Source organism: Carassius auratus, chromosome 45 (assembly GCF_003368295.1).
Source record: "Carassius auratus strain Wakin chromosome 45, ASM336829v1, whole genome shotgun sequence".
NCBI lineage: Eukaryota > Metazoa > Chordata > Actinopteri > Cypriniformes > Cyprinidae > Carassius > Carassius auratus.
In genome coordinates, this window is record NC_039287.1 from 14,138,297 (window position 1) to 14,210,385 (window position 72,089).

At 37.8% G+C, this 72,089-nt stretch overlaps 1 protein-coding gene across 1 annotated transcript; it reads right to left on the bottom strand.

The window, feature by feature from the left end:
• Positions 1–1,670: 1,670 nt before the first annotated feature.
• On the bottom strand, positions 1,671–36,789 carry LOC113063350 (uridine diphosphate glucose pyrophosphatase). Its single transcript, XM_026233664.1, has 5 exons — positions 36,594–36,789; positions 17,435–17,478; positions 10,767–10,831; positions 7,914–8,211; positions 1,671–3,637 (listed from the first exon to the last, which is right to left on the bottom strand). The coding sequence occupies exons 1-5, from the start codon at positions 36,672–36,674 to the stop codon at positions 3,388–3,390; spliced, it is 738 nt and encodes a 245-aa protein (XP_026089449.1). The 5' UTR covers positions 36,675–36,789; the 3' UTR covers positions 1,671–3,387.
• Between the last annotated feature and the right edge of the window lie 35,300 nt (positions 36,790–72,089).

The following is a 72,089-nucleotide window of genomic DNA, read 5'->3' on the forward strand; positions in this document are numbered from 1 at the left end:
CTCTTCTCTGTCTGATGATATTAAACTCTACCTCTCATTCCATCCTGATGATCCGACAATAACTGCTCGCATCTCAGCATGTCTAATAGACATTTCTTGTTGGATGATGAACCATCACCTTCAACTCAAACTTGCCAAGACAGAACTGCTTGTGGTTTCAACAAATCCATCACTTTACCCAAATTTCGCCATCCAGCTAGGCTCATCAACCATAACTCCTTCAAAAACAGCTAGAAACCTTGGAGTTGTGATAGATGATTAGCTGAATTTCTCAGACCACATTGCTAAAACTGCCCAGTCCTGCATTTGCTGGAAGATCAGGCCCTTTCTTTCAGAATATGCAACACAACTCCTTGTTCAAGCTCTTGTTCTGTCCAGGCTGGAATATTGCAATGCTCTCTTGGCAGGTCTTCCAGCCACTTCTATCAAACCTCTACAATTAATCCAAAATGCTGCTGCAAGATTAATCTTTAATGAGCAGAAAATAATGCCATCACACCTCTGTTCATCAATTTCCACTTGCTACCAGTAACTGGTCGCATAAAATTCAAGGCATTAGTGTTTTCCTATAAAACCACTACTGGCTCTGCATCTCTTTATCTAAATTAATTACTTCAGAGTTATGTGCCCTCCAGAAACTTGCGTTCTGCTCAAATCTTCATCTCAAAGAGGCACAATATCACTTTCACAGACTTTTAAATGAAATGTTCCCTCCAGGTGGAATGAACTGCCCATGTCAATCCCAGTCCTTAGCCATCTTCAAGAAACGACTCATAAACATCTTTTCCATCTTTATTTGACCCTCTAACATTAGCTTTCTGTTTGAAGTGTGAAGAGATGTGTTAATGATGTGAGTTTGAATTCTACTTTATTTATCTTCTTCTTATATTTTTTTTCTTCTATCTACTTGTTTTTCCTTGTCTGTATGTGTGTGTATATATAAATACCTTGCTACATGTACTGTGTTAGGCTAACCGAGATTTGTCATTTGCACTTACATATTGTTGCTCTTTTGTTTTGATTGCTTCTACTGTCCTAAATGACCAAATGTAATGTAAATGTAAAAGAAGATAGGAATTATGCTTTTGTAGCAGATTTTTGAATGATTAAGGAATAATACAATAGTTCTTCACATTAAAAATGGTTGTCAGAAGCAATATTTTGTGGAAATATAAATGCACATATTTTGTGGAAAACTGTGACATGCTAGAGCAAAACATGCACAATTTTTGGAATCGGCACCCCAAAGAAAGTTCTGGATTTCATTAAGCAAATCAGTCATTACATCACTTAAAATTGTGCATATGTATAATAATTTTGCATGGATACCTACTGAAACTGACACAAAGAGAAACTCCATGACCTAAGGCAGTAACCTTTTTATTAATTTAAATTTAATGCAGATCAATGTAATACAGAGTGCACATGCAGTATTTCATTTTTGATATATATATATATATATATATATATATATATATATATATATATATATATATATATATATATTTATTTATTTGAGGTGCCATACATGAAAATGATCAGCAAGTTTAAAAATCAAGCATTAGTAAAAGTGGCACATGACAATAAATCAACAATTTCTTAATTTTGAAAAGAAATCGAGCCCTATCCTGATATAAACATACAAAACACTCAAACAAGTTTAAAAAAAATTTAAGAAGAGATTAAGAAAATGAGGAAATTATATCTGAGGCATTGTGATATGAAATAATGCTTCCAAAACAAATGCATAATTCTAATAATTTGCATACTTTAAAAGGAGTGCTTGAAGTTTAAAAACACTCCTATTGTGGACCAAACCAAACCTGTTCATCTTTTTCCACAACAATATGACCATAGTAACTTGTGAATTAGCACACTGACCATAAGTATTGATTAAGCTGATAAACAATCACAATAGAATATAAACTACAGAGTACAGTGATAGGACAGAGGAAATTCTTTACAATAAGTTCAAATCAGCTGGTAATACTGTTAATTTAACATGACTGATAATACTCATGACAAAAACAAAGATAGTATTAATAAATGTTTGTGCCTTCACAAAAGTATTAATCCAACAAGATTTAGGAAAAACAACTGACTGATTAATCAATTGATTGAAATTAAGCTAGGAAATGCTTTGTGCATAAGACAATCTGAACTGACCTACAACAGTGACAATCGGATTCAGAAAGCTTCAGCTCACTTTGATAAAATCTTTGCAACTGAAATTACAAGCAGCCTCTCAAATCTTCGAGGTATGATGGAAAATATTAAGGGGATATTGATTATAATCAAGCATTTATAGTCATCACTCTATATATTCATACAGTAAACTGCTAGTGTAATATAAATTATTTCAAGTATCATATTCAATGGATTTCAGAAAGTCAGTGTGCTTTGCTGCTGTGACTTCAGGAGGTACCAGTCCTCTGACAATATATGGTATTTGAAAATATAAATTTTTCAGCAGACAAGCTCATGCACCCCTAATATATTCTATTCCATAAGTTCTGAAAGAATTCAGAACAATGTTAGAGTTATGATGATTATGATAAAGCAGCGTTAAACCTGTAGCACTAGCACTGTACTCACACTTTAGGTTTTTGTAGTAGATATTTCATGAATAAATTCTGTGCAAAATACTCAGAATATCAACTTAATGCTAAGCAGCAATAAACAAACAAAAAATGTAAATAAAATAAAAAAAACACCTCAGTATTTTTCAGCATCATCACTAACCCTGAATGTCCCAAAGTCAGCTTTGGACCTGAGATAAATGCAACAGCGTAATTGTTTTTCTTTGTCAATGATTGTTTTCTAAGAAGTGGCTCTCAAGTTCTCTCATTTGTATAGCTGCCTGTGTGTTGGTCACATAATTTACATGAATTATTGTGATTATTTACTTGCTTATTTATATTTAAAAAAATTAATGTTATTCTACTGACCGGCCTGACAGCAAAACTGGTGGGAATATGGCTAGAGGTCTCACTTTCTGACCCCAAAGAACAGCTTCAATCACGAATGATCCGGGTCTGAGATTCTTTCTCTGTTGATATCAACACAGTCTTTCAGATCTTACCCTCTCAAATCAGAGTGGAATAGATCATCATTACAAAGTCTTTAAGGGCTGGGGTGTGATTTCAAATGGCTGGCTGAAATTCCTGACATGTTAAAAACAAAGCATTCGGTTACACGAAACAAACTCACAATGAACCTCTTCAGCGGATGGCACACAAGTGCTGCTTAAGACAATAGCTAGAACCACAACAAACAGATAAAAGTGTAAGAAATAACAAAATAATTAACAGTTAGTGACCATTTTGATTACTATATATAAAAATGTATGCAATGACTTGTATTTCTGGATGGCTTGGAACCATTATGTTACACGTTGGTGGAGATCTTGTACTTCGGTGACATGTTGCTGTGGAACCACATGAAGCTGAAAATGACACCCATCGTTTTAGGGATGCTCTCATCAAAGGCAAAGGTCATGGCTTCCAGAAGGGGAACTTTGACCACCTCGATCAATTCGCCCTCTTGGGGTTTACCTCCTCCCTCTCCGACACGATTCTCCTCAGACACCTCCACATAGAACATGGTCTGCTTCGAGCCAGTCACTCCAACTCCTGACCTGTGAGGGAGCAAAGCACAAGGGACTCAGGACACCCGATGATAACCAGCCAAAAAGAGCAATACGAGAACACAGAAACCTGGAGATGCACTGCAGCCATAAACTGGGAATGCAACTATGAATATTCTGTTTTGCAAGATTTAAGCTAATGAAGCAGCATTTGAGTGAAATAAATGCTAATGCTAAATACAACGCTTTCTTATTTCAAATGTTATTGAACCGCAAATTTACAAACGGACCTCTCCATGATGTATGTGTGCTATCAGAGTTAGCACATTTTTAACCTGATTTAAGCTAAAGAAGTCACATTTTTGCTAAATATTAATTGTCAAACAAAGTTGTTATTAGAGTGTTTTCCTGATGTTGTAACTTTGATAAGGTGTGTATTTTAACATGATTTAAGCTAAAGAAGCCACATTTTGCGAAAAAGTTACTGCTAAAAATGTTACTGTAAAGATACTGTACCACTTTTGTCAAATTGTACTCCTGATGTGAAATGTAATCATAGTACATTTCTCTTTCCCCATTCAGATAAGAACTGTACTTTCACTTCTAAGCTTATAACCAATCTAGAAACTAGCTGCCTAGGGATGTTACCCAGATGGCCAGCAAGTGTACTAACTGCCATCAAAAGCACTTGCTCATGAAGAAGAAAAAAAAAAAAAAAACTCCCATCCATTAAACCACTTAAACCGATTGAAACATTTCTAGATGAGGAAATATCCACCATTGAAGCAGCTCTCTAGGTGTGAGGACCTGACAGCATTGAGAAAGACCTCTCATAACATAGCATCATCTGGTAAGCGCCACTGTGACTGAGGTGTTACCTCACCTGAGACTCTGTCATGGAGACATCACCATGGAGATCTCCCTGACACCCTGAGAGAATTACAGAGATGGGAAGCTTCTTCCTAGTATTTTGTAGTCTGACACAGATTTTTTTTAAATGAGCTCATGAAATATGGAAGAAAATTACAAGGTCGTGATGCCTGCAAACCATCGAAGTGATGAATGATGGCCTGAGGCGGCAAAAATGGAACAAGCCCCGGCAATCACTTTCTAGGATATGTTTAACCACAATGGGTGCGTTGCAAAACATGACTCTACAATTTGAGAGGACGAATTTCAAGATAATCTTCAGGACTCCACTGGGTCTGTCAACAATGAGGAATGGGGTCTATGTTGACACCCGCTCATGAAGAATAGACAAGAAATGACAAATTAACTGTTCTGAACCCCTCCTGGGGCTCTAAAGGGGCCAGCAGATACAGCACTTCTATGGTATTTCTATTACATCTTGTTTACATGTTTTCAACACAGAACATAGAATCCTCCTCTCTTTAGGAGAAAGTTTAGCTGATGTTAATTTTGCAAATTGAAAACTCAATGCGGATTACTTATGTTGCTTCAGTATAGCACAAAATAATTTATAATTTAATTTATGTGATGTTATCCTCAACAAACAGAACAACTAAAATAATGAAATAATCTATATTTTTATAGAGCCAAAGTGCTTTGGGATAGAAAACTTTTTTATTTTTTAATAAAGCAGTTAAAACTTTTATTCAGCAAGGACATTTAAAATTGATCAAAAGTGACAGTAAAGACTTTTTTTTTTTTACTTTCTATTCACCGAAGAATCCTGAAAATACAGTTTCACAATTTCCTCCAAAACATTATGCAGATCAATGTTTTCAAACTTCATAGAAATAAATGTTTCTTGAGCATCGAATCAGTATATTAGTATGATAGCTGAAGGATCGTGTGACACTGAAGATTTAGCTTTGCTAGGAATGAATTGAATTTTAAAAAATTATTTTAAAATATATTAAAATAGAAAAAAATATATTTTAAACTGAAATAATATTTCACAACATTATAGTGTTTAACATTTTTGACAAAAAAAGAATGCAGAAAGAGCCACTTTTGGCTGCTTTAACCAAGTTAACATATTTATTAAGCAATCTGGTTGGTGCTGAGGTCCAGTGTTTAGTCTAAATGCTCAAACGGACAGTGTGTCATTTCCTCATCGTCTTCTCCACACCACTTTCTGTTCCCTTTTGCTTCTAATTACTAAAGGTGAAAAGGGGAATAAAAGACAATTTCACTGATTAATACAATCAAACAGAAGTAGTTCATCCTCTCTCTGCATTCCTTTATGGCACTACCCAGCCAATAAAAGCAGCAGGTGCAACGTGAGGTCCACAGGTCTTTAGGATGGCGCAGTCGGCAGGTGCGTCTGACCGAGTCTGTGTGTGCCAAGTGTGAATTTGGGAGGAGGATCCTTTGTGACTCCATGTGGTACTTAAGCTAATCAGAGATAGCTGTGGCAAAGGTCACGATAAACAGCACCAAGCAGATGTTGCAGGCTCTCTCTCTCTCACACACACAGGTGTGTGACTGTGGCAGGTGTGAGGCGACAGGGGTTTACGATGGTCTTGTCAATAAGAGACTGATAAGAGCATAAAGCAGCACTGTCACTTCTTCTTTTACATAAGATTGGGACCCATTTAACACCTGAATACTTTACCTGAGGTTCTTTATTCTGGGGGTTTAGGGTTGGTAATGGTAGAGATGAAGGTTAAATATTACATAGGGAGAGAAAAATCAGTTGAGGAAAAAAATAAAATAAAAAATTCAGCCATGACAGAGTGCAGTATCACCAGACAGTCATACATTCCTTTCACACACACTCTCTATTGTTCAAAAATTTGGAGTGATTACGATTTGTTTAATGTTTTTGGAAAAGTCTCTTGTGCTCACCATGGCTGCATTTATTAGGTCAAACATACAATAAAATAGAGGAATAGTGTGAAATATTATTAACTTTTTTAAAATGGGGTCAAAAAGATTTTTTTTTTTTTTGTATTTGGTGTAATGCAATGCGTTTATGTGGTCATAGGGGTCAAGGCATCATATGAAGTTGCTAAAAAGAACATTATTTTGTATATTTGGTGTTATGCAATGTGTTTATGTGGTTTAAGGTTAAAAAAACACATTATTTACCATGTACTGTACATTATTGTTGCTCCTCTATGCCCTGCCTTCTGAAACGCGTCGATTTTTACAAATTCTCATTGTTCTGAAAAGCGATGTATATGCTGATTGGCCAGCTATCCAGTGTGTTGTGATTGGCCAAATTCCTAAAGAGTGTGATGGAAATGTTACGCCTCTTACCATACCAATGCTGAGTGTCCCGACGCAGTGAAACAAAAACAATGAAACCCATAACAAAAGATTCATTTGCTGCATCCAGCGGGGACATAATTACTGATTATAATGACTGGGGCAGATGTGGCCTAATGGTTAGAGAATTGGACTAGTTACCCGGAGATCACCGGTTTGAGTTCTTGGTGCTGGCAGGAGTTGTAGGTGGAGGGAGGGAATGAACAGCGCTCTCTTCCACCCTCAATACACATGGCTGAAGTGCACTTGAGCAAGGCACTGAACCCCCAGTTGCTCCCTGGGCACTGGATCTATAGCTGCCCACTGCTCCGGGTGTGTGTTCACAGTGTGTTCACTTCTCACTGCTGTGTGTGTGCACTTGGATGGGTTAAATGCAGGGCACCAGTTCCGAGTATGGGTAACCATACTTGGCAAAATGTCACGAAAATTTGAATATTCCATTCTGAGCTTGATTAATTTTGAGTATAAATACTGGGTACCTCTTGGGCTATAATTATATTATAAAAATATATATCACTTTCTGACTGATCAAAATTAATGCCTCCTTGCTGAAAAATGTTTTAATTTATTTTTTTTAAAAGTATGTTGATAGAAATAGTAGTATTATATTATAAAAGTATAACAGTTTCTTCTTAATGGACCATGTGTAAAGGATAAATATATAATCTGAAAGCTGTGAGAAAATAACGAAAATAAATAAGCCTGCACAAACCTGAAATGACTTGTTTCATTATCAATGTATCACTGACAAGACTGCTTGTGTTATTATTAGCCACTTTCACACTTGAAAGCTGCTAAATTTCCTGAACAATTTTCCCACATCCATTATTAGAAAAAGCAGCAGCTTTCAGCATTTTATACTCATTGATATCTGACACCGTTTGCAAGAAATAATCTCTAACCACAATCCTACTGAATTTTTTTTTGATGACATTTCTTAATACAATGTTGCTAGCTAGCTACATCCTGCTTGACTCCGAATCACATTGATAGCAGTGATATCAGCAGTGATAGCAGACTAACTGTGTGATTTGCACCTACGAACTTACCATAAGATCAGAGATCAGACTTATTTATGAAGGGTTCTCACCTGTATGATGTGATCTTCCTCAGTTTGGTGACTGGCACATCATAGCCACACTCTTCCAGCACTTCCTGTCTGGCAATCTCTTCCAAGGAGAGGTCGGGTTTGTCCACTAACCCTGCGCACAGCTCGTAGGTCACGCCGGCCGAAGCAGGAGGTTGGTGGCTTGACGTCTCTTCGCTCGTCTCCCCTGCTTTGTCCTCTTCTGGTACTTTAGGTTCTGCTGGGGTGTCTTCTGCAGACTCTTCCTCCGCAGGCTGCAGGGGATTTGCTTTGCTTCGCTCCCATTCACTCATGTATACAGCTGTGGAGAAGATGTGTCACTCATCATTAAAGACTGCATCCAAACACAAAGACAGATGAGGAAACATTGGAGTACATAAGCACTTTGATTGATAAGGTCTCGGACGTTTAAGATCATGAAGGCACAAGTATGTGTTTGAAGAGAATTTGCAAAGAGGTCAATAAAGGTGCCCAATATAAGGAGAAAAAAAAACTTTTTATTCACATTGGTATTTATATACAGTACAGACCAAAAGTTTGGACACACCTTCTCATTCAAAGAGTTTTCTTCATTTTCATGACTATGAAAATTGTAGAGTCACACTGAAGGCATCAAGGGCTATTTGACCAAGAAGGAGAGTGATGGGGTGCTGCACCAGATGACCTGGCCTCCACAGTCACCGGACCTGAACCCAATCGAGATGGTTTAGGGGTGAGCTGGACCGCTGACAGAAGGCAAAAGGGCCAACACGTGCTAAGCATTTCTCGGGGAACTCCTTCAAAACTGTTGGAAGACCATTTCAGGTGACTACCTCTTGAAGCTCATCAAGAGAAAGACAAGAGTGTGCAAAGCAGTAATAAAAAGCAAAAGGTGCTACTTTGAAGAACCTAGAATATTAAATATTTTCAGTTGTTTCACACTTTTTTGTTATGAATATAATTCCATATATAATTCCACATGTGTTAGTTCATAGTTTTGATGCCTTCGGTGTGAATCTACAATTTTCATAGTCATGAAAATAAAGAAAACTCTTTGAATGAGAAGGTGTGTCCAAACTTTTGGTCTGTACTGCAGTTTAGAAAAAAAGAAGAAAAACCTCTATGCATTTTATATTTAAATTTAACTACTGTAGCCATCACCTAAAAATAACAATATTTCCCAATAAGATAAGAAACCTTTTAATAATAAACCTTGACCTTGTTATAATAGTGATTGGTTGCACAATATGTCTATAATTTTAATAAGTCTATATAGTTTTTATAAAGTTTTAGTTATTTTAGACCTTAAAACTAAAACTAGATGAAAATTTGAAATCTTTCTTTGGCAACTATAAAGTTAAAGATTTTTTATATTTAATTTCAGTTAATGACATTTCTTTATGGTTTTAGCTTTAGTTAACAATAACCCTGAGCTGAACTCATAGTTCACCGCACATAGGGCTGAACCTACAACCTATAGATATCTATACCCAGATCTTTAAGTACTATGCCCTTTAGACAAATTTACTGTAGATTTGGGACTGACTGAGAGCTCATTTAAAGAAAAGCCATCCTTCAATAGACGTGTTCTTATGTTTCCCTGCACAAGGCCTTTCTTTTCATTTCAAGCATTGTTTGAAGACTACAGAAAAAAAAAAACTGTAGAAAGACGTCTCTCTTTCAATGCAAGGCTTTCCTTCCATTCTGAGAAGCAGGACGCCGTCCCTGGCGAGCATGTATACTGTAGAACAATAGTGAAACAGTGTAGCGCGGGGCCAAAGCTTCACAGAGAGCACTGAAAAATGCTCTGTTTGCACGACGACCATCAACATGAAAAATGTTCCATTGTGAGAATGTTATTGTTTTAGAGGCTTTTTTAGAGTCTTTTAGGGCTTTCCACATCGCATTAGGTCAATATATGCTTTTGTGGTCTTCTCAATGTGTAATCTAAACATTGAACGTTTCATTTAGAAATGACTAAAGACGATACAAGGTCACTAGACCAAATACAAACACTTGAAAAGTCTAGAATGTGCAATCAATTTGAGAGAAATGACCTGAATGGATGTGGCAAGGTTATAAACTGTATTGTTTATAAATGTTTATCATATAATGTTATTCTCAGGCAAACCTGAAAACATATCAGATGTTTTTAAAAATCTGCAGAAGAACAAAAGATCTTTCATCATCTCTTTTAAGTGTAGATAACAGAGGGATCTGAGTGTTGTACGTCACTTTGTAACAAGATCTAGTATAAATGAAGCATGTGTGAAAGTGGTTGAAAAATCATCTTTGCAAGATCACCGTACAATGTCAAGTTGTCAAATCATGCTATAAAAAGAAAGTAAGAATAGCATATTAAAATAAGGTTTTAGGGATGTTTTGAATGTATCTGTGCCACACAGGATCTTTGGTTGTGTGGGATAAAGGGGAGTATAGCTTAGAAAGACAGATTTTGAACACACACACACACACACACATTATAAAATCCAAAATCAATTTCAGAATTTTAAATGAATTTGAATGAACAAATGAATGCAGAATTGAAATACAAATTTAAGGAAACAGAATTGCATTAGCCGTGCTTGATTTCTTTTAATTAGAATGATAGGGAGTGGAATTTACTAAAATGCAATACAAATTCCAACTCATTAACTGAAAGGGAGCCATTTCTTAATTTCCCTCCACAACTCTGAAATCTATTTGAAAACCTTACAGCCTTAATCCTTCTGGTCTCGGGGATGTAAAACAATAGGCTGTACAAAACATTCACTAAGTTGGTTTGGAGAAAACAAGATTACAACTCACATCAATCAAAATCAAAGAATCAAAGACTGTGGAATACATCAGGAATTAACAAGGACTGCAGGGTGTTACCTGGGCGGAACTGCTTGACCAGGATGAAACAGTGTGAGGTTGTGTTGAAAATCAGCACAGAGACACTGGAGAGAGGAAACAACAGATTTAGAAGTTTAGTTGGCATTTAGAGAAACAGTTTGCAGAGTACTTGACAATAGTTTCCTTCCTGTTAATGCACCCAGTCCTGCAAGAGCAATAACACAACTGGTCCAATAACTCATCTCATTTAATGATAAATAGAGAAAGTGGATGTGAGGATGTGTGTTGGAGAGAGAGGCACATAGACACCCTTGCTCCATTTTTTTTTTGTCAAGATTGTTGTACTAATTGAACTTCTAGAGATGGATCTTAATAGTAGGAATAATTGAGGTATAGTTAAAGGAATAGTTCACTGAAAAAGAAACTTTGCTTAAAATTTACACACCCTCAGTCCATCCAAGATTTAGATGCTTTTGTTTCTTCATTGGAACAGATTTGGAGAAATTTAGCATTGCATCACTCGCTCACCAATGGACCCTTTGCAGTGAGTGGAAGCAGATAATTGCAAAAAGCTGAGTGTTTGTAAGAAATAAAGCAAACATCAAGGATTTTAACTTTAAACCATCAACCAAAATAAGTCCATAATCCATAGTAACATTTCCTCAGTGAAAAGGTGAGAAACTAATATAAAGCTAAATGTCTCAAAATCTTATCTCAAATCTCAAAAACCTTTTGGGGTGGTCTGTTCCATTACGTTGTGGACACATTAATGAAATTTCGGCAAAATTTTCTGCATTGCAAATGCATAGCAATGTACATTATGAATCACAGCCTGAAGTCTCTTTCAAAACAAGCAGCATTCCTATTGGTCAACACGGAAAAAACGCAAAATTCACAATTGTTTGATAGCGTCTTATTAAAATGGCTGGATTTTGCCTGCAAAATTTGGCAAATGACATTAAATGTGACCGCACCTTCAGAGTGCAAGATTTGATGATTGTCACAGACCTCATATCATTCTAAGCTATAAGACGTTGTATTAGCGTGATTGTTTCAATGGCGATGTAGAGAGAGACTGAGTGGGGAAAGCGGATATGTCTGTAGAGGCAGGAAGCCCTGCCCTGCCTTTCCCATGATGAATGCGTGCCAGAGATTACCACACAGCCTGAATATAAACCTACACACACTCCTGAATCTTAAACACAATCTGCACTCACATACAAGCATTTGTTCTCTCCTGATTTTTTTTTTAAGTCTTAGAAAAGGAATGCACAATAAGGTATATCAGCAGCAACCAAGAGTTTTCTTACTTCTCAATTCTGATTATTTAGTTAATACTCTTTTTCTGTATTTTGTTCTTAAACAAACTTGTTTCTTACAGTTAATCTTTAAAACCACTAATAGTTTAGTGATGCACCGAAATTTCAGCAACTGGACCCACCATAATCTGAAGGTTTGAGGCCTGATTAAGAGGGGTCCTGAGGAGGAAGCAGCACACATCCAGTGTCTATCAGATAAGATCCTCCTTTTATTTCCACTGTTGACTATCCAAAATGAAGAGTGCAGTCTAGGTCAAACCTTAAAAACTGTGCAGCGGATAGGTCAATGCCCCAGCGAGCTGAGGCATGTCTGAATGGCGTGCTCCTCGCCATTTCACCTCTCTCCTCTGAAAATACTGTCAAAGTCATGCAGGACGTGTCACACACCGTTAAGCATGTTGTCCATTAGGGGTGTTTGGTGCTTGCTGCAGGATGCAATGATTTTGGAGCAGCAGCAAAGAAAGCACAGGACTGGTACTCCTGATATATAAGAACCAATAACATCAAATACACAACACTCTTGAAAGTCCTCCCAAAAGACAATGGCTACCAACTTAACCTCCCAAACACCAGCAGAGCTCTCAACAAACTGGGGCAGTGGCACTAATGGCCTGAACAGATGCTGATCTTAATGGCTTTACCTTTCAACTACAGATCACCTCATTCATCAATCCACCAAACAGTGCAACAAAACAATGAGTAGGTCAAATGGTGACATCAAATATTTAAATAAGTGCCTGCATATACAAAGTTTGGGGTTGGCAAAGTATTTTTTAATTTTTTAAAGATGTTTATGCTCACCAAGGCTGCATTTATTTAATAAAATTGTAAAAACAGTAATATTGTAACCTACTGTGAAAATGTGAAAAATATTTTTATTTGAATACAGTTATTTGTACAATTTAATTTATTCCTGTTATGTCAAAGCTGAATTTTCAGCAGCCATTACTTCAGTTTTCAGTGTCACATTATCCTATAGAAATCATTATAATTCGCTGATTAGGTGATCTAGAAACATTATCAATGTAGAAAACAGTTTATTTTTCTTTTTTAAACAATGTCTTTACTGTCATTTTCGATCAATTCAATGTCTTTGCCAAATAAAAGTATTGCCCTCAAACCTTTGAATGGTAGTGTTTGTCCATAACATGGAGCACAAAATAAAACCAATCGCAGTTAATTTTGTTCAGCATCATGCTTCGGGGCTTGGAAATGCCGCCATAATAAGCTCAAACCTTGTCTAAAGTCAGGCACAATGTTTTTTCTTTGTTATAAGAAGAGCATACACGATGCTTAATAAACACAGGGATGCACAGCAGCACACAAACATGCCAAACATAAAAAAAACTTAAAGGATTGCAATGCATACATTTTTTTGTAGGCAAAAAAAAAAAAGAATTATATATATATATATATATATATATATATATATATATATTAGTGCTGTCAATCGATTAAAAAAAATTAACTAATTAATCGCACAATTTTTTAAAAATTAACCGCGATTAATCGCGATTAATCGCAATTAAAAGACTGAAACTTTTTGGATATGTAAATGTAAATTGTAAATAATTAATGTAAACTCAAGACAAAGAAACTATTTAAATTCAAAATATGACTGTTTATTGGAATTTTTGTTTAAGTTGTAACACAGATTTTCTCATGTAAACAACATACCTGCAATAAACCATCAATATCCTCCAAATGAACTGTTGGCTTGAAAGCCATATTTATTACAGAAATAAAAACACAGGCATGTAAGTACCATTTGAATTTCAAAACAATCAATGCCAATAAAAAACAAAAATGATTTCCATGTTGAATTCTAAGTGGACTGCAAAAAAAATCCAAAGTATAGTCATTGCCAGTGCTTTAAGTGGGCCAGTATGCACTGGTACCGCCACTTCCAAATATAGCTCTTGAGTGTACCGCCACCTCTCCATGCGCCCAGAACGTGCTTGTAAGCGGTACGCTCATTTGGACCATCTGTTTTAATAGAGGTTTTAATCTTTTACCTGCACTGCCGATTTTCAGAGCGCCCTTCACAATGCAAGCTTCCTAATTCATCCCACCGAGAGCAGAAACTACATTACCCATTCAGCCTTAAGTTACAAGTGAATAGCGCATGTGTCGCTTTTCCCACTGTTAAGTGTCAACAACTCAACGTGGCCGGAGAAGGTGTGTAAAACTCGTTGTGAGTTATACTAAAGCAAAATCTTGAGTATTTATTGTCTGATAAACATTAAAAACTGTCTGCGGAGGTTGAGTCGTCCTGCAGCCCCCGCTGGCTGCTCATTGGCTGCAGCATCTTTTTTCTAAGTTCTAAAAAAATACCGTAGACGACAAGGCACAAATTTAGATATTTCATTTATCTAATTAATCTATAGCCTATGCACAAAGACAATATGATCTTTTTGTCCCCTTTTTGTTTTAAAGCTTGATGAAGAGAGAGAGCGCAAGTTGCTGCAGCTGAGGAGGACAGTGATGCGCGCGTACAAGAGTGATTGACAGTTCGCGGCACTGTGTACAAAAAATACTCCGCTACACAATTATTATGTTATTTTCGTTTAAGCTTATTAACGTTAGCGTTACAGAAAGGTCTGATTTACGCACTGTTACAGTCATTGTTTTTTTTTTTTTTTTTTTTAAACAATGACATTTGAGTTCATGATTTTAATGTTGCTGTTTCTTGTGGCAGACTAAATGAAGAGTAATGCTTCTTGTGGCAGACTGAAGAGTAATCCGTGTTTTATACTGAAACTTTCCGTCTAGAAGTCCTTCCTTGGTCTTATCCATATTTCTTTGCACGTTGAACACACATAGGCCACAACTGGAAATAAAAAAAAAACTGCAACCGCGTTAATTGCGTTATTTTTTTTTAACGCGTTAAATATTTCAAATTAATCGAATGCGTTAACGCGCTAATTTTGACAGCACTAATATATATATATATATATATACACACACACACACACACACACATACATATATTATTAATTCCTCCATTAAAAATTGGTAGTCAAATAAACACCGGGCCTCTTATAGTGGCCAGAGGCGTGGTCAACACGGACAAATAAAGGCCGGTCTTAAATAAAGGCCGGGGGAAAATTTGTGCAACAGAGCCAGATAACAAATGTACACGCCCACTGCCAGAGCACTTCTCGTTCTCGAGTCAAGAACTGGTTGCATCAGTTTTCGGATCACCAGTACACTGAACCGAGAACCGTTTCTGTCGGACACGTCCGATTTGGGAACCGAGGAGCTGATGATACTGTGCATGCATGATTCAGCGTAAAGCAGACTGATACAGAGCACGTCTGAACCGAACTTATTCTTTTGGTGATGGATTCTGAACTGATTATGTGCTAATGTTATGATCTCTGTTCACTGGAACGCTATCGCTTTTAATTTAAAATGGGTTATTTAAAACAATTACTTATCAAACAGATGGAATTAGAAATAAAGGCCTGCCTCTAATAAAAGGCTGCTTCAAATAAAAGCCTGTTACCTTCTGCAGTTCAGGTTAATAAAGGCCCCGGCTTTTATTTGAGTAATTACAGTATATATAAATGCCTACATGTCACAATGGATAGTCATCACATGTATCAGAATTAGGCTATTTGCTCGCACCCGAGCAGCTCCGTTTCATCTCAGAGACTCGTTCTGTCTTTGCGCTTGCCAAATTCCGCCATGTAAATAGCAAATCCGTCATGGCACGAGTGCAACTGGCTCTTAAAGAAAATGGAAGATGAGACTCGGAGTATTGCACGTTACGCTCAACAAACACCCATTACTCATTAATAGAATAGGGACAACCTGTTTAGACCATGCGCCCGGGTGCGCCAACCATTTTTCCATCGTCAAAATAGCAAAAGTGGATCTGGACATGCCCTGAGTACACTTGCGCCGTGTGCTTTACACTTTGCATTTAGATCATTAAAATAGGGCCCTAAATATTTCACATACTTTTGAAACTCCAGTGTTTAGCTGATCCTGGGTTTGGCGTCACGGCATCTTTGTTTCTGGACAGAATTAGAAGAATGCGACACACACGTCTCCTGGAAATCCTACAGAATTCAACAGATGACAACTTTGACACTCCTGAAGTTTTTCCACTTTTGTGCCATATGCATCAGACGTTTAACCAACGGTCTGAGGCTGGGACTATCTTCAGCTCCACTCAGTCTTGTCCTTGCATCTTGTTCAGAACAGGTTTGACACTGTGGTTTGATTTTGTGACAATCTTTTCAGTCAATTTGAGTTTCTGTTCTTCCCATTGTCGTTTGAGCTGTGCTTGTGGTCCAAAATCCAGGTCCACATAGCCGTTCTGACTGGCTGTCATGTTCTTAACTAGCATTGTCATTTTCTCACTTTAGATTTATTGAGGTCAGAAAAATGACTTGTGTTCTGAATGGTTAGAAAATTGGTTTCAAGCCCATAGAAATCATGTTTTGGTTTGCAAACCATTTTCTCACAGACACGGTCCAGATGCTCTGCATCGAATAACAAAGGGCCTTCTTAAGAAACCTAATATATGGACATACTGTAACTCTTTCTATAATATTGGCCAGAGACTTTGTAAGCTGTTTTGTTCTTCTTACTGACAATGACTGAATAACCAGATAGCTCCATGAGAAAATAAAAATGTCCAGCAATATTGACACATGGTCCACAGAGGTACTCAGTCCTCACTGATAGCTTTAATGAACCCTGTTTGAAAGGTCAGCTGTGATCTCAGGGGAGCGGTTGACAACTGGAGTGGTACAAAGGGGTTCCTCTTAGGTGTGTAATGACCCAAAAACTGCTTTGGGTCAGTGGGAACAGAACTGAAGTTTAACTGCTTCTACCTCTCTCTTGGACACTTCACACCTGGTCAGGGATCAGCGAGTGCACTGAAGACAGGTGGAGGGTTACAAACACCTATCTAAGCCTACTAAAAACAGGACTGTGTATGAAAGAGAGAAAAAAGGGACATATTTATTGTGACAAAGCTCAATGGAGACAAGATTGTGTAAAAGACAGAACTGAAGAGAGATCAAGACGTGCACACAAAGACTTTTGGGGCAGGGGAGAACTTCCTATTGTTGGACTGTGGTGAGACATTCCAGCCCTAAAAGCCTCTAATCCTCTCAGGTTTATAGTCGCCTTAAAGTATTGTGTTAAAAAAACGCAGCTCAATGAATCTGAAAAAAATAAAAATAAATTCTTAATGACTCACTAAGGCAGAATGTACCAATTAGGTAGACTCCAAAATGAAAGAGATACAGTCAAAGACAGTAAATAAATAAACCAGATTCAAAATGAGCCAAAGAGGGTTTACTTCAAAATTATATTGTTAAAAACACACACAAAACAAAACAAAACAACAACAGTAAGACACATTCTCACCTATCATGGGTTTGCATAAAGTCCCAGGACTTCTTTGTCCCATTCTGTGAAAAAAAGCAGAATGACAAAATCATAAATTTCTAAAATAACATAATTCAGGTAAATCTGTAAAACAAACAAACAACTGAGACAGACAATCTGAATATTAAAAACTATAAACCATTGCATTGAATGAGTCTTACATTAAAAAAAATGTTTTATTGTAAACACAAACTCCATGTCCAAAGATGACCTGTAATGAATACTTAGTTCCATTGGGAAAGTGGCTAATGAGAAGATTTTTTAAGGTTTCATTTAAAACGTTAAATACTGATTTCTATCATGAGTAAGTTTCAATTTATCAGGCTAAAATAGGTAGAGGTAGTTGCTAGAGTAGTTGTTAGGAAATCAGATATCCAACCCAAAATTATATAAGAAATTTTAACAATTGACATGGACCATGTCTATATTGTCATTGTGTCGCCTACCAATGATTCCATAAACCCCTCGATTTCCATTTTGTTGTAGAAAACATGGAGACACCAAAGGCGCTTTAATACAGGTGCATCTCAAAAAACTGGAATATCATGGAAAAGGTCTTTATTTTTTGTCATTTCTTACATTCTAGATTTATTGCACACAAACTGAAATATTTCAAGAGTTTTTTATTTTAATTCGGATGGTTACGACTTCAAGCTTATGAAAATTAAAAATTCAGTATCTCAAAAAATTTGAATAGTAAATTTTAACTGTTCACAGAGTGCTGTATCTAAATATACTCATAGAAAGTGGACCAGAAGGAAAGGTGCACAAGCAACAGGGATGACCACAGCCTTGGGAAGATTGTCAGGAAAAGCTGATTCAAGAACTTGGGTAGCTTCACAATGAGTGGACTGAAGCCTGAGTCAGTACATCAAGAGTCACCACACTCAGACATCTTTAAGAAATTGGCTACAGCTGTCACATTTCCATTTACATTAAATCATTTAGCAGATGCTTTTATCCAAAGAAACTTACAAATGAAAACAATAGAAGCAATCAGACCAACAAGAAAACAACAACAGTATACAAGTGCCATGACAAGTCTCAGTTAGTCTAGCACAGAACATGTAGCCAGGTTATTTTTTTCTTTAAAGAATATGATAGACAAGAAAAGGTAAGTGCCAGTATTAGTTGGTTAAGTGCTGGTGAAAAAGATGAGTCTTTAGATGTTTTTTGGCACAGTCCAGGAAAGGTCCATGAGAGTGATTTTGAACCTTTTTGGGATGGCACCACAAGGCGTTGTTCACTTGCAGAATGCAAACTTCTGGAGGGTGCATAAGTTTGAACAAGTGAGTAGGTATATTGGTGCCGTGCCAGTGGTTGTCTTGTGGGCAAGCATCAGTACATGGAATTTAATGCGAGTGGCTACTGGTAGCCAATGTAACCTGATGAGGAGAGGAATAACGTGAGCTTTTTTTGGCTAATTGAAGACAACCCACGCTACTGCATTCTGTATCATTTGCAGAGGCTTGATAGTACATGCAGGAAGTCCCGCCAGGAGAGCATTACAATGGTCCAGTCTGGAGAGAACAAGAGCTTGGAGAAGAAGTTGGGTGGCTCGCTGTGATAGGAAGGGTCTAATCTTCCTAATGTTGTATAAGGCAAACCTGCAGGACCAGGTCGTTGTAGCAATATGGTCTGTGAAGCTTAACTGATGATCCATCACAACTCCTAGGTTTCTGGCTGTCCTGGAAGGAGTTATGGTTGACAATCCCAGCTGTATAGAGTAGTTGTGATGAAACAATGGGTTAGCTGGAACCACCAGCAGTTCTGTCTTAGTAAGGTTGAGTTGAAGGTGATGGTTATACATCCCGCTAGAGATGCCACTCAGACAGGCTGCAATGCGAGCAACTACCATAGGGTCATCTGGTTGGAATGAAAAGTAGAGTTGAGTGTCATCATCGTAGCAGTGATAGGCAAAGCCATGCTTTTGACAAATCCTAATGATGCCATGTAGATGGAGAAGAGAAGGGGTCCAAGTACTGAGCCTTGAGGAACCCCAGTAGCAACAAGTTGTTGAGACTTAGAAACTTCACCCCTCCTAGAGACCCTGAAGAATCTATCTGAGAGGTAGAACTTAAACCACAGGTAGGGGTCGATCGGCCGATCGTGATCGGAGCACCCCTAACCACAGGAGTGCAGTTTCAGTAATGCCCATCTTTCTGAGGGTGGACACTAGAATCTGGTGATTAATGGTGTCAAAAGCAGCAGACAGAACCAGCAAAATGAGTACTGAGAATTTTGAAGCTGCTCTTGCCAGTCACAGTGTTTCAGTAATCGAGAGAAGGGCAGTCTCAGTTGAGTGGCAGCTTTTGAAGACAGACTTGTTGCTGTCCAGGAGGTTGTTCTGTGCAAGAAACATAGAGAGATGGTTGAACGCAACTCGCTCAAGTGACTTTGAAATTAATGGAAGAAGGGATACTGGTCTGTAGTTTTCTAGAAGTGCTTGATTTAGAGATGGTTTCTTAAGCAGTGGGCTTACCAGAGCCTGCTTAAATGCTGAGGGAAATGTCCCAGAGTGAAGAGAGGTGTTGATAATGTGAGTAAGTGAAGGTATAACTAAAGAAGAAATCGCTTTAAGGTGGTAAGTGGGGATCGGCTCAAGTGGACAAGTAGTAGGATGATTAGACAGGATAAGTTTGGAAACGTCCGTTTCTGAGAGTGGAGAGAAGGAGGAGAGAGAGTGTGCATTAGTCGTTGTGAAGTTGTCCTCAGTCTGCGGTGTGGAGACTTGGTCATTGATGGTTCTTGTCTTGATTGTGAAGAAAACTGCAAAGTCGTCAGCTGTAAAAGGTGGTAGAGGAGGAGGTGGAGGCAGATTAAGAAGAGAAAGTTTTGAAAAGTATGCGAGCGTCACAACTTTCATTCAATTTGTTGTGGTAGTATGATGTTTTATCAGTGAAGACATTTGCAGAGAAGGAAGAGAGAAGAGACTGATACATACAGAGGTCGGTAGAGTTTCTTCATTTATGCCATTTCCTCTCTGCAGCCCTGAGTTTAGAGCGATGTTCACAGAGAACATCGGACAGCCAGGGGGCAGATGGGGTGGTGCGTGCTGGTTGAGCAAAGAGTGTCTGTAGGACTTTTCGTGTTCAGAACTGAAAATTGAGAGAATGAAGGAAGTGAGGATGAAACCACAGAAGGTAGTCGAGATGGAAAAAGTGTGCGTAGGTTCCGTCGAAAGGTTACATGCGGTGGAGTGTGTGCCACTTCAGGAGTAAGTGCGAGGTAAGCAGTAATGAGGAAGTGGTCTGAGGAGTGCAGTGGAGCAACTAAAGTGCTGTCCATGGAGCAACAGCACGTGTAGATGAGGTCCAGTTGGTTGCTTGATTTGTGAGTCACTGTAGTAGAGATCAAATGAGGCGAGCAGAGTAGGGGTGTGCCAGTACTAGTATCGATAACGAACGGTTCCTGGGCAAATTCCAAATGGAAGTGATCATCCCTATCCCCTTGGAGTTGGGACTTTGGAGTGAATAGGGCACATGTTGCCATTAAGCAGTCGTTAGGAATGCACTTTGTAAAAGGAGCAACATAATTTCCTCATTATCTTCAGCTGGGATGTTCCCGTGACAGCGCAGCATGTCCCAAACAAGTATTGAGTGCATAATTTAACCTGTTTTGGAGATCTTGAACATTTATTTTTTGTAAATATTTTTTTGATTAATCTTTGAGAAAATATTAACATTTTTTGAGATACTGAATTACTGATACTGAAGTCATAACCAACAGAATTAAAACAAAAAAAACTCTTGAAATAGTTCAGTTTGTTTGCAATGAATCTAGAATATAAGAAAGTTTGCTTTTTTAATTCAATTACAAAAAATAAAGAACCTTTCCATGATATTATATATATTTTTTTATGTACCTTTATGTTGTGCATTTTAATAGACTGGTGACGACCTCACAGAGTAGCATTATAACAGAACTTTCAATTGTATCTAGATAAAAGCTCCGCTGCTTTCGAGCCATGTGTCATGCTTGTTCAGCAGCCTCATTTCGCTTCGACAGCTTTCAGCCTCACCCTGCTTCATTCTACTACATTAATAAATCATTAGCTCATCCATGAACATGATTTCTGCCCGAGTCCCATCGGATTGCATTGGCTGTGGGGATGAAGACGACAACTCCCATGATTCCACACTCAGTCACGGCGTTGTCAAACTACGTCTTTGTTTCTTTGTTTGTTTTAAATATGCGCCGAATAAGCGGCGAAAAATTACATATTTTGCCTGTAACAAAGAGCATGTTCACATTAAAGATCTGACGGTAATACAATAAAATATACAAAGGTTAAAGAGATTCCATTTAATCCTAATTAAATTATTTAATCACAACCGTTTGGATTCAAGCTAGACAAGTAGATTTGTGTATTTGAGTTGTCAAAACACCCCAGTAATAATAGCAAAAGGTGTGTAGCTCTCCCTCACCCTTTTATATAAACCTCTAGCACTTTTAATAAGCACAGTGCCTGAAGACAGGGATTCTGTAAGACACGAATCTCACAAGAATGGACACGTTACTGCAAAAGGTTGTTGGCTTTGCTTAATATGATGTGGGATCAGCCCTGTGTGTGTGCTTGTACTCTATTTGAAGGGGCATCACCTCATGTTTAACCTACAAGATTGTAAAACGTGTCGCCTTTTCAGTTTGACTTGTAGTTTGGGATGGAAAGTGACTGAACACTCAACAAGTTAACAGAACAATTCAATAGATATTCAGAATATGCTTAACTCCGACACTTTGCAACCGATATTTGTCTTAACACATATTAAATCATGTGTCATAGCTGTGAACAAAAAGCCTACAGCCTTTATAATAAGGAGAAGGTTCTGGAAATCTCTTTATGCTTACACCCACAGTAACTATTCACTAACCATAAAAGAGTGAATTTGCACATCACTCTGAACTTTGAAAAATTAAGCATAGCTCAGCAAAAGCGGCATCTTGTAGGACTGTTATGATATCCTACATCAGCTAAAGGATAATGATAACAGGCAGCATCATGAGACAACTTTCAATGTTTGAAGTGATGTTCATTATACAGAACGTGGTTCTTAAAAAAAAAAAAAGTATTATGGAAATATATTATTATTTTTATACAATAATTCATTTTAAAACCATTATATTTTGTTGTAGTTTACTCACTAAAGTAAAAGTAAAGTAGTGGTCTAGTTAAACCCTTCAACTTGACGGTCACTTTTTTATGTGGATTTGACTGTTTTTAATATACTCCTTTTTTTAATATCTGAGTGCTGTATGCCTGGTTGGTGTAGGAGCACAAAGGCAGAAAATCAAAGGCTTCATTACACCTCTCAATGAACGAACACGATGAGATTTAAAAAATGCAGCACCTTTTTCTGATTGAACAGCTTAAGTGTGACCTACCTAATCATGGTTGCAGGTCTGTTCATAAGAAGCAAAGACCCATTAACAAGAAACAGTCATCGGTTACCTGAGGCACCAGTGTAAAATGAGAGTGTGGAAAGTGAACCTGCATACCAACCACGGTCAGTGGATCCAACTGGGTAATGTTTGCTTTGGGCAATGCTGCATTTCGGGCTAATGACCTGTATCTTTTGGCTCCAAAACATGACTGTTTTGGAGGGAAGACTGAGAGAGCGGAACAAACTTAATCCAAAAGCAGCTAGTTATATGCTTGGAAGAGTGCTTCCTCTTCATACTCAAGCATCTGCTGCTTTGCTACATGAAAAAATGTTAATGTTTAGAAAAGATTGTATCTTTTTGACAAATTAATTTTTAATTAGTGGTTGACCGATATAGTTTTTTTTACAGACAATGTAGATTCCGATATCTCAGGGTGGCCGATTAAAGCTGATATAATTGTATTTATTTTAATTAATATTTAAGAAATCTGAAATAATTTGAAAATGGATTTAAAAATAAATTTTTAAAATAAGCATACTTATACTTTAGATATACTTTTCCACAAATAACTAATAATTAATAAAAATATAATTTAAAAGAAAGTAATCAGTAACCAACAGAGCACTCAGTATTCTGAGAAGTTTGTGTGCATTTTTTTTTTTTTAATACAGCCAGCACACAGTGAAAATTACATGAATATGACAGTATGCAAATGCATAAAGTGCATCATAATTTGAAATCACAAATTTTATGTTTAAGCATTCAATTTGCACGGACCAAACATCACGTAAAGAACACACGATCATGCTAAATAAAAATTCACACTTCACAAGATCTCACAACTGGATTCGACTAAGTTTGCAAGGTTTGTGAAAATAAAGTTTCATTAGCCATTCAAAGATTTGTTTAAATTATATAAATGGGTATTTTCTGAATGCTGATGGCAAATGAGAAAGTATTAATAATAATAAAAATAATAATAATCATAAATTACATTTATATAGCGCTTTTTAAGGCACTCAAAGTGCTTTACATTGTCAGGGGTATTTCTTCATCCACCACCAGTGTGCAGCATCCACCTGGATGATGCAACGGCAGCCATAGTGCGCCAGAACGCCCACCACACACCAGCTAACTGGTGGTGAGGAGACAGAGTGATGAAGCCAATCAGCGGGTATGGGGATTGTTAGGAGGCCATGATGGTCAGGATGCCGAGGTCACACCTCTACTCTTTTCGAAAGACATCCTGGGATTTTTACTGACCACAGAGAGTCAGGACCTCAGTTTAATGTCTCATCTGAAGGACGGTGCACTGGGACGCTAGGACCCACACAGACCACAAGGTGAGCACCCCTGCTGGCCTCACCAGCACCTCTTCCAGCAGCAACCTAGTTTTCCCAGGAGGTCTCCCATCCAGTTACTGACCAGGCTCAGCCCTGCTTAGCTTCAGTGGGCAACCGGTCTTGGGCTCCAGGGTGATATGGCTGCAAAATATTATAATGCGTGCCTTTCTATTACTTAAAACGAAACCATTATAAAACTTTTTGTATTCATTGTAATTCCTTTGTTTAGCAGTTCTATTGGATTATTAAACAGACTTCTATCCGTATTAGACAGAACTGTTAACGACGATGGTGAACAAAAGGGAGAATGTGAGCACGGTGTGCTCAGACGCTGCTGCTCTCAGCACAGTCAAAATAAAAGTCCCATCTAGAACGCATCGTCAAAACAGAAAAAACTTAACGGCCGGTGCTGATTTTTGAAAAATGCCAAATATTAGCCCGATATATTGGTTGACCACTCCAATCATTTGCTGTATGTTTAAAGATCTGAAAGATAATTTAAAAGCAATTCAGATTTGCTATTATTAATAATTTAGACTGATCTGTCAATCAGTTTAATCAGTTTACTGATTCACTCACAAATCAGATGATACTTGCAAGCAAGGTATCCAGCTGATTAAATATCTTGGAGAAAACATAACTAGCAAAATGTATATTACAACTGAATTTTTTCTGAACTTCCTTGACTTTCTAATTATCCCAGGTTTTCCATAACCATAATTTTTTTTTTTTTTAATTAAAACAAAGTTTGGGGGAAAACAATTGTTTTACTCAATATTAAAACATATACACTTACATACTGCAAGAAAAGATGCTGTTCACCTTACAAATAGTGTTATAGAAACACCTGGGTCAGGAAAGAGGTGTGTGCTGCTTCCCTAATCATGTCACAGTGATTCAAACATTTTTGTGTAGGTGCTAAATTCCCGCAGGGTCAGACAAGTGGGGATTAAAATGTGCCTTTTCAAGGCAAGTGTATACTTGAGAACATACTTGCGGAGGCGAAAGTGGGTATGTTAATGTGTGGATGGGGATGTACCGTGCCGAGTTTCAGATTCTCTATCGAAAGTCTTTACACTGCTATTATCTGAGCATTTCTTTGGTTCATAAGGTGTGATGCCAACTAAAGTATATGAAGCAGAGGCCCGCAGTTTACTGAGAAGCTTGAACATTTGCATTCCATGAACGCAAATCCGTAGTCTTTGTCTGAACACCAGTATTAACCCAAACATCACCAACAATTTGAAAGAACACAGAGAGGGAGAGGCTTTGCAAGTTCATGCATCGCAAAGACAAGCCTAAAATGTGAAAGTGCTTTAAATTGAGCAGTAGCTCTTACAGTGTATAAGAAAACACAAAAGCAAAGGCTTAAAAATGAGGGTACCACTGATTAGAGGTCATGTTTGTTACTAAACAGACGACCATGCGCAGTCACATACCACAGACACCAGGTCTACAGTCTACATAATCACTGCCATGACATCCTGAAGTATAGAAAGCAAATTGTGCAGGGATTTCAGCCTCTTTGTAATATTAGTGTTGTCATATGGAATGCTAAGCATTTTTAAGATAAGGTGTAAAGTAAAAAAAAAAAAACTTAAAATCAGGGAAAACCCAGCTATTGGTCACCAGTAAACGTGTGAACAGTATCACGAACAGGTTTATGAGGGCTGTTTCTTCTGGATCACACTGATTTATAAAATAAATGTATCAATTTTAATAGTTTCTAAAATTAATGCCACCACACTGTAGAAGTGATACTACAAATGGCCTTGATTCCAAAGTGTTGGACAAACTGCACAATTCTCACCTGCAGATAAACTCTGCACTTGAATGAATAGCATGTGAACACCACAAGCCTAACATGCGAGATATAAGCAACAGATTGAGGCAGGTACACAGATTCCAACATCTGCTTAAAAAAAATGCATTTACTGTAAACATACAGGCAACTGAGTGCAAAATGCTATTAGCATGGGCAAGAATATAAAAAATAAAATAAAAAAAATAACATCTATTTATGGCTTTAAGTTCTTGATGTTGCTTTCCTGCAATCAATGTTCCCTTTAAGCTTTGCGTGTGTATGGCCGTGCACTTCTTACACCATGAGTGCACGGAATAAATAATATATCAGGCACAGACGTAAAAATGAATAGTTAATGTAAAATAATTGCAATGCTCGAGTGTTTGAACCAGTGAATGTGGTTAACAGATTTCATAGAAAGAGTATGACGTGCACCAAATCAGTTGCTGTAGAATCGAATACTAAATAGCTTGAGAGATGACGCAAACACAATGACGTGAAATAAAACATCATCATGTTTTAAAGAAGAATGGCTTAATTAAGTGGTGGAAAATAGAGCGGATGAACAGTACAGAACAGTAACAAAACTAATTTTTGAAAGTTTACAGTCACACTCAACTCTACTACATTGGGATTTATTAGATAACTGTAAAATGACTCACATATTTCATTTTTTTTATTGAAAATATTTGTTATTTCTATTCTATTCTATGCCAAGCCTAAATTGACCTCAAAAAAGGAATTAATGAGCAATAAATGAGTTTCATTTATATATAAATATATATATATACACACACACACACACACACACACACACACACACACATACAGGTGAATCTCAATAAATTAGAATGTTGTGGAAAAGTTCATTTCAGTAATTCAACTCAAATTGTGAAACTCGTCTATTAAATAAAGTCAATGCACACAGACTGTTTAAGTCTTTAGTTCTTTTAATTGTGATGATTTTGGCTCACATTTTACATTAATATTATAAAGAATTAAACTATTCTTTTTGAGATATTTCTTTTTATTATTTTTTATAGAATTTCTTGGTAAGTAACACAGCACTGTAAAAAACATTTCTCAGGTAACCTAAAACGTGTATCATTTAGTTACATCAATGGTCAAATCAAATATAAATAGCACATTAAAGTTAAAAGTTACACTGGTCTGGTATACTTTGGTATTCTTTATATATAAAGAATGTTTTTATTCAGGTGGCTGAAATGTCTAACCAACAGAGAACATTCCTGCTCAACAAGAAAAAAATTAAGAGTGAAAATTCCCTCCAATGCATCTCATCTAAACAGAGGAAGTGAAATCAGAGATTTCAGATATTTGCTATGCAGGTGATTCCTGTAGAACCAGACAACATCCTAACTCAAAGTCTACTACTACTACTTAAGGCTGTTAAATGCATTAAAGGCAGCTGTATTTAGATAAACCACTGAGGTCATCACAAGATGATCTACTGAAAAATTATTTTGAACAGTAACACCAAAGAAAAAAGCAACACAATAAGGTCTCCTTTAACATGACTTAATGTGTTAGCTAACATGAACTAACAATTAGCAATAAACAATCGCAATAAAGAGATAAGGTTCCTGGCTCATATGTATAGTATTAATCCCATGGTCATATGACTGTGTTGAATAAACGCATTTTGAGGTACAATGGAATTCTAGTTTAGTGGAGGACTAGACTGCCCTACAAAGGCGAAAGACCTTAACTCGCTAGAGTGTGAAACTGAGAAAAACAACTTTAAAGTTGTTTACTTGTCCAGCCAAATTAATTATAGGTAGGAAACTGAAAAATTTAACAATTAAATGTTTTAGTAATGAAAATTAAAAGTGAAAGAGGGTCAGCTGGTGTTATACAGTGTTCTGCCTTGGTTTCTCCTGGACTTTTCGAAGTTACAGCTGAGACGACAGTAATATCAATAACTCATTTTCAACAAAAATCAAAGTTACAGTCTTTTGGCTTTGCATGGCAGTTCAAAGCCACTTCTCAAGAGAAATGTGGTACAAGTTTGGCTGCACTGCTTGGTTTTCATGGTAAAGCATGTTGTAGTACAAGGAAGTGCATCATAACATACAACATTAAGTTAACATCTGTCTGGGCTCTAGCCAGAATTTGAATCAACAATCATCTATTCACTGCCAATATATTTTCCAATTTCCTCATTTTATGGTCTGAAAAAGACAGAAGGCCATATGGCATTAAAACAACACCAGACTGAGCAAATAATGACTGATTTTTTTTATTTTTGGGTGAATTATTGTTTTAAAGAGATAACAAAGACCAAACTAAGTGTCCACTAGAAATATTTTCATTCCATCATTCAATTTGATGGCCTCCAGAAGCCCTGGTGAGGTTCTTGCTGCTTTTATGGTTTGCCCCCTACAGGTCTATTCTGTGTGGCTGAGCATGTTTAGGGTCATTGGTCTTGCACACAGATGGTGGGGGCCCCTCATTATCAGGGCTACTCTGTAGGTCAACAAGAAAAATCCTTTTGGGAACCTGGGAATCACAAGCAACATGGATTTACAACACAGATTACAGGGAGTGCAAGGAGATGCAGGGCCTTGAAATTATTGTGCCCCCTCCATCCTACTCGCAATAAAGGCTTATGAGTGAATAGGGAGGAGCGACAGGCCTCGTTCTTTTGCATGCTTAAAGTCTAATTATCATCAGCTTGCAGTTTATAATGCTGTGACCACGACAGCTGCTGAGAATTCAATTGCCGTCACGCTGCTATTTACAATCAAGGCCTTTAATTCCCACCATGTGCCGTCCAACTTCCCCAGATTTAAAGCCTTCATCGCACATTATTCCCACCAGGATATCACGTGCCAAGCCCTGCTGATATTCATAGTAAGAAAGATTCTGTCTGGATCCGGCAGGGTGTGTTGTTGTGAAATACAAGGGATAATGAGCAAAAGGAGTCATTATTTTTAAATCACATGCTTGTTTACTGCACCTACCCATCAATTTTCTTCTAGAACCTGAACATCAGCCCGACATGATTCAATATCTACTACTGGTGCTTAAAATGAAAAGTTTATGTGGGAAAGCAATTATGTACTCTACCAGCCCACATAAGGGAACAAAGGTTAATTGAGTCCTCAACCATACTTATGATCTCAAAAGTAAACACTAAAGCTGGGGACACACTACATGACTAGTTGAAACATTCTAAGACTGACCTCAACACACTTAAAGATGGTTTCCATCGACTGGCACAGATTCTAGTCTTTGACAGTCGAAAACGAGCACAAACTTAATGACGGAGTCAGTCCACTACTCAACACACTTAACAACTGGAGCACCACATCTGGACAAATTCGTCATTGTGGAGCTATCTAATGATGATCTAGCTCAGGACTGTTTTGATTATCATAACCCTATAAGGTATTTTAAGAGAGATTATGTTGTGAATAAAATAGTTTATCCAAAAAGAAAATGTCCTATCACTTACTTTTATTTTTTTTCTTATAAATATGACTTACAAAAAGAGATGTTAAGCAGAATGATGTGTCATTTAGTTACTTTCTCATATAGCTAATTAAATGGCGAATAAGAGATTTTCTGTCATCTCATTCTGTGTGCCAAATATATTTGTATAAATCAATTGTATAATTAAATTACTTAATATGACTTTCAAAAGTTGAAGTAATTACTTTAATTTAGTTGTTAGAATATGTATAAATATTTTAACTAATTGCAAAAGCTGAATAATCAATTAATGTCTAATGATTAATAAGTTAAATAATCGATGATCAGTCGATTAATTGTTCTAATAACAGTTCGATTAACAAAATAATCGTTTGTTGCAGCCATACTGGAAATGACTGATTCTTCATTCTTGAATCTAAGATTATAATCTTTAGGCACCACACACTATGCGATTTTTTTCTGCCAACTACAAATACCAACTGAGCCCAACTGGCACAGATCCGGTCCAGATTAATTCTCGGTTTAAAGACCTCATTACATCGAAACAAACAATTTAACCAAACCCACCAACCACCAAAACAAAACACTTTTTGTGTAAACAACAAAACCCCACCCTTTGACGTGGACACATGCTGATTGCCCTCATGGGCCTCACTGGGAGGAGGCCCATAATAAATAACAAAAAAAAAAAACAAGAAAAAAAACAAGTGACAAACCAGGCGTTAAACACTTTCTGGAAGGTCTCTTTTCTCCGAGACTCGTCAGCCTCTCAGATGTGATCATCATCAATCTTCATCTGTCATCTTTTTTTCCTAATTTTTGAAGACATAAGATCAAATGCAGACGTGTCCACCATTTTAACCCAATTGAAAAGGCTTTAAGTCGCTGCTTCTTTTTCCAGCTTTTGCGCTTCAGAGCACAAGGTTAGGGAAGAAAGAGATGGGAGAACAGAGGGAGCTCAACCTCTGTGTCTCCATCTGCTTTCTCTGTACACTCCACCCCTCATCGACCCCACTCTCCTTCTGCCCCTCCATCCCACAGGTGTGAGCTTACCTCCCCAAATTTCCCCCTCCCTTCAAGCACCATGCTGGGCTTGAGTAATGCTCATGCCTCTGAGCCTGGGGTTGCAAGATCCTGCAACCATTACATTACAAATGCCTACTGCTGGGAAGGCAAATAAAGGTCCTCAATTACGCTGCAAGTTGATTGATGATAAAACAAACTTTATTATTATTTACACATATTCATTATTTAAAAAAAGTTTCTACATTATTATTGTTGCTTTATAAAAAAAATTCCAAAAAGTCATTTTTTTTTACAATTATGAGTTATTAATTCATATTTATAATTAGATTTTGGTGGAGTCTTTTACAACCTGAATTAACCTTGTCATAAGGTCCTATTAAAGTGAGCCAAGTATGGTGACCCATACTCAGAATTTGTGCTCTGCATTTAACCCATCCGAAGTGCACACACACAGAGCAGTGGGCAGCCATTTATGCTGCGGCCCGGGCAGCAGTTGGGGGTTCGATGTCTTGCTCAAGGGCACCTCAGTCGTGGTATTGAAGGTGGAGAGAGCACTGTACATGCACTCCCCCCACTCACAATTGGGGGGATTGTCTGCCAGCTCGAGACTCGAACTCACAACCCTTTGATTGGGAGTCTGACTCTCTAACCATTAGACCATGACTTCCCCTCCTTATTATCCAATACATTAAGAGTCTTATTGACTCTTGACAAACAGTCTTTAAGATTTGCAAAGATCTTAAAAAGAAAAAAGACTGCCAAAAGATTTGTTATTTTTTTCCTTGTTTTTATTAGTCTTTTTTCTCAGGTTATTATTTTTAGGATATTTAAAAATACTAAAAAAAAAACTTGTATCCTTGTAACTTTGCTTTCACTAGGGAAAAACAAGCATCAGAAAACAACCCTAACATGTAAGGGAAGACAGCATACATTATATTCTCCGCTATGTGAGTGATTTATTAACTTTTCAATGCACCACACATCATTGTTCCTATGAACAATCCACAATCTCACAGGGAAATGATACAGGACATAAATACAATGCCCTGAATTGTGGCTGAAAACCTCTAGCCACAAGACTGTGGCTTTGCCATGCAGTGGGAAAATGTCCTTGGGTGCGGTTGCTTCCAGATTCTCACCATACAAAACCAACATCTGTAAGAGAGGAGTTCAATGGAGATATAGGGCTGCACAGTCTTGGGAAAGTGGTAGAATCCTTTCTTTGGATGTGTTTTGGGTTTGGAAACAGTTGATAAGTAATAAGCTGCACTGCAACATACTTACCACGTGATGCAAGATGACAGGCCAGCCTTGGGCGACAAAGAGTACTTCTTTCTCTTTTCATCTCCTTGTGCTCTCATTGTTTTAGAGTGTTTCTGACAAGCTGTCTAAAGAGAGATCTACACAGAGAGTTAGGGTTAACAGCTTTCATGGGAAGTGCACATTGGTTGCTCTCACCTTTTTCTTGCTCCTTGGGCTCTAATGCATTTATTATCTCTCTTGCGCATCTGCCTCATGTAAATCCCATTTCCTGTGTCTATTGAGCGCGCCCAGTGGCCTGGTGCTAGGGTGATGGCCGCCACACGTTTCCCATGGCCTCCTCACCCCTCTGCTCACCCCAGCGTCCCTACCCCTATTGTTCCTCATCTGTTCTTGCCCACCTAGTGCACACTGTTGTCTGCCCACCAACCCTTGCTTTAATCCAACACCCCACCCCTCTCCAAAACACTCTCCTTTGATACCCCCCTTTCCTAGCCAAGACCCCTGCTGCTAAAGCAGTAGCTTGGCAGCTGGAGCAGTTAACTGTTGGCTCAGCTGCTGGTTCTCGGGACCTGAGTGACTCTTGCCTCTGCACGAGAACAACACTGTAAACCTGCTCAGGCTAAATGTTATTATCCAATCACTTTACTAATTAATTAAGGCTTAATCAGCTGGAGGTGGATCCAGTGGAAGAGCACTGGATGACTACTGTACCTGAATCCTGATATAAATGAGCCTGTGATTCAAGAACTTGTCATAAAAGATAATGTATAAGGGACAGTTATACATTGAGAATTACTCTCAAGAACACTGCCAAAAATTGACTTAAGTGTAAAAAAGCTCTTGGCTCAATGCTGTGCTTAAAAGTTAGTTATCAAGCATTTCAGTCATAATTTAAGTGAAGTGTAGGACTAAATCTTAAGTGTCAGTCTTAAGAGTTGATTCACAACCACACTTTTGCTGTGCCACAAACAGGATTTTGGGTGACGAAATACACATTGACATTATTCGTCAAAAAATATGAAAGTGACAGTCGTGACATTTTGCCAAGTATGGTTACCCATACTCGGAATTGGTGCTCTGCATTTAACCCATCCAAGTGCACACACACAGCAGTGAGAAGTGAACACACTGTGAACACACACCCGGAGCAGTGGGGTGCTACAGATCCAGCGCCCCCGGGGGGCAACTGGGGCACTTCAGCCATGGGTATTGAGGGTGAAAGAAAACACTCTTCATTCACTCCCTCCCACCTACAACTCCTGCCAGCACTGAGACTCGAACCGGCAACCTTCAGGTAACTAGTCCGGCTCTCTAACCATTGGGCCACTGTGCCATGTGATGTAGCGCAGAGAGCCGATTCAGAAACTTGCCGCAGCGCGGCTGGTGAGTGGCCGGGATCAGCTCTGGTAGCCATGTCGGAGCCGCAGAAGTGGGCAGTGTTAATAATGGGTAAGAGATCTATTCATGACACAGTGTAGGTAGCTTCACAGATTATGTTATGTTAGTGTTTTTAAAGAGCGTATAATACTCACGCTAGACTCAAGTAGGTTAAGATGTTCTTTGGTAATGTAAACAATCTTTGCTCGTTTTCTGTTTGAATAACTGAGGAACTCTACCTGTTTGATGGGAGATTACAGATTACCGCAGATTACAGAACTGGCTTTACTGACAAAATGCGCATTAAATATTGCATGCGATTTATCATGCAGCCCTAGAGTTACATGAAATATATGAATGAAAATGTTAATTTAGCAGAACACAGTTTGCAGGTTGGAAAGTGCCATACTGTACAAAAACATTTTCTTCACAGTCACTGAAAATTGAGTAAAAGGTGTATGCCAAGGTGAGCTGGGTGGCGGCAAAATATGAAAGTACAGGTGGCAAAATGGATTGGCAGCAACTGACTACTGCTACATGGCAGCAGGGCTGTGTGGGTGGCAAAGCGCTGTGACTCAGTGATGCGGCTGGTGTTGAGAAAACTCAACTTCCTTCACAGAGGCAAAGACTGGAGGTTGTGGGTGCACAGATTGCACTTCTCTTCAGATTGCACCTGAAAAAGTGTCTGGTGTTTTCTGACCTACACTTTAAAGCACTTAAGACCTCCTACGATCATTCATAATGGAAAAGTGGGACAATTAAGGCCTAATTACTCTTTTCAACTAAATTCATACACTTGTAATCCTGATAACACTTTGTAATTAATAGCATAAAATGTCTCTATGAACTGACTGGCCTAAAAAATTTTTTTATTTCACTCTAATGGATCTATGCAGTATTTCTAACACATAGCAGATCTATTCAAATGGCTTGCATTACTATGACATACCATAACGTCTTTTTTTAATTTTTTTTTTTATATAATATAATATAATCCTGCCTTTAAAAAAAAATACTCATGCTTATGTGTTTAATCAACACTCTGGGAAAAAAAAAGTCCTTGAGGGCCTGCCAACACTGCCAAATTTTCACAGGGTAGGGTCCTCCTCAGTAATTCCACCATAGTAATTGGAGAAAAAGTTATCAAGTTAGAAGGTTTCATGTATTTTGTGCATACGTATGTGCTTGTGAATAGAAATCTAATCAAATTGGGAAATCTTAATCAACCCTACCCTACTGTCTAGATACCTAAAAAATAAATGACATGCTGAAACCACTGTCAAGTAAATGCCTTCATCTCTACTGCTTGTTGGCATGGTGCTTGGTAAACATGAACACAAATATCAATTTTTATAATTATAATTTATGAATTAAGAATCTGAAACAAAGTTTTTTTTTTGGCACCATTGTTGTAAATGTTATTTTTTAGCAGGAAAAAGTTTCTTTAGATTATTACAATTTAAAAAAGTTATTTAAAATTGTTCTCTGAAAGGTTATTTGGAGAACCCAGAATGATTCCTTTATGGCATCGCCGTGAAACTCTCCTTCTGGGACCTTTATTTTTAATACTGAGACTGGAAAAGGGTTGATTCCAAATCTAGACTAAGAGCAGATTTAGACAAAGGAAATATGCCAATACCACACTAACCTAGAAATCATGCTAAAATGTTGAAACAGCATTAAATCAAATAATCCACTGAGCCTTAGAGAGAAATAATTGGCTGTTCTTTGCTTTACTTTAATTTAACATTAATAGACTTAATCTAATAGCAATAGAATCTCGAGAAGCATTGTACATTTCATCAATGTCTGCACAGAGTAGCGGATGTGGATGACTAAGACACCTCATTTGGTGGACCTAGGGTCTTGCTTGTCAAACTGTAGCAGGAGGAAGTATGACTATATTCTGAAATATGCAACACACAGCTTGAGGAGAACAATCAAAGAGGAAACACCCACAGGTGCTCTGCTAAAAACACCAAAGGTTTTTAATCCATGCCAGTACAACAGAAGGAAAAATGACGTCAACTAAGGAAAACACTATGGATGTGTTGACATATTTGCTACCACAGTTTCACAGAAAAGGATGGGGATGCATGCCAAAAATCAGTCAGTACCAACAGGTTAAAAGATTAAACCATACCCGGAGGCTATTTGAATATAATTGCAAGGTCTACAGATGTGTTGGCACAGGATTTTTGCTATCACTCGGTTTACAGAAATCAGAAGAAAGAAAAAACACAACACCAAAACAGGCTGGAAGATAAAATCAGGGTCACAAAGTAAACAGTTTCAGTCAAAAAGAGGCTGAGAGTGCCTAAAAGATTATTTTAAAATTATATTTAAAAAAAAATGCACAAAAAATTACCTTGTAGTGACATCCTATGGTGTTTCTGTATTTTTTTCCCTACATGTTGTGATAGTGTGTGTTGCTGAATGTATAGCTATAGCTAACGTAAAAAAAAAAAGTCAGATAAACCTACTAAATACAATAAAATAAATTAAAAGGATCATTGCAGCATGACGAATACCGTGTGGAATTCTATCTATGCTAAAAATCAACAATGAAATATAGAGTAACAGCTATGATACAAAACAACTGTTCACCACCCGACTGCACAGCTACCACAGAGGACTGTTTTGCTAACAACATTCTGCTATGCCAACATTGCCAAGAAATATATTCTAGCGAGCTGAAGGATATCCCACTTAATGAATCTGCTTAATTTTTTTTAATAATGAATCCTTATATTTAAATTTAATACAAACAAAAAGGCCTCTACTGAGCTACTGAGAGTTGTCCCTAATAACTGCCTTTACCCGTTACTATCAAAATACAAAATTGTGACTTGCTTATATATATATATATATATATATATATATATATATATATATATATATATATATATATATATATATATATGTATATATGTATATATATATAATGTATTTAGAAAAAATAATATTATTACAAATTGTATCCACACACACACACTTATATATACAGTAATGTATGTTTTGATGGATAGCCAGAAAGGCAGATATTATTGATAGATAGATTTAATAACACAGCTGGTTTTAGCTTGTTTCCATCATGTTCAGTCCAAGATAGCGTTTCCTCAGTACCAACTATACAATATTGTGTACATCAGGCTTTTAATAAAGCTTTCCTAAGCCGATTGCCTTTTAATGTAAAGCATGTGCTCGAGGGAAAGTGGCTGCTTCCCTGTCTATGTATTAATAGCGTCTTGCTAGTTCAGCTAAGAAGACATTACACGAAATCAGCAACATCTTATTTGAAATACATCGTTTGTCATATTGAACGACGGAATGTCTGTTATGCATATCCCGAAACATTAGACGAAATGTTGGTCGATAAAAGCAATGACAGAATGAATGGGGGTTGGGCTGCTGACAGCAAAATGATGAGGTGTGACCGCATCACTGACAGATGATAACGTGCGATTAAACTATAGCGACTCACCTGGTTATAATGCACCCTAAACGGTTTCAGATAGTTAGAGCTGGTGCACGGAACCACTTTAATATTATTGATCTGCTCCATGGCTTTGATTTAGCTGCCCACGGATACTTCTCACCACAGATGGCAGAGCCGCAGACTACTGGAGAACGGAAGGAAATGTCTACGGAAGCCTGTGAAGGGCAAAATAAGAACGCTGTTAGTCTTTGCGTTGTAATAATGTTCGACTGCGGTGCAGAAAACGGCCAGTCAGCAATAGTTGCGGGATGATGCCATTTATTTATTTGTTTTTGAAAGGTTAAACCACGGACTCTGTCGCCTCAGCAGCACACACATGTCATTTACCGCGCGCTCGCATGGGTCAGGTTTGCCAGACATTCACAACAAAACCCACCCCATTGCTACTCGGAACGAGCCTAAACTAGTCCAGACGGGGTAAAATAGTCGTAAAATACACGTTTTTGGAAGGGTTCCCCTTGTAATATTCACATTTCAAGGACTAAATTTCACTTTATTGGCGTCTTCAACCCACGGACATGAAAAACAACCCACGGCAACAATTCCTAGGACTTGTCAACACTGAGCTGTGCTCATCTTGTCATTCTTGTGCAGGCATTACCTCAGAATTTAGCGCCAACTTCAGGAAGCGCAAGCGCGTGATTCGCTGAATAAACCGCCAAAACCATAGACAGCCCAAAACTTCAGACTTAATCACTTTCTGAAATCCCTCAAGAAACACACAGCCCAAATGCTTGAAAGTGTCAACTGACCGCTCACCTTCCTCGATAGAACAAGTATATCTAACACATTATACATTTCTGAAATCCCAAGATGCTTTCTAACCACACCAGAATATATATATGGTACATATGTATTAGGCCTAAAAAACTACATTCACCAAATGTTATGCATGACAAAAACAACATCACCATTTTTTAAAAAGCATTATGAAAAAAATGACAAGTACAGAAACCTCAATAAAGAAATGTTTATTTCGATATCAGGAAAAATCCTTTATTTCTGTACACAGGATGAACCATCTGCTGTGCTGATTTATTCTAATTAATTTAAAACTATTAAAATTGTTTAATATTTGTTTAACATTGTATTTACATTTTAAAGAATCAACTAAAATTTCTTAAGCTTCTGCTTATTTCTCTCATTTTTCTCTCTCTCTTTCTTTCTGTTGCCTTCTCTTTTCCTGAAGCTGTGGTGCCATTGTTTTCTGTAATACATTTCATGGAGTTAATGAAAGGCCATTGATATTTGCATATTTTAGATGACTAATGACTGTGTGGGTGTGCGTGTGCAAGGTGTGTGTGTGTGGGGGGGTGTTCGCGTGTCTGTGTACAGAACATTGTCAACTAGCCTGGGAGCAGATCTCCCTCCTGCTCAGGGATTTGAACCATACTAACTGGGAATTTGGGAAATGAAATTAACTGTTTACTTCATCCTTATACCTTTGCTTGCTACTGGAATACGTTTCCCAGATTCTTTCTCTGTAGTATCTATCTGTGAACTAATGTTATAACCTCCAGTAGTCCGCATTAACACCCATTTCTCATTATAGCATAGACAGGTGCTTCTCAATAAATTATAATGTAGAGGAAAAGTTAATTTATTTCAATAATTAAAATCAAATTTTGAAACTCATGTATTAAATAATTTCAATGCACACAGGCAGAAGTAGTGTAAGTCTTTGGTACTTTTTTTCAATTGTGATGGTTTTGGCTCACATTTAACAAAAACCCACCAATTCACTATCTCAACAAATTTGAATACTTCATAAAACCAATAATAATAATAAAAAAAACATTTAGTGAATTGTTGGCCTTCTGTAAAGTGTGTTAATTTACTGTACATGTACTTAAACTTTACTGTACTGCCTCAGTTCGGTTTGGCATGGAGGTGATCAGTTTGTGGCACTGCTGAGGTGGTATGAAACCCCAGGTTTCTTTGACAGTGGCCTTCAACTCATCTGCATTGTTTGGTCTCTTGTTTCTCATCTTCCTCTTGACAATACCCCAAAGATTCTCTATGGGGTTCAGGTCTGGTGAGTTTGCTGGCCAGTCAAGCACACCAACACCATGGTCATTTAACCAACTTTTGGTGTGTTTGGGAGGTGCCAAACCCTGCTGGAAAATGAAAGCAGCATCTTCAAAAAGCTGGTCAGCAGAAGGAAGCATGAAGTTTTCCAAGATTTCTTGATAAACGGGTGCAGTGCCTTTGGTTTCCAAAAAACACAATGAACCAACACCAGCAGATGACATTGCCCCCCAAATCATCACAGACTGTGGAAACTTAACACTGGACTTCAAGCGAATTGTGCTATGAGCTTTTCCACCCTTCCTCCAGACTCTAGGACCTACGTTTCCAAATGAAATACAAAATTTGCTCTCATCTGAAAAAAAGGACTTTGCACCAATGGCAACAGTCCATTTCTTCTTCTCCTTAGCCCCGGTAAGTTGCCTCTGACGTTGTCTGTGGTTCAGGAGTGGCTTAACAAGAGGAATAGGACAACTGTAGCCAAATTCCTTGACACTTGTGTGTGGCTCTTGATGCCTTGACCCCAGTCTCAATGCATTCAATGCAGTTTGCTTGACAATTATCATAAGGCTGTGGTTTTCTCGATTGGTTGTGCATCTTTTTCTTCCACACTTTTTCCTTCCAATCAACTTTCTGTTAACATGCTTGGATACAGCACTCTGTAAACAGCCATCTTATTTTACTTATTCTAACTCATTCTAATTTGTTGAGATTGTGAATTGGTGGCTTTTTGTTAAATGTGAGCCAAAATCATCACAATTAAAAGAACCAAATACTTTGACTACTTCAGTCTGTGTGCAATGATTTTATTTAATACATGAGTTTCACAATTTGAGTTGAATTACTGAAATAAATGAACTTTTCCTCGACATTCTAATTTATTGAGATTCACCTGTATTATCCCTTGTCATTAAACTTATAAAGTCCCTAAATACATATTTCCTCCATTTCAAGACTGTCACAGACAACTCAAAGCATGCAAAAAATGTTTGAAAGAAAAAAACTAAACCACATTTTCAACACTTTAATACATATTTTGTTGCTTGAATAGATCACAAACATACTTTGACAACAATTAGGAATGTTGTATTATGACAAATGTATGTCCTTAACATTAATCTAGTCAGAATCCTACAGTATGTCACTGACCTTGTCATGCAATTCCCAGGGGAGCTTATTTATTGACAAGTGCCCCGCTCCTTTCTGTGGAATCACCTCCAATGAAGTCATGTAATTTCAGACACATGACTTCCATGCTAAAATTATAGCAAAAGTCCTGTTAAAACAGTAAATAAACACACTAGGAGTGTAGGTGTCCCAGATTACCCAGATTCACCCTATATTTCTTCTTCTTCTTTTTTTTTACACAATTGAATTTAAAAAGTGAAATAATTTTATTATAATCTTTTATTTGAATTATGTAAGGTAATGAGGTCACATGACAATAATGTAGCATACTGTCTGAAATATTCTTTTATACTTTTATTAGCAGCAGTATTCTATTTTAGACACATCCTTTCTGTCTTCCATCTTATAGCAGAAGTATTTCATCCTCATTTTACCCACAAAAAAACACTAAAAGCATTTACCATTGCAAAGTAAATCTTTCTGCTTATCTGATGGCCATAAAAATCAGTAATCTATGAGGGAACGTCTAACCATGTGGTTTCAATGGAGTTTGAGGAAACAGAATGCTGCAGTTGACATGGATGTCTGAAGAATGGCAGAGGTAAGCTGCGTGTATCATGATGGGTGCAAGTTTCTTATCTGACCTTATGCCTCTGCTAACGTTTCATCAAAACCAGCTGAAGAGGTTTATCCTCTCTTCCTTGAACATCTTTATTTATCTTTAATCTATTTTTCTTCAATGGTTGAATCTTGAGGTGATGTACTTGTGGGTTCCAGCACTAAAGCATGAAGACTATCTGAGGAACCGCTGAAAAAAGGCTCAAAATTGTAAATTTTAAGCGTCAGTTATGATATAGCCTAAAATAACTGTAAGCGAGAGAGGAGGACGCTTGTTTGTCACCATCTATTTTTACACAAAGTGCAAAACCGTCACCTCTGTGTAGGGTGACAGTTTTTCTTTGTCTGCCTTAGATGTCTGTGATCACAGCTATAGAATCACATATAGAAAATGACACCATCTAGTCGGTTCATCATAAACAGGTGGAGAATATGTCTATTGATGGCTTGATGTGATTTCAGAGACAGCAGAATGCTAATTACAGAGAGAATCACCTAGGGACATATATGACTGCCAGGTCAAGGTTACAAATATGAAGAGTGTGAAATTAGCTTCCAGGTCCTGAATTATATAATTTTTTTAACACTTTCCTGGGTCTATATGCCTTAAAAAAAAAAAGAAAAGAAAATCATCCAAAATACAATCATTTGGAGTGAAAGGCAGATTTTTACTAGAAAAACTCTAATTTTATATAATTTTATGTAATTTTGTTCTTTTCATTGATTAATTGTCATCAATCATCAGATGTATTTGAATGCAAATAATATATATATATATATCTTTTTTTTTTCATCTACCATGTTCAGCTGTATCTTTAGGTTTTAATATCTTTTAAGAGCTTTATCTTCTTTATCTTCTCCTGTAAAAAATCAAACAAATAGTATAAACAAAGACACCAAAAACAAAGACCCAAATGTTGTATTTCTCATGTGGTCATGGGTTTCTCTGTAAATCCACAGTGATTAATGTGATGACAATTCAATCCACAATATATTCCACACCCTGTTCTTTCAATCATATTTCTCATACCTCTAATCATAGTTTAACTCTCCCACACAAACAGTTTCCGCCCCTTGGTTCCTCTTTCCCGCCCTTCCAATCTTCTGAGTTTGACTGGAAAACATGTTCATGTTCTAATTTGATCTAAATTAGATCTTTTGATGAAGGCTTGGTGAAAGTCAGTCGATAAGGCGGCAAGGAAATTCACCGTGTTCCTTATGGACCTGGGGTGTGCACCTTTCCAAACATCTTTAGACACAGTACTGTGCGGTACAGTGTTTGTGGTTACTTACAATAATAAAATAATCAGAGCAATCACCAAAGCACCTTACAGGCCCAAGCCTGGAGGTGTTGCAAGGATCTGAAGACGTGCAACACCCAGGATGCCCTGATTTTGATGCTAAACTCAGGGGGAGAGAATGATGTCACCCAAACTGCAAAATGGCACTTTGTCTATCTCTTCAAGCCAGTTTCCTTCTTGGAGGGCCAGAAGTACCACCCTCCATACACTGGCAGGATGTAACACTTTTGCTGGCTGATTTACATCTTAATAAACATTGCCAGACAAAACAATGTGCGACTGGAATGGAAACGCAGCCTTTTTTTCTCCACCCGGCCAATTGATATGAGCCGACTGAACAAGGCTGCAGTCTATGATAAGCAGTATACTGGAAGTTCACAGTCGTGGCTTTCAGAATTGAAAAAGTGGTTCACAGAGAGTTTAAGGAACCTTTCATGGTATTTGATTAAAAGGGTAGTTGATTGCGATTTCACTTTTTTAACGTTAGTTAGTTTGTAATGTTGTTGTTTGAGCGTAAACAATATCTGCAAAGTTGCAGCGCTGAAAGTTCAATGCAAACGGAGATTTCATCTTTTAAAACTCTGGCAGTTTAATGACTACCAAAATGTCTGCTAAGGGACTACAACGAGATTCTTCCCGGGTCCGTTACGTCACGAACCCAGATAAACCCCGCCCCCAGGAACACGCAACAAAGGGGGTGAGGCCATGTTCTGCTGCTTTACAGAAGAGGAAGAGAAAACTACGGGTGCACGTAAAAATCTGTTATATATATATATCATATATAAACTCTGTCGCGACTCTGTCTTCTAACAATTCTGATGGATTCACAAGTTTAAAAACTAACGTTCTAAAGCAGCAGTTCTCAATTCTGTTCCTCACGTCGCCCTGCTCTGCATCTTTCTCTCTTTCTCTCACTCTCTTTAATCATAATAAAACTGTATATTAAAAGCTAACAGAAGCAGTAGCAGCGTATCTGAAAGTATGAGACAACAACAAACAAACATACCATTAAGAGGGGCTTCATAATAACAGGAACTAAATCAAGGCGTTCGTCAGAGAAGGGTCAGATCTGTGTGGAATAAAGGTTAATTATGTGAAAAACAATACGTAAAAAAAAAAAACAAGCACAAACAGGTTACACTGCACCCCATAAACACAATCAAGCCTAGAAAAAGTATATTCATATGCATGAATATTGATATTAATATTTCTCCATTTATTACAATAACTTTGTTCTTTTCAGTAGACAGCACTGAAAATAATGATAATATGCAGTTTAGTAAGTAAATTGGATTTTAACTCATTAAAGCTGCGGTAGGGAACTTTTGACGCTCTAGCGGTTAATAAACAGAACTGCTTGCATCTTGCGGAAGAACATCGTAGCCGGAACTACTTCTCTCTGTTTATGTCTATGAAGAATCACAAAGGTACTGGGTTACTCCGCCGCGGTATCCCCGAAGCAATCTAAAATAGTCCGAATATAAACACTTATTATAGGTGCACCCTAGTGATTCAGGACAAGCCAAAAACACTGTTTGGAAAATGGATTCATGGTGTACTCGCTTATTATATACATTTTTCTACATTTTGAACACAAACAAAGTTACGGACCGCAGCTCTGATTGGTTGATTTCTTACGGGGAGCGGTCTGTAACTGCAAATGACAATAGGACCACTGGGAGGAGCCAGAGGAGCTTGATTTTTTTCACAGATTATCTGTCTCATATTCTACTGTCAGGACATAATGACAGGTTTAATAAATATGTAAAAAATATTTTTTTACAAAAGTTCCCTACAGCACCTTTAATTGCTCTGGTGGCTTATATTCAGTAAAGGATATATCAGATTAATTAAAACCAGTGACTTGTTTTTTTTAACTGTGCTTTGAGATCCGACTCAGAGTCATTAATTCAGGAATCAGACTAAACTGTTCATGCTGTATGTTTCTGAAATATATATATATATATATATATATATATATATATATATATATATATATATATAATAAAAAACGGCCCATTAGACTAATTGGCAATGACTCGCATTCACAGCCTTGGTAAATATTTTGCATCATTTATGTCTTATTCTCCAGTTCTATTTCCAGCACAAAGTAAAATGCTTTGTACCTAAAGGGATTAAACATCCACAGGACTTGGAGGCTATTTATATAAGCCATTGTAAATACCTGTGTTCTACCACAGCATTTTTGTGTGAACTGCCCTTGATGGAAACTGTGCACTGTATCCAAATAAGTAGCCAAAGGATTGAAAGTCTAAGAACACAAGATAACTAGAGATAAGACACGGCTTATTACACAATCTATCTCTTAAAGCTGAATGGAAAACTGATACTGGATCACCTGGTCTTCCTTTTAGTCTATGTAAGGCCCCTGCGAGACCCCCCGTATCTTATCAGACCATCTTTTTGGCTCCGCAGCCCCAACAGAGTGCTAATCCTGCACCCGTGTGCACCTCAGAGCGTCGCTGTGGTTTGGACCGTCCCTTCAGTCTGAATTACACTCTTTGGTGCTACAACATAAGCCAGGCCACTACTGGCTCTACAGAATACAGGGTCATGGAGCCTCACACACTCCATTTCAGATTTCTAGCTTTCTCTCTGTCTCCTCTTGTAGTCTAGGCACAGTAGGTTTATCAACAAGAGTCAAGCAGGGATTTGTTGTTGCCGGAGATGACAAAGGTCAGACTTCTGGGAATGCACTTAGCTGAGGTGCCAGCTACCCTTCTGTTAGTGTTTACAGGGTGTCGGACCAGACACGACATACCGTATAGATTGTGGTCTTGAAGGTCATTTGAAAATGGGTCAATGATATGAGTGTCCACTATAAAGAAAAGTATCTTTTCAAATCTTTTCATAACACATGCAATGTTCTTAGAAATGTATCCTTAGTACTGATGTTTCAAACTTTAATACCAGTTTAATGACTGTGTGTGTGTGTGTGTGTGTGTGTGTGTATATATATATATATATATATATATATATATATATATGTATATATATATATATATATGAAAAAAGTCAAATTATTATATATTTTAAGACACTTACTGACCTTAACAAATATCCTTGACGATCTGCACTGCAGTGGTCCTCTCCATGATATAATTTCCTGTTTCCTGTCATGATGTTTTTTTCCTGCATGTTTCTGCAATAGTTGCTTTTCAACTATCTAAATAAGCAGTAAGCAAAATATGTGATCTAACGTTCTATGATTTAGTAATGAAAATCAGTGTAACATGTTACTTTTTATTTATAATATTAAAAATAATTATATGTTATAAATATTATAAAATGAATTAATATTTTATAAACAAAATCAACGATAAGCACATAAATAAGTGGTAAAGCATTCTTGTGTGTGTGTGTGTCACCCTGATATTTATGAGCCTTAAGAAAAATTTCTAAATTATTTTTAATACAAATATTAAAACATGCTCATTATAGAAGTTTAAAGATGAGTGTCGTTGACACATATTTCTTCATTTTTATTCCAGTATGAAAAACTAAAAATGCCTTTTTTTAAATCGAATTACATAATTAGAAAATTACTCAAAACCGTTAAGTGATGCTGTACTAAGAGGTTGCAATGCAGCCTTTATAGCAGTGCAATGAATGCACCGTGACCCTCACAAGTCAGAAAGCTGGGCTGGAAAATAAAGGGTTGTACATGATGCCATGTGGGCAGGTGTGATGTATACGGCTTTGGGCGGGACAAGAATGGCCATTGCCTGTCACATCAAATGAGACTTTGACCCTCCTCCCTTTCCAGGTAGGGCCTAAATTAAAGCAACCTGATCTGTGTGGAACTTGCCTCTCCTGAATAGTCTTCAAAGCAGCAGGCCTCTCTTCCATCCAAGGACTTTGTAATGGAATCCAACGCTGTTATTTTGCCTCTTGTATTTTCAGGCAGGGCTATTATTGTTCTCAGTCCCGGATGTGTTACCCAGACAGAATTCCCGCGTCCTGCTCTTCATTTTGTGCAAAAATTATAGCCGCATACTCAGACCCACAGATCAAGAGTTACAAACAGAAGAGAGATCATGAAATAAGCTGTTTGGAACCCTAATGTTTTGAGAAAGATGATGGTAAAGTGATAAATGGGATCCTAATGAGGTATTTTTAGAAGTGGACAAAAGTGGCTCACTGTCGTCTTTGGGGATGACAGGGCCACAGACCTGACAAGCCAACTGAACTTTTGTCTCTCTCTCGATCTCAATTTACTAAGGAACAGCTGGGGGACTATTTTAAATGCCTCAAAATACAAATTCTATTTTTTTTTTCTTTTTGAGGCTTGCACACACTCAAGCTCAGCCTCAAATGCAGGGCTCTGGCTCGAGTGTGTTTGCGAGATGGCTTGTGCCTCTCATCACTGTGGGAATTCACATTCCCTTGCTAATTACTTGCTTGAATTGGCCCACAGAGACACTGTTAATGACACGTAACCTGATCTCAAAAACAGCCTGTATATGGAACGAGGGGTTACGGAGGGTGGCAGCAGGGGGCTGAAGTGGAAAAGGTGACCAAAGAGAAAAACAGTGTGACACACTAAACCAACTGTGCAAGCGCAGTTCTGTCTCTAATTCCATAGACCATTATGTGCCCCGTAACGGTGGGGGGAAGATCGGTCATAGTTGTGGTGGATGAAGTTATTTGGTGGTGATAGCTGGGTTAGGCACTATGGCAGAGGGGGCTCGGATGCAGTTGTGTTCATTAACTGCAGTCTAAGAATAATAATTAGTGCTTTTGTTGCAGCATTGGCGTGTGCGCTGTAGTCACTGCAGAACTGTACAGAGAGGGACTGCAGCAGAACTGTGGTCCTAAACATCAACTGCATATGATGATATGTCAAGGAAGCTTGGCTTAAAAAAAAAAAAAAAAAAAAAAACATACAAGAGGTGATTAACAGCCCCTAAACAAAACTAGATCCTGGTTACTAACAGGAATAGGCGGCCTCTTCCACAGCTTATATAGTTAAAATAACATGAAATAACTATGAGCAATACTTAAACAGAATTATTTAATTTTAATTTAGTTAGTTTTATAAATTAACATTTACTTATGTATTATGTACAAACATTAAATAACCTTAATTATTTTTAATAAATACCATTAAACTGTTTTCAGTCATTTATAATAATAATAATAACTATTATTGTTATTATTGGTTAGTGGTAATTTCTAATATTAATCATATTATTATTATTATCATATAAGCATTAAATTTTATTGTAAAAAAAATTATATATCGAAATATTCGAAGCCCTAGAATATTATTATCACAAGAAATATATTAAAGGTTTAAGTATATGATATTTGTACTTGAATAAGAATAATGCTGTTCTGGGGGGAAAAGCCTTAGAAAGGCAACCTTACATCATCACATTCATTATCGAAAGTGAGTGTAAAACACATGCAGAAATCATCTGGGTATTCAGAACCTCTTTTAGTCACTATGGTTATCAGTGTGAAGAAAGCTTCACACCCCCACTGATCCACCAGCATTCATTTTCACCTCTGGCTCAGAGAGAGCAAGACACCTGTGGTGGTAAAAAAAAAAAAAAAAAAAACATCATCAAAAAGTACGTACTTTCAGGAAAAAGTAAGTGACTGAGAATGACAAAAAAATAAGATTTGTCTTTTTTGGAAAAGAAAAAGGCTGGTCATGATATGGTAAAAAAAAAATACATGACAAATGCAGTACAGAATGTTGTATTTTCTCAACCACAATGACAACCATTTACATGAAAAGGATGTTTATTTGCTTCCTATCTCTTCCTGTATGTTTGCACATTAACGTTTAGTGTAAATTGATTAGTCACAGATAGTCTTACAGTAAACTGTTAATCACATAAGGCACACTCATACACACTAATACTGTATGTATGAAGCCTACGCCCTCCATTCTGATTCTCATCTACAGTAAGAAATTTATCACATTTGCTACATATTTTTCAGCTTTATGGTCTTAAGTGATGTGATAGGTCTGCAACTTTATAAGGGATAAGCGCCATCCATTGGTCAGAGTCCTGAACTGCCATTTTTCACCCCCGAAAACCAGATTTATTGTATAACAATGAATTCATAAACACTATTTGTTCAAACACAAGCATACAAAAACATCTTCATCTCAGCCATTGCACTCCTCAATAAAGGGTGTTTTGTCCTGCAGTGCTTTTGATTCTGCAGCCCTCCCATGGGTGCCAGCGGTATGTCAGTGACCGGACGGCTGTAAATAAAGCCAGAGAGTTTTGGTTAACTCCCTTGAGCCTCCTTCTTTTCCTGTGCCACCCGCTTCAGAACGGCAATATTATTCTGTCCCCAGGTCTGAAGAATGATTCCATTGTACTAGAGGTAGAATACGGCTTTCCTCCGAGCCCACTTTACTGCCGCCACTCTTTATTCAAACAGCCTTTATCTGCCCTCCACTGTACGTGCTCCTGCTGTCACTTGCTGGGCTCGGGCAGCTTTGGTAGATAGGACCCGATAAGGGTGTCACACTATGCAAACATGTCCCAGCAGTGGAACTGGGTGACTAGCAGGAAGTGTGAACAAAGAACGGGGTATTAAAAGCTCTCGACGAGTTTGATTGTTTCCCATCACGATAATCGTAATTGTAAGGTGCTTTAAAACGGCTGATATCCTGGACATGCCATTCATTGTTGTATTGTTTGCCCTTAAAGACCACCAAGGAACAACTTATTAATAATAATGAAGAATTGAAATCATCGAAGAATGCATCGGTTCTGTATAAACGGGGTAAATAGTTCACTGCTTAAAGTATTTGAAAGCTACGTTGCAGGTATGTCAGCCACGGACGGTGAACGACAACAGTGTGTTCCCGAATACCGATGTATTTGTTCATTGGGATGCATTTGGATCCTTTGTTCAGCGTTGGATAGTTTCCTGTATATCACCACACCTGTGTGTGCCCAGAAATCAGCAGAGGGGTCAAACCGCCTGCCCATACATGTTAGCATTTTTCTCTCAATCAGGCCACGGCTTTGGTAATCCTGAAGAAAGAAAAAAAGACTTTGTAAAGAAGGGATCGGCCTAAATCAAAATACACTCCTGTTTTTGGTTTCTATGGAGCATGTGTTCCTACTTAAAAGCTTAGATCCTGATAATTTAATGTAAATAACAACACATAACAATATAGTATTTCACATCAACAAGGACATTTGACGGCCTACTGATACAAAACTGCCAACATTTTGAGATACGTCCCTCCTTAAAGGAACAGTTCTCCCCAAAACTAAAAATCTGTCATAATTTAACTCGCCCTCACGCTGTCCTAAACATGTATGACTTCTGCAGAATATAAAATATATTTGTAAGAATGTTTGAGCTGTTTTTGTTCATAGAATGAAAGTTAATGGGATCCAAAATGTTTCAGCTCCAAAAAGGACAGTAGTTTGAAGAGTGAAAGGAATCCATGATGCAAGTTTTCCAAAGTGAAACAAACACTGAAATTAAAATATAGGGATTTAATCCTTATTTAAGACTGAGATTAATCAGTACCCCAGTTTTTATTTTTATTTGGGAGTGAACTACTCCTTTAAGAGGAACTAATGCCTATATATACTCATACAGCATGTACCAGTATATACAGTATATACCATAGTTCAGTTCACCTATTTATTTTCTTCTCTCTTTATGTTTAATTGCCTCCCCTGATGTGACAACAATCTCTTATATCGTCGCATTGTACTTTAGGAAGATAGTGTTACAGCAGAGATCATATTTCTGCTTAGCCTTAGCTGAATTATAACGTCCTCCTACTCTCTCCATAATCTATTGGCTTTACTGGAAATGGTGTTTAGCTTTAGTCTCAGTTCTTCCAACCATGACTGTCTGAGGGAAAGTGTATGATAAGCAGGACTTAAGCCATCATATGACAAGACTTGTTCAGGCTTTGCCCAAGCAGTCCAGAGGAAGCGCAGCTATACTTAATAATACTTATGCTAAGAATTGAGAAAAGTATGTCTAGTGTTATGAGGCTACAGAACATATGAATAGAGCAGAGTGTGCCTTCTGAGTGCCATTGTTTGGGGGTGCACTGGAGGTGGTGTGCAGCTGGTTTATGCATGAGGAGAAGAGCGAGCGTAGGTGGCTAATGGGATGTGTTCCCTCATGTCAGTCCTGCTGCAAGAGAGAAGGCGGGAGGACGGCAGGCGCACAGTTTGCTGTAGAGCGGAACTCTTTTCAGGAGGGATTAGTTTAAGGGAGCAAACAGTCCTATATAGGCTTATGTGGCATGTTCTGAGAACTGTTATTATTAGCTCACAGAGGTACAGCAATGGAAACATGGAATAATCATTAACAAACCTATGTGTCATTCACAACAATGCATAGAGGTGGAAGGCTGCTGATGGAGATTATTTGAGGTAGCTTATGAAAATCCCACTTATATGGCAGGGGTTTCAGACTTTTTGTTGCCAAGGAAGGACCCCCACATATAATGATACCCTTGCAAAGGACCTACTTTCTAAACTATTAAGCTATTTGTTTATACTGTGTATTATTCAAATAGATTTGTTTAAATGTAGGTTTTGAGATGAGTATGTTGAGGAATGCACATTATTGGCACAATATTTACACTGAACATTTACCCCATCAGTGATTAGAGGGATTTGTACAGTTTAAACAAATGTCCTAAAAAAAATAAATTTGAGGCCTTTACGGCCTCTTTTAATTTAATTTATAAGATTAACATGATATAGTTATAGGCTACACCGAAGTACCTTTTATTTGTTGGGGCATTACATGGGAAGACGGGGTGATATGACCCCCATCTCACCCCATGCTCTATATTTTCTTTAGACTTTGATGTGAGCTTAGATTAAGCTCTACTATATACCTCTGATATAGGGTATAATGGCTTCTTGTCAGTTATTAATAACCACAAATGATATACAGTTGTTGGAACACCTGCACAGATGGGTTCAAGTTTACACAAAATCACAATGAGAGAACTTAGAAAGGTAGCAATAATAAAACAATTTTAAATACTATGAAGAGAATATATGTATAACTATATCTACATTTAAATAATGTATTGTGTACCTTAATAATTATCAACAAAGTCAAAAAATTTTTACAGTTGAACTCGCAGCTTTTGTGACAAAGGTGTTGGGTCTTTTATGATGTATATTTGAATTTCTACAGAAAGAATCCCAAGTGAAAGCTGGTCCATCTCTACTTAATTTGTTAAAGCTGAAATGGGAGGAAAGACAACATTTCTTTTGTTTGGCAACAGCGCCATCTGGCAGTTCATGTCACTCCCATGTTTTCATTTTCAAGTCTTTAGGTTTAGGTTTTAGGTTTTATTGATGTCTGAAATGGAACAGCCCTATATCTTAACAATAAGGTTTTTTTTTTCTACTGGATTATATTTGTAAAAATATTTGTATTTTTATATATTTATTTAATTATTATCTAATTATACTTGCATTTATAATTTATCTAATTTTACAAATTAGTTGTAAAAACACACGCGCGCGCACACACAAACACACATTTATATAACTTATATGTTAAGGATATGTTTGAAAACAGAATTTACAATAGTGGCTAATTCTCATTGTTGAGCCTTGCCATCAATGGGTAAAACGGAAAAAAAGAAAAGATAGTAATAATAATAATAATCATAATAATCATAATAATAATAATCATTTATACATTCAAATTCCCATTACAGGATTTGATATGCCAATAAAGAAAACTTTTTTCACTCAGAAGTCATTCTGGTGGTAATATCAAACATGGCCGAATACATATTTGTGATTACACAAAACATAAGGAATTAAGTTTCTTAATGATAAAAAAAAAAAAAAAAAATGATTTACATAATACAGTCAGCCTGTGCAGGGGGGGTTGTTGGGTTGTTGCTGAACCCCAAGTTTATGAGAGCAGATCTATGGTATTATTTAGCTGAACCATTCACTCATGAACACAGGCTGTGTTAAAGAGACATTAATGGACGGCGGATGCTCTCACGCTTCTTTCATAACCTCAGCAAGAATCAGAGGCTTTCTACTAAGCAGAAACTCATGAATGCAGTGGATGCCTGAGGCTCTTATTATATTCCAAGTAGAAAAAATAAATCATGGGAACCCGGTCACACCCATCTTCATCTTTTTACCAGCATCCATTGAGAGAGCTATATAGAAGTGCAAATGATTCATAAACACGGACCATTTTGAGTGGATTATGAATTCAACTTCCAAAAAAAAAAGTTTAATTATCATTCAATTATTAAAAATCTGTAAAAATGAAGAATCTACACATTTCTATGTTTAAACTCTATCTTTTTATTCATATTTTTATACACTTTTTGATATGTTCTGTTCATTTTCTTGCAATTTTGCTTGGTTTAAAAACATAAACAGTATATTAATTAGGCCTACTGTATATGCACTGAAATGCATAATTTTTTACTGAAACATTAAAGTTTTACTGAAATTAAAGTTTTAATTCATCAAAAAACCTAAAAATAGTAATTTTGGTCTCATTTATTAATTAATTAATCAAATGTATTTTTTAAATCAACACTCAAACTAAAATTGTTTTATAAAAAATATTTCAATTGCACATTGTAGGCAGTTTATCAGCTTTTTTTAATAATCTAAAGAGATTTCTACTACAATTTAACATTATAATATAAACATTTATAGGTTGCTGTAATAAAACTTAAATTTACAAATAAAGACATACACTTAATAATAAAGACATCACTAGCACGTCAAGTAAAAATTAATATTAAATATGTAAAAATATAGTACATATATTTAATAAACGTTGCTACAGCTGTCATGTTGTAATTAAAGAGTGAAAAAAGCATTTCAGTACATTTCATTTATTGTTTTGATTTAGATTTTTGAGACTTTGAGATATAAGGTTGACAAAATAAATATATATATTAAAATTGAGAAATATAAGCCAAAATTTTGATTTTGAAAAAAAAAAATATTCACTGTTCTTGAGGGAAAATGTGCACATGTGCACCATGGAAGTAGACGGAAGTATTGTAACTTAAAGCATGACTAAAATAACCAAAATATTGAATAAACATTAAGGCAAGGAAGCAGGGATTTTAAGAATTTTATGACTGGCAGCCGTTCCAATTCTGTGGAAATCTGCAATGTAGATTCCATGTGGGCCTGAATAATATGCCTGGCAGATATTTCATGGCTGAATGCTACCTGGTCACACGTCAGGAACATGGAAGCACAAGATAACATGTAAAATGGTTCTACTTTTTGGTTTTGTTTTGCATACCATCTCTTAGAGCTGTGTCCCCACAGGAGCACTATAACCCTGAGCATGTGCACTATACCTCTATATTTGATTGACACTTTTTTTTTTGGAGAGAGAGAGAAAGAGAATGCCAGGACTAGCAGGCTCATTGTTACACATCTTATCCACATATCAGTCACAGACCTGAGAAAAAGGGAAACCCACACTTTGTTTTAATTTTACCCAACCACCATCTGCATTCATTTGAAGTGTCATGAGTGAAATAACACATCAGGCTCAACAAGCTCTTTCTGATCCAATGACTCTCTTTGTTTCTCTCACTCTTATTGTGTAGAGAATTACAAAGAACTGAAAGAGCAAAACACTGTCTTTCTTAGTGATGCATTTTGCTAGTTTGAGAAGGAGGGTAATGCTGTGATTGCAGGGATAACATACAGAAGTGTTGCTGTATACGGCACTCAAGCATTCACGTTTTAAAAATGAATGCAAACAAGTAATTAAAAAAAAGTGTTTTCTTGTTTACTGTCTATCCTGCAAAGCAAAGGCCAATGGAAGGGTCTCAGTGTTCAAAATGTATTTTATGATCAGCAAAAACCAAATCACCTGAACAGCTTCTGCACGATAAGTGTGTTAAACTAAAAAAAAAAAAAAAAAAAAACTACTCCCATTGTTGCTCTAGTGATTTTCAGTGACTTTGTAACCCACTATTCAGAATTTTCTCAAGCCAATTTATCTGCTTTCACACACAAATCTGAATTCATTGTTATTTATTCATATGTCTGCTTAAAGGATCTGATTATAACTGGCTACAAAGAAAAACCATTAAAATGATGAACAGCAGAAGAGGAGTCCTGACAAGTCATTAAACTAAACCCTACATTTACCAAATGTAATTCGTCCTCAAAATGAACCGTTCAAATTTTTGTTGAACCTCATTTTAAACCATTATTTTTGTGCTTGTGACAAGTAATTACATTGCATTAAAAATCATTCATATACTAAAGCAGTGGTTCTCAACCCTTTTTACTCTTAAGTCTTTTATGTCCACAAAAACATTCAAAGGCCATATACTTATCCCATTTTTCCTGATTTACTGTTTATAGTATATTTATATTTATTTATATTTATATTATATTTATGATAAGTATTGTTTTGTAAATATTCTTCACTCAATTTATTCCTGCTAAAATATTAGAGCTTGACATTACTAGAAAACTGCACATTCATAAAATGCCTTGATTTCCAGGTCTAGAAATTACATCTTTGTAATTCTTTAAAAAACTAACAGTTGTATTTATATGTATGTATATATACTGTATATATTAAAAATATATAATTTAAATGTATAAAGTTTAGTTTTTTAAAAGTATTTACCACAGCAACTTAATGAAGCAAAAGCCAGTCTACTCATGATTCATTTCACATCTGAGGACATTATCTGTAAAATTGTGTATTTTATGAACCATTTTGTAAGACAAAATGTCTTGTGTTATTTTAGAGAAAGCTGATAAAAAGTTTTTTGACTCTTTGTAAGCTCTCCTGCATGCTGTGACCTCATGTCTGGCCCGTCAAACTGCCCCATTCATGATGTTATTGGTCTCACTCAACAGACCTTTTACACCCCTGTATGACACATAATCCTCATTATTCCTTTATGATTATCCTTTTGTTTTATTCAGCCATTATTAGCCTTTATTCTGGCATTACAATGTTTACCAAGCCACATCGATTCGATCCCAATATACAGTACAGGTGCATCTCAATAAATTTGAATGTCGTGGAAAAGTTCATTTATTTCAATAATTCAACTCAAATTGTGAAACTTGTGTATTAAATACATTCAAACTGGGCCTTGTTTGTAAAACAAGCATCTTAGAAATGCAGGGAACAAACACAAACACTTGCACAACTCCGTTGATGCTCTGTAAAAATAAACTCCATCCACTGGTCCCTTAATGCTGTTTTTTTTTTTTTGGTAATCTGTGCAGGGTTGTCTTTCCCTGGCAACCAAAACACACTCCTTTTGTGTCATTTCGCGACGCTCTCGCTCTGATCAGTGAAGTCTGTTGTGCTCTCAGTGCTCTGCTATACGGGAGCGCGCGCTCTTCCGGCAGAAGTGCCCTCAGGACCCATATAAGGAAATTCCGCTCCAACTAACGTCACACAGAGCCATACTCGAAAAAAACTTTCCGAAACTTGTGACAAACCGGAAGAAGTATTTTGGGAACAAAAATACTCCTTCAAATGTACAAATTAATTTTTGAAACTTTGTCCATGTTTAGCATGGGAATCCAACTCTTAAACAGTGTAAAAAACTCAGTATGCATGAAATGCATGCTGAGTATGCCCCCCCCCCCCCTAAGTATTTTGTTCTTTTAATTGTGATGATTTTGGCTCACATTTAACAAAACCCACAATCTCAACAAATTAGAATACTTCATAAAACCAATAATAATAAAAAAAATTGTGAATTGTTGGCCTTCTGGAAAGTATGTTCATTTACTGTACATGAACTCAATACTTAGTAGGGCTCCTTTTGATTTAATTACTGCCTCAATTCAGCGTGGCATGGAGGTGATCAGTTTGTGGCACTGCTGAGGTGGTATGAAAGCCCAGGTTTCTTTGACAGAGGCCTTCAGCTCATCTGCATTGTTTAGTCTCTTGTTTCTCATTTTCCTCTTGACAATACTCCATAGGTCTGGTGAGTTTGCTGGTCATTTAACCAACTTTTGGTGCATTTGGCAGTGTGGGCAGGTATATATAATGTTTGTATAAAATAACACATAGCATCTTGGTGCAGTGACTTTGGTTTTCAAAGAAACACAATGGACCAACACAGATGACAATGCTGGACACTGGACTTCAAGCAACTTGGGCTATGCTTCTCCACCCTTCCTCCAGACTCTAGGACCTTGGTTTGCAAATGAAATACAAAACTTGCTCTCATCTGCAAAGAGGATTTTGGACCACTGGCCAACAGTCCAGTTCTTCTTCTCCTTAGCCCAGGTAAGACGCCTCTGACTTTATCTGTGGTTCAGCAAATACTTTCGTATGTCCGTGTGTGGTGGCTCTTCATGCCTTGACCCCAGCCTCAGTCCATTCCTTGTGAAGTTCACTCAAATTCTTCCACACGTTTTCCTTCCACTCAACTTCCTGTTAAAATGCTTGGATACAGCACTCTGTGGACAGTCAGCTTCTTTGGCAATGAATGTTTGTGGCTTACCCTCCTTGTGAAGGGTATCAATGATTGTCTTGTGGACAACTGTCAGATCAGCAGTCTTCCCCATGATTGTGTAGCATGTAAACCAAACTGAGAGGCTCAGGAAACCTATTCAGGTGTTTTGAGTTGATTAGCTGATTGGCATGTCACCATGTTTTAATTTGTTGAGATTTGTGAATTGGTGGGTTTTTGTTAAATGTGAGCCAAAATAATCACAAATTAATGACTTAAACTACTTCAGTCTGTGTACATTGAATTTATTTAATAAACTAGTTTCACAATTTGAGTTGAATTACGGAAATAAATGAAAATCTCCACGACATTCTAATTTATTGGGATGCACCTGTAAAACAACGTTTCTGACAAAGTTATGATGCTTCCAATACTAAACCACATTACTTATAAAAGGAACAAATTTGTTGAGAACTCAAGGTGGTGCTGTTTCTCTACATTGAAACTTTTCAAGAGGCTGATTTTGTTGTACACGCACAAACCTCAGATGTAAAAAAAATAAATAAGAGCTTATCTAGGTCAGAAGCTATGAAACCGCATGTTTTTACAAAATCCCTCTGTGGTCGTGTCTGAATCCAGAAATGTTAAATATCTTTTGAGTGTCAGGTATAGTGCCCCAGAGATTATGGCTTCCGTGCACTGCAGAGTGGACAAACTATATTACTAATCTGCTATGACGTTTTAACCAATCTATCTATCTATCTATCTATCCATCCATCCATCCATCCATCCATCCATCCATCTATATACAGTACATATACATACATACATACACATCTTTCTAACATCTTCTTTCTAACAAAGTCATCAGTTTTTGCGTGTGTATTTGTAATAATAATAATAAAAAAAGATAAAATGTCAGTGTGTGTGGGTTTAATGAATGTTCACCCACTGTGACATTCTCTAAGTTACTCTCTTGAAGTGGAGACTGACAGGGCTTTTTAGTGAATATTTCCTAGTGAAGCAGCCTCACAGTAGGTCTGCCTCTCGGGCCTCCTTCAGCGCTCCGCAGTGGGAGATCTCTCCAGCTGAGAAACAGAGAGCCAACACTCTTACCACAGTTAAAGGGCCTTACTCCCCTCTGCTGTCAGCAAATCACATTGGGATCAGAGATGTCCTCTATACAGAGACAAGGGTTTGTGCTTGCTGCAGACAATACTGTACACAGCTGTATGACAGTATGCCACAACACTGACAGTATCAACTGTGTTACAAGTGCACACTTTTGTACTGGATGAAATGACTGGAATTGCCTGGTCTCACTCTCACCACAATGCCACTTCAAACACATCTCAAATAATTTATTGTGTTTAACACTTACTGGGAATGAAGGTGATGGGAAAATACATTTTTGCAGTAAAATTATTCATTCTTAGTCGTGCTAAGGTAGATTTTCATTGATTGACACAAAGTAAAATTTGTATGTTTAAATATTTACATTGTTTTTTTTTCTTCATGAACCACGTGTCCCATACTATATTTCAAACACCTTTGTCACACTTTTTTTAAGTGCAAAACTGTTCAGTGTGTTGCAAATGTTATATATGTAGAATTAATATTGAAATGGTTATTAGATTATCATATTTTCAATAAAAAAAATCACATTAAAAATAATTAATTAAGGTAATTGACAGTAATTTACAAAATCTATACATTTAAGGCATTTGAAAAGATGCCCATAATGAAAGCACGATAAAAAAAGTAAACAACACTAACAACAACTATAATTATTATCCCATGATTTAAATAATAATAATAGTAAATAATAAATAATTGTTAAATTGTTATTATTATTATTATTATTGTTGTTGTTGTTGTTGTTGTTGTTAATTCTAATAATAATACCTGATTTCACTGTTACTGGCTTTTTTGTTAGTCTCATTAAATATTAAAAAGCTGTGGATAGTGGGTTTCTTGTGCTTACACACACACACACACACACACACACACACACACACACACACACACACACACACACACACACACACACACACACATATATCACACCTCTTAAACATCGCCATAATAATCCATGGCAAAGATCTCAGCCTGCCTTTGTAAACAACCATTTTAAAGGGACAAACAAAGAGCCGGAAGTGCTGTTTATGTGTCAGAAGTACAATGAAAATGGTTGTACCTAAGAAAATAATTAGCATTTTGGGTCAGTGAAGGGGACAAAGGCACACATGCATTGGTCAGAGCCTGATCATTTCAGCAAATGGCTATAATTAGAGTCACAGTGTGAGCATACGGCGCTGTACAGTATGTCAGATGTTTATGTCTATTGTGGGAATACCTTGCTCACTTACAGTCCACTTAAAGGGGACATGCTTTTTCACCATGGCAGCTTGACAACATAATTACAACACAGTCAACTCGTCAGTAGTCAAAGCAGGCTAATCCTGCATGCTGCTTACAAAGTGCCATTGATGTTTGTTCTGATGGGCTGAAATCATGGTCTAATCAAAGCATGAGTCGCTCTAAGCATGCGGCGGTTCTGGACATCCACTTTTCATTAAAAGTACAACTGAAGTCTGAAGATTAAATCTTGTGCTTGATTAAACAATGAAATTAAAAAAATTGAAATGCCAGAAAAGAGGCTATTGGCATCCGTCAATCATCCTAATTGCACTTGATGTGGTTCTGGTTATTAGCCACTAGAGAACAAGTTACTTTCAAAATATGTGTTTATGTCTGGGTGAATGGGTGAGGAATAATAGTAGTGGTTGGTGAGTGGCATATCTTGACATGTCAGGACATACATTTTTTATTTTGTTGGAAGATAGATCAGGACATACTGGTTGGATCCTACAAAAGAAGATCAACATTTTATTCAGATCAAAATAAATCAGACTGATTTAAGCTTTTTGCATGAAGGTTTTACACTCCAATTTAGCCTTCAGTCCTTTTACTAATGGATTATTTATTATTTACTTCATCTGTGCAAGTTTATTATTTATATGCATGTAAACGTAGAGGGCACTGCCCCAGTGGCAAGCTGTTGTACCCTTAAAGGTACCATTTTTGCACATTTTTGCTAAGAGAGTATAATTTATATTCACAAAAAATAGTAAAATAGTAAAAACAGTAATATCATTACATATTCCAAAGTCTTGTCTGCATAGCTATTTTCCTTGTAATCATTTTAGCCAATTAGAATTATTAAAGTGTAAACAGTTTGACTTTACATAATTACTTAATTGTGGCAACCACAAATTTTGTGTTCCAACTACTCATTATAATTCCAAATGATAATAATTCCATGTTCCAAATGGTTTCAAATCCAAACCACACCTCCTCAATGACCCTGCTGTCTGTCTATATGAGCTGCCAAATAACCACATCAGTTAGAGATGAGTCAACCACCGTCACATGACTATGACTTCTCCCCTGACGCCTTAGACTCCTGCTAAAAGACTGATTAAAAATTCATCTTACACATTCATAATTCAGCAGCAAAAGCAAACAGCCACAGACAGTATGCAGATTCAGGCAGTTGACCCCACTGTATAAAACATATTCCCAGCAGAATTTAAGTATACATGCTCTCTAAAGCCTCTAAAGTGTGTTATACAACATTTTTTTCTAGTCCTCGAATCTGATAACATCACTCCAATGGTTTCTATCACTCCACTTGCATTATTTCTCACAGCGAGTCTTAAGGCGTAAGCCCAATTCCATTATTTCGTAAATAATACTTTTTTTGTGATATGTAAAAATGTTTTGTGTCACGTAATGTAGTTTTACGATTTTTTTTAGGTGAAAATGTATTTGTTTTTTTTTAACAAAGACAACATCTACTTGAAAATTTGCTTAAATGTTTTCTTAGATGTGAGTTTCAGGACGTCAGCAGCCGTTCAGCATTCGTTAACCCGCCGAGAGCAGCCTCACAATTTGCCGCTGGCTTTGAAGTCTCTATAGAGGTTAAACATGAGCTATAATTAATTTAGAGTAAATCTAAGAAATATTTTATTATTCAATAAATAATATGTAATAAATGATAGGTGTATTTAATATTAGTATTTGCTATTGAGAAATGGTGGGTGTGATTGTGATTAGTTACATTGTTACACTGCGTGTGTAGAAATTGTTTAACATTATAAATGTACTGTCATTTGCGTTGTCCTTGTTGAATAAAAAAAAAAAAGTTAATTTCTTTTAAAAAATTTAATAAAATAATTTGAGTGGTCCATTTTGGAGCCCGTTTTCACTGCTAGCCACTTGAATCACCCCGAACATGCGTTAATACCAGGTGTAAAGACAACTGAACCTGATGTCAGATCACCATAAGATCCTCAGTATCACACATACAATTGTTCTATGATTGATAAATGATCTTTCCATTTTGCATCTGTGCAAGTTTATGGCATCCATTCATGTGGGCGTAGTAATTAGCTGGAGATGGTTTGCACTGCGTCTATGTGTGCTTTATGTATGTCTCCAGGACGACAACTGTGAATGTTTGGTGTATACATCTTGGGATAATTAGCATCGTTGAAATTGTTCTCGCCTGCTGTGGTAATCTGTCTATGAGGAGCTTATTAGAATGAGTGTTTACAGAGTGTGCCTGTAGACTGGGCCTCTGCTAGCTTGCATCTATTCCTCCCCTCTCCCCTGTTGTCCAGTCTGACGCCTGGCCACAAAGCCAATCCTCATGTCCTTATTGTTCAAGAACAACCAGCCAAGACAGTCATCAGCAGGCGCCGGGCAGATGGCCCTATTCAGGAGCTCTCACAATGCCAATATTGCGGGCCAGCAGCACTGTCTGGACCCTGACTGGCCCCCTATAGGTCCACAACCCATCACTGATTAACTGAAAACACAAGAAGACATTAATTGCTGCCATGTATCAAGCATGTGCATTTATAAGAAAGACTGATGGGTCTTCACTAGGGAGTGGTTAAAATGGCAGACTTTAACACCAACTAATGGAATGTGAGAAGGACTTTATTAAGGTCTTGAAAAATTTCTTTTTTTAAGTGAAAGCACACTACTAGTATAACCAACCATAATCGTAAAAATATGATATTTTAATACTGGTTTCCCACTTCCTGTGTCTACATATGTTAAGACAAGTGGTCATTGTGGTTTTTCAGACTCACCAACTGGAACACTTGTCAGGATAGAAGGAAAATTGGATGGGGCAAAATACCTTCAAATTCTTGAGGAAAATCTGCTTCCCTCTGCCAGAAAGTCATCAATGGCAAGAAGGTTTACCTTCCAACATGTCAATGACACAAAACTGAGCACACATTGGTTGAAGGAGAAAAAGCTGAATGTCCCTGCATGGCCAAGTCAGAGCCCAGACTTAAGCCTCACTGAAATTCTTGAAATAACTTTAAGACTGCATTCCACAAACATTCACCATCAAATTAAACTGAACTTGAGCTGCAATGTCTGTTACACTGTATTTTATTTATTTTATTTTTTTGTCCATGTAACTATTGTAAACTTTCCAGTAAACTTTTGATGGAGAAATGCCTTCATTATTTCAGTGAGGTACCTGCTCTGATGAAACTGAGCAAAAGGCCAATCAAATTGAATTAGATATGCTAAATATGTTTTGTTTGGAGGCGACACAGTCAGTTGACCATCAAAGTACTTTAATATGTCTATCAGTCTAGAGTCTAATCTAATTGTATTTGAACTCACTCATGCAAAATAAAATCATGCATTCTCATGCATCAAATAAACAATGCAGTGAGTGGGATGTGAAAGAGTTGCTCTGCCTTTTATGTGTGTAGTCACACTTTGAAACTATATGAAAGATGATCAATAACAGCTGACATGACATAGTCATGGGGGGGGGGGGTTCATTGGAAGTCAAATGTGTATTTATATGTGTTTAATTTGCTGTGGAATGGTTGTCTTCAGACATTTTTCAAACTATTTTGCTAATGTATTTCATGAACAGACATCTATTCACACTCTCAGTTATTTATATATATATATATATATACACTACCGGTCAAAAGTTTGGGATCAGAACAGTTTTAATGTTTTTTAAATGGAGTTTCTTACGCTCATCAAGGCTGCAATTATTTGATCAAAAATGCAGAAAAAATAATAATATTGTAAAGTATCATTCTGTCAGGACCACTATTGTCAATATAACTTACGATTAGCATACATTTTGATGTTAGTTCTGTTCTGTAACAAAATATAATATGATATATTCACTACCAATTCCTGACTGGACGAGAGGAGGAGCTGGGGATGGAGGTGGGTGAGCGAGCAATAGCTGCTGAATGATGACTGAAGGGACCTTTTTAAGGGAATTGTGACTTGTATCGAGATCCAATGTAGACGTGAATAGGCTTAAAAGGTGGTTGTGATTGGGAATGATCAGCAGTGATTGTTAGTGAGATCATGCAGCAGTATTGTGAGTGTGGTGCATAAGGGGAATGAGATAGCTGCCCTTTTAAGTGATGGAATCCTCAAAGAGCAGAACACAGCATGAGAGATACCAGATCACCTGCCATCTCACTGTCTGCATGCCTCCCGACCCCTCTTTCTCCTATATTAAGAGGGCCTGAGTGAAATAAACTCTAGATCTCTGAGCAGCAGGGAGCCCGACAGTGCTTCTTGAGAGTGTGAGATGTTTGTGCTGATTGAAATGTAAAGGATAATAATCTTAGGACTCACGCTGAATGCTGGTTTCACATTGTTTTTTTTTAATTAAAAAAGTCACATGGCTCCGGGGGTGAACAAAGGCCTCCTATAGCGAATCAATGCGTTTTTGTAAAAATAAATATTCATATTCAAAACGTAATAATCAATTGACTCTAGCTTGCGCTCACTGTTGAAAACGGAAGCAGTTCCACGGGAATTTTGTTTGAAGTAAGCTTTGCACGTGCCACATTTAGAAGTGACATGATTCAAGTGATTATTATGTTTTGGATATGGATATTTTTCTTCAATTTACTGCAGGAGGCCTTTGTTCACCCCTGTAGACACTTTTTTTTTCCATGGAAGGGCACTTTTTATTTCACATCTTTTAGACCGAAGCAATGCAACACCTGCTGACTGCAATGATAGAGCTTGAAAGATCAAAGTTTTATATTACTCCGACTGGATTCATCTGAAAGAAGAAAGTCATATACACCTAGGAAGCCTCGGGGGGGTGAGTAAAACGCAGCCCAATTTTTAATTTTTGGGTGAACTAACCCTTTAAGTGACAGTAAAGGCTTTTACATCAGAACAAAAAGATTTACATTTAATTCCTTTTCTTTCAAAAAAGTTTTAAGTATTACTGTTATCACAAACATACAGTATTAAGCAGTAAAACTGTTTTCAACATTTATAATAAGCAGCAAAAACAGCATATTAGAATGAAAAAGAAAACTGAATATTTAGCTTTGCCATCATAGGAATACATTTCAAGCTCAATAATTTAGAAATAAAACAAGCAAAATACTGACATCTAACATTTTATGCCCATTCAATGATTTATTTGCCTTCAAAGATAATGTTATTTTAAATTATCTCATATTTTAGGCCTTTTCAGTAAATCTTAAATATTAATTAGATGATATCTAAGATTTATTGTGAACCATTTGATCAGCATTTCAAATATTTAAATAAATATCCAATTAACTTCCAATTTCTTAGCATCAGTTGAATTTGACCTATGAACTACAAACTTGACTAAAAAGCTGAGAAGTTTCTCTTTTTCTTGCTTTGTCTAATACTAACCAGAAAACACTCTCCTTCATTTGTGTCGAGTAACCGGGCATAATTTGTCAGCAGCAGATGAGTGTCTCGGAGCAAATAACAGTCACACAGACCTGCTCGTTCACTTCAAAGAGGTCACATTTACTCAGCTCACCAAAACCATTTGACACACTCGGACCAGAACGAGTAAACATTTGTCATGGGCTACTGTGGCCTGTAGTTTAGTATGACACAACGTCACAACCCGAGGTCTAATTTAAACCTGATGGATTCTCTTATGCTGCAGTGACATTAAATTATGTTATTTGATTCCCACACTTTCCCATTACCATCTGATTGTTAGTCTTCTCTATAACAGAGTCGCCTCTAAACCAGACAGAACTGCTGGCCTGTTGCAAGGTGAAACCCATGAGAACACAGATACTGTTTTATTCAGTGATCTGGACACAAATGTGCAGAAGCAGCATGGGAATTGAAGAAAAAAAATACATGCAAGTGACTATTTTATTTTATAGTCCACAGATCTCCATTTATTAGTTCATGTCCCTCACGTGCACAGCAGGGCTATTCAGTTCATTCAGTTACTAAAGTATGTGCCAGTAGTGCAGGGGAACCTTTTATGAATACTGGATTTTTCTGTTCTATTCTATTCTATTCTATTCTGATCTATTTAGGGCTCATAGAATGTGTACTCTATTGACGTGCTGCAGCAGATATGATAACAGAGAGTCAATGATAAAGTGAAAGATAAATGAAGTGATTCTAAGAATCATTCTTAATTTAGCTGGTGGGAGTAGAGCTATTAAATGTAGCATGATATTACAACTTTTTTTTTTTTTTTTTACAGAGAGTAAATCAGATTAAGCTCAGTTTAGAAACACTAAGAGTTGGCCAACGAAAACTGGCTCAATTCTGTTTCACTCTAAATTAACTCTTCCTTCAATGGACGCCCTGAGAAGCCTATAAGGGAACATGGAAATAATACTTAAATATTATATTAAATAAAACTTGTATGTGATAACTCTCAGATCTGAATGTCTGTGATATATAAATATATTTATATTCTGCATAAAAATGTATGTTCAGTATAATCAAGTACTGACAAATATTTTTGTATTGTTTGGTATACTATATATATAAAATAACCACTTTTGACTAGAAACAGACTTGGCATAACAGAAATACAACTCACCAACAGCAGGTTACACAGTTTAAAACTAGACAAAGAACAAAAATAACAGGGCTATTTATACCAAACAATACAGGTCATATGACATGAACCAACAAATGAGAGACAGGACACATGACCAAGACAACCAATCAGAACATGACACAATGAACCAAGGAACCAGTAGCAGGACTACATTAGGGCAAGGGAGGCATGACACAAACAGCATAAATCAAATAAAAAATAAAAGACATTAAAACAAGAACATGAAACAAACCCCAAAACCACACATTACATGTCCTCTCCTCTTAAGGGCAGCTCCAGACGCCCTAACCACACAGAACAAAACCCTAAAAATCCAGGAGGGTGGTACAGCACAAGCAGAATAGGGGGAGGGATGGAGGGGAACAGAGTCTGAATCGCAGAACAGTGATGGGCCTGAGCTGTAGAGCATAGGACAAGAGCATGGGCCATGGTGCAGTGGCAGACAGTAGCCAGTGCTTTAAACGGGCCGGATGGAGCTAATAGCCTCGGACCTGTAGCACCAAGGCCAAAATAGAACTGCGTTTCCACCGTCGGGCAAGAAGCTCCACTGCGCTTCACCAAAACCTGCCCTTTACATTCCCCTCTAGAACAACGTCATGCAACCCCATCATTTCACCAACAAAGAGAAGTTATCACAAACTAATGAGAAATAAGTCACTGGAACTAGCGCAATCACAAAACATGATAACAAACATGATAAAAGCGGCCGTTTGTTTGCAAAAAGCAAACAAAAAGCATCGATGTTCTACTATAATAAGTGATACATTGATCATGATTAATTAATTTATCATAATTGGAAATTTCACACAGAAATAAAGCGTTATAAAAATAGCCTGCTTATTCAGTCAAGTCTGTTTCTGTTTATTTGTAGTCACAGTAGCCTACATCACATTTAGAAAGAATCATCATTTCTATATTTTTATAAAAGCATTATTATATTTCTATGACACTGTCACACACCTGGACTCATTTAGTGTTTTTGCCCCAGTGACCCAGTTTCTGTCTTCCGTGTTTAGTTTAATTAGTTCCCAGGTGTGTCTATTCTATTCCTCATGTGTTCCATGTCCCTGTTAATTTAGTTATTCCATCCACCTGTGTTTCCCCATTATCCTTTGTACTTAAGCCTTGTCCTTTCTGTTCTGGTTTGTCGGGTCTTCACTTGCTACTTACGTGTGTCTACCTCTGTGCTCCATGTTGGATATCCCCTATGTTGGATATATTAAAAGCCTTATTCCGTTTATCCTCGACTCCGTATTCCTTCAGGCAGCGTAAAACCGTGACAGACATGGGCTACACAGAGCTAAACTCTTGAGATGAGACTCATGACAGATATAATGTGTTAGTAAATAAATACACGATTGTGATAGAGAATAAGAAGCTGATGTCTGATTTCTTCAAGTGGTCACATTTACCATGTTTACTATGGTAACGGAGAAACTCCACCTTTGTTAATAACCACTCCTCTAGCTCCAGCCGGCCCGCTTTGTCCCAATGTTTTTGTCGGGCAAAAAAAGCCAGGCCCCGAGGAAGCACTGACAAGGCACGACCAAGCACCGGATGTGACAGTGGAAAGCAACTGGCCCTGGCACGCACTAGCACATATGCTTTTGGCCTGACAGTGGAAATGCGGCTATTGATACACTGGAGGACCTGAGCTGTGTAGCAGTGACAGACAATGAAGCGAATGTGGACCTGGACCATGCAGCACTGGAGGCCCTGGACCATAGAGCAGATCCAGAGGAGCATGGAGCCACGGTGGAGCCGACAGAGCAGGGAGCCATGGCGAAGCAGGCAGAGAAGGAAGCCATGGTTTTGCAGGTAGAGAAAGAAGGATGAAGCAGAATGTTCATAAATGACCTCTTTGGTCATGAGAGGGCAGACTATGAGTTCATGAACAGCCTCCATGGCCATGGCAGGACAGACATTGAGTTCATGAGTCGCCACCTCAGGAGGTTCTGCACCAGATGCCCCCACTACAGGAGGTTCTGCAGCAAATGCCCCCACCTCAGGAGGTTCTGCACCAGATGCCTCCACCTCTAGAGGTACTGCAGCAAATGCTCCCACCTCAGGAGATTCTGCACCAGATGCCCCCACCACAGGAGGTTCTGCAGCAAATGCCCCCACCTCAGGAGGTACTGCAGCAAATGCTCCCACCTCAGGAGATTCTGCACCAGATGCCTCCACCTCTGGAGGTACTGCAGCAAATGCTCCCACCTCAGGAGGTACTGTAGCAAATGCTCCCACCTCTGGAGGTTCTGCACCAGATGCCCCCGCCACAGGAGGTTCTGCAGCAAATGCCCCCACCTCAGGAGGTACTGCAGCAAATGCTCCCACCTCAGGAGATTCTGCACCAGATGCCCCCACCTCTGGAGGTACTGCAGCAAATGCTCCCACCTCTGGAGGTACTGCAGCAGATGCTTCCACCTCAGGAGGTTCTGCAGCAAATGCTCCCACCTCAGGAGGTACTGCAGCAAATGCTCCCACATCTGGAGGTTCTGCATCAGATGCCCCCGCCACAGGAGGTTCTGCAGCAAATGCCCCCACCTCAGGAGGTACTGCAGCAAATGCTCCCACCTCTGGAGGTTCTGCACCAGATGCCCCCGCCACAGGAGGTTCTGCAGCAAATGCCTCCACCTCAGGAGGTACTGCAGCAAATGCTCCCACCTCAGGAGGTTCTGCAGCAAATGCTCCCACCTCAGGAGGTACTGCAGCAAATGCCCCCACCTCTGGAGGTTCTGCACCAGATGCCCCCGCCACAGGAGGTTCTGCACCAGATGCCTCCACCTCTGGAGGTACTGCAGCAAATACTCCCACCTCAGGAGGTACTGCAGCAAATGCCCCCACCTCTGGAGGTTCTGCACCAGATGCCCCCACCACAGGAGGTTCTGCACCAGATGCCTCCACCTCTGGAGGTACTGCAGCAAATGCTCCCACCTCAGGAGGTACTGCAGCAAATGCTCCCACCTCTGGAGGTTCTGCACCAGATGCCTCCACCTCTGGAGGTACTGCAGCAAATGCTCCCACCTCAGGAGGTACTGCAGCAAATGCCCCCACCTCTGGAGGTTCTGCACCAGATGCCCCCGCCACAGGAGGTTCTGCACCAGATGCCTCCACCTCTGGAGGTACTGCAGCAAATGCTCCCACCTCAGGAGGTACTGCAGCAAATGCCCCCACCTCTGGAGGTTCTGCACCAGATGCCCCCGCCACAGGAGGTTCTGCACCAGATGCCTCCACCTCTGGAGGTACTGCAGCAAATGCTCCCACCTCAGGAGGTACTGCAGCAAATGCTCCCACCTCTGGAGGTACTGTAGCAAATGCTCCCACCTCTGGAGGTACTGCAGTAAATGCTCCCACCTCTGGAGGTTCTGCAGCAAATGCTCCCACCTCAGGAGATTCTGCACCAGATGCCCCCACCTCTGGAGATTCTGCAGCAAATGCCCCCACCTCAGGAGATTCTGCACCAGATGCCTCCACCTCTGGAGGTACTGCAGCAAATGCCCCCACCTCTGGAGGTTCTGCAGCAGTTGCTCCCACCTCTGGAGGTCCTGCAGTGGACGCTCCCACCTCTGGAGGTCCTGCAGTGGACGCTGCCACCTCTGGAGGCACTGGAGTGGATTGATGAGAAATGATTGGAAATGAGAGGCCTCTGAAGCAGATTCATGGACAGAAGAGGCCCCTGGAGCAGACTCATGTACAGAAGAGGCCTCTGGAGCAGACTTGTGGACGGAAGAGGCATCTGGAGCACTGTGTGCAACCCACATGCTCAAAATGGTGACCACTATCATGGGCAGTGCAGCAGACAGTGGCATGCCTACCGGCTTATGAGCATAGAAACCACTTGGATGTCAGCCACTCGCACTGACATCAGTGGTGGGTCCATCACATTAGCAATCAGTCTCTTTATTCATGGTCTCTTCAGTCCTGGCATCCACAGGAGCATGGATACTATTGCCCCCCTTCCCCCCCAAAAAAATCCTTGCATGGAAACTTGCATGGTTGTCGTGGCGTAACGATGCTCTGATGTGAAGGCCGTGGCGTGACAAGGCTCTGATGTGAAGGCTTTGGCAAGGCGAGGCTCAGGTGTGGCGGCCATCTTGGCCGGGACTCTGGCATTATAGGCTATAGGCTCTTTTACACAGATAAAGATGCTGAGTGCAGTATCTCTGTGTCCAGTCATACAGTTGGTGTGTTAAGCACAGAAATTAGTGTGTTTCTTGGGCAGTTCTCAGGCTAAAACAAAGGTGAATGTAGGTGTACTGGAGTTTATCTGTGACAAAAGAACAGGCTTATCAACCAGTTGCTGCATCCACAGCCTGTGTTGAGCTCCTTCTTCAGTTCTTGTAGTGGTAAATGACCTGTTTTGTGTTCCCTGCCCAGCTTTTTTTGCCAGCAGCATATGCTAATGCCATGAGAGCTGACCATGGGACATACCACTCGTGGCTCTAGGTGTTTCATAACAGAAGTGTCAAATGTTTCCATTAAAACAAATATATTTAAATAATACATGCAGATAGATGTTTGGTGTACATCACAATCATTAGAAAATATATTATTGCGACTTTAAGAAGCCTCAGTGAAGCAACAGCAAACCAGCATCCAAAACACATGCAGGTCTTTTCAACAGGGTTAGTAAGTTTATGAGAAAGATAGAGAGGAATGGGATGTGAGGATGGAGGAAACTTAAGTGATAAACTCTGACAATCTCCATTAAATCAAAGTTTATATAGGATGCTTTCTGAATGCATCATTGCATTACCACACTCTGTGGTGGCAATGGTGGCAGAAATGCTTGCTAGTCCTGTTTTATTGCATTAAGTAATTTAGAGCACATATACTTCCCTCTCTCTTTCCCCTCTTCCCCCTTCTCTCTTCACCACTGACAGATGAGAGCTTTCTCAAAGCACTATGTGTTCCCCCTCAGCCAACTGTCATGCGTCTTCACTTGTTCACTTCCTTGTCTATTGCCGTGTTTTTGATATTCCTCTGCCATCACTACAGTCATCTAAATGCTCCAAATCCTGTGTTCTTCAAAGAGAGACCCTCCTTTCATGAGCCTCACTAAACGTGCTCCACAGATCTCAAAAAAATCCAGTGTGCCTCTGACAAAGACAGACGGAGAATCCTGCCACCACATTAACATTCTATGGGAATGAACACTGCAAAAAAAAACTTTTGGCTGATTGTCAATTTGTCAAGAGTAGCCAAAATACTTTTGGCTGATTGTCAATTTGTCAAGAGTAGCCAATTTATATAATAATAATAATAGTAATAATAATAATACCTCTTATTATATATAATAAGAAAGCATTTATGTTTTTAGAAAATGCAGCCCAGAAATATGTAGAAAAAACATAGGCTATATGTTTCAGTTATTTTACAATAAACCCATTGAAATTATACCCTAGTTTGTGCAGTACTTTTATTTAAATTTGAATGTTAAAAGTTCATATTGGTTATGTTCTATTCTGTATTGTTAATATAAATTATACACTCTCCAAATAAAAAGGTTGCATTTTATGCATGCAACAGCATTACAGGGAGTCCCTTATGACAATGAACCATGGTAAAGTGAACATAGTTTAACTATAGTATTTGTAGATTTCCTTGGTTACCAGTACAGTAAACATATTTTAACCATGTGTAAACAAAATATAACCGAATAAGTTGCAATTAAGGCGTATTGAATGTTAAAGTTAAGTAGGTATTACCCATTGTACTCATAATAATTAAATACATTTCATAATCTAAAAGTTCAGTTTAGAAGTATCGTATCTGTATTGATATCGATATCGATATCGACATTAACGATACTAGCCATTAAAAGTATCGGTATCATATTGAAAACAAAATATGTGGTATCGCCCATCCCTAGAAGAAAATCCTGGACATGAAATATGTACATCTGACAAAGGAGACTTTCAAAATGTACATTGCTGGGAGTCCTCCAAGACCAGGACTAAGAGATAATTCTTTAAAACATCATTTCTGAAAATATCACACACACATGTTTGTTTTTATGAAAAGTGGGGACATCCCATAGGCATAATGTTTTTTATACTGTACAAACTGCATATTCTATGGTCCTACACCTAACTCTGACCCTCACAGGAAACTTTGTGCATTTTTACTTTCTCAAAAAAAAAAAAAAAAACCATTCTGTATGGTTTATAAGCATTTGAGAAATGGGGACATGGGTTATGTCCTCATAAGTCACCCTCTCCATGTAATACTTGTGTCATACCCATGTCATTATACAATGTTGTGTCCTGATATGTCACAAAAACATGCCCACACACACACACACACACACACACACACACAAAGTTGTGATGTAACTTAGTCATAGCAATAGGCTGAACATGCAGTGAACATCTTTTTTGTAAAAAAAGAAAACTCTTTGTATAATGTACATTGATATGACACCCTTCAGAGTATTTGTCATTTTGTACATGCACACACATTCAGACTGTAACTCACTCATTCCACATGACTTCATCAACAGCAGTAGAAAAAGGCAGATAAAGGGAGTTAGCTGCCCACTCTAACTAAACAGGAAAATGGAAGAACTGGTGTTGTCCTGCTGAAAACAGGTGTGTGTGTGTGTTTGTTTTTTTATATTCCCTACAGGAATGGAAATAAATGGAGTGCATCATCCCCAGCACCTCTAAACATGACCTGTTGAGGTCAAAAGCCACTGAATCTTTCCTCATGGATCTATTATAATATTTTTTTATTATAATATGATATTTATGTGCACAAATCATTGAGCTTGTGGCTTTTGGTTCATTTCAATGCAGTATATGTGAACATGTTCACTGATCTTAACAAGTGACTTGTTGGCAAGAGTGTTGAGGTTGATATATGGGCCCATCTGTGCGGGTGGTCACGGCTACCTAAAAGTCTCTCAACGGAGCTTCTGTCACAGTGTCTGTTCTGTGTTTCCCTGGGTCTCCACTAGTGGTCTCACTTCCCCATAGGCACCTCACCGCAGGCACTACAATTCCCACAAGGCC

Excerpts from the sequence above, each read along its gene's own strand:
- LOC113063350 (XM_026233664.1), bottom strand. The coding sequence starts at position 36,674 with ATGGAGCAGATCAATAATATTAAAGTGGTTCCGTGCACCAGCTCTAAC. Across the intron at positions 10,832-17,434 it reads TTTATGCAAACCCATGATAG|TGTCTCTGTGCTGATTTTCA; the intron begins GTGAGAATGTGT and ends TCCTCTCTCCAG. Across the intron at positions 3,638-7,913 it reads AGGAAGATCACATCATACAG|GTCAGGAGTTGGAGTGACTG; the intron begins GTGAGAACCCTT and ends GCTCCCTCACAG.